General features: G+C 45.4%; 2 protein-coding genes across 3 annotated transcripts; one reads left to right on the plus strand and one right to left on the minus strand.

Moving 5' to 3' along the window:
* Positions 1 to 3,902: 3,902 nt before the first annotated feature.
* Neu4 (sialidase 4) lies at positions 3,903 to 11,744 on the plus strand. 2 transcript variants are annotated; one of them, NM_001310769.1, is made up of 5 exons: positions 3,903 to 4,026; positions 4,959 to 5,042; positions 5,768 to 6,000; positions 6,103 to 6,358; positions 7,847 to 11,744. In NM_001310769.1, exons 2-5 carry the CDS (start codon positions 5,006 to 5,008, stop codon positions 8,824 to 8,826), a joined length of 1,506 nt encoding a protein of 501 aa, NP_001297698.1. In that variant the 5' UTR covers positions 3,903 to 4,026; positions 4,959 to 5,005; the 3' UTR covers positions 8,827 to 11,744. The 2 variants fall into 2 exon arrangements, with proteins under 2 accessions (NP_001297698.1, NP_776133.1); NM_173772.3 differs by lacking the exon at positions 4,959 to 5,042.
* A 9,970-nt stretch (positions 11,745 to 21,714) lies between these two features.
* Pdcd1 (programmed cell death 1) lies at positions 21,715 to 35,963 on the minus strand. Its single transcript, NM_008798.2, is given in 5 exon segments — positions 21,715 to 22,948; positions 23,502 to 23,536; positions 24,120 to 24,281; positions 24,566 to 24,925; positions 35,825 to 35,963. Coding segments are annotated over 5 exon segments (867 nt in total). The 5' UTR covers positions 35,901 to 35,963; the 3' UTR covers positions 21,715 to 22,714.
* Between the last annotated feature and the right edge of the window lie 35,874 nt (positions 35,964 to 71,837).

The following is a 71,837-nucleotide window of genomic DNA, read 5'->3' on the forward strand; positions in this document are numbered from 1 at the left end:
GAGCCAGCTCTTTACCTCCCTTCCTTTGGCCCTTTTGAGACAAGGTCTCTCTACATAGCCCTGGCTGTCCTGGAACTCACTTTAAAGATCAAGTTGGCCTCAATTTGATAGAGATCTGTCTGCCTCTGCTTCCAAGAGCTAGAATCAAAGACATGCACCGCTGCACCTAACTCTGTGTCTTACTTCTTATTTTCTTTGTGGAATAATTCATTATAATTTCAAAGAAGGAAAAGGAGACCTTGAAGAAAAGAAAACAAAACACCGCCAACAAAATCATATTCTGAGTACTCTGTGACTTTTTTTTTTTTTTTTTTTTTGGTGCAGAGGATCCAGGTTCCATTCCCAGCACCCATGTGTCAGCTCACAACCACCTATAACTCCATATCTAGGGCATTCAGTGCCCTATATTTAGTTGGTTTGTATGAAATGATGAAAAAGGCCAAACACATTTTCTTTTTTTTTGTATATGAAATTATTGTTCATTTATTTATTGGTCTATTTGCTGTATGTGTGGAACAATATCCAAGAATAAACTACAGATTATTTTCTTTCCTTTTAAAAGTATTTGCTTATTTTTATTTTATGTGTGTGAATCTCTCTCTCTCTCTCTCTCTCTCTCTCTCTGTGTGTGTGTGTGTGTGTGTGTGTGTGTATGTGTGCACTGTGTAGATAACTGGTGACCACAGAGGTTTGAAGGGGGCGCTGAATGCCCTAGATATGGAGTTATAGGTGGTTGTAAGCTGACACGTGGGTGCTGGGAATGGAACCTGGGTCCTCTGCAAGAGCAGTAAGTGAACTTAACCTCTCCAGCTTCAATAAACCAGACTTTTATTTTAGTGGGAAAAAAACCCCACTCTACTGGCTGGTTTTGTGTGTCAACTTGATATAAGCTGGAGTTATCACAGAGAAAGGAGCCTCCCTTGAGGAAATGCCTCCATGAGATCCAGTTGTTAGGAATTTTCTCAATTAGTGGTCAAGTAGGGAGGGCCCATTGTGGGTGGTGCCATCCCTGGGCTGGTAGTCCTGGGTTCTATAAGAAAGCAAGCAGAGCAAGCCAGAAAAAGCAAGCCAGTAAGGAACATACCTCCATGGCCTCTGCATCAGCTCCTGCTTCCTGACCTGCTTGAGTTCCGGTCCTGACTTCCTTTGGTGATGAACAGCAATGTGGAAGTGTAAGCTGAATAAACCCTTTCCTCCCCAACTTGCTTCTTGGTCATGATGTTTGTTCAGGAGTAGAAACCCTGACTAAGACACCCACCAAAATAATAATATTGGTAACTTACAAGAGTTAGTACATCAGAGCTTAAGACCACTTCTGATAACCATCTCCTACTTCTGAAAACCATCTCCTATGATCTCCTTTCTTCAGCTTTGCTCCTGCCCTCTATCACTTTAGGAGATAAACACTAAAGAGAAAAATTTACACTATATCAAAAACTCCCATTTGCCCCCCTGCACGAAAGTAGGGGATATTCCGCTTGGTCTTCATGCAGGTCCCCCAACAATTAGAGCAGGGGCTGTCCCTGACTCTGCTGCCTGTCTGTGGATCCTGTTCCCTTAACTGGGCAACCTTGTCTGGCCTCAGTAGGAGAGGATGCTCCTAATCCTGCAGTGACTTGATGTGCCAGGGTAGGAAAATACCCAGGGGAGACCCCCCCCCCCCCCACTTCTCAGAGGAGAAGAGGATGGGCCATATGAGAGAGGGATGGGAGGAGAGGGGGGCTTCCATCAGGATGTGGAGTGAATGGGTAAATACATTAATGAAAACAAAACAAAATTTAAAAAACCCTTTTTCATTTGTAAAAGCACTTTATTTTGGGAACTGTATTCCCACCTATTTTCCCCTTGAGTGGCTTTTTTTATCTTAACCCTGGTGCCTAAGTCCATACTAAAAATATCTTCATTATACCAACTAGCACTAAAATTCCCATCAGTGTTAAAGCCCCAAATCCCAGTTTGGCCCATGAGCCGAGGTCTCCAAAAGTGTAGGAGAACATTTCAGGTGGCTAACAATGCACAGCTTTGCCTCAGATCCCTCACTGACAACATTTTTTTTTTTTGGGTGTCAGCCCTACTAAGCACAGCTTGAGTGCACCCTTGTACTGTTTCTTTAAGCCTAGACAACCTCACCAAGATCAATTTGAGATTTTAACTGCTTAACACTATGGGAGGGAAAAAAAATCAAACCAATGTCTAACTTAAAATTGACAATGAGACCTAGAGAGAGAGCTCAGCCATTAAGCACATACTGCTCTTGTAGAGGATCAGGGTTAGGTTCCAGTACCTACATGAGGTGGCTCACACAGCCTATAACTCCACCACCAGGTGATCCAATGCTTTCTTCTGGCTTCTATAGGCATCCACAGGAGCATGCATGCAAGTCCTCTCTCCTCTCTCTCTCTCTCTCTCTCTCTCTCTCTCTCTCTCACACACACAGAGAGAGAAATAAATCTTTTAAAAACCTGACAAGTTATAAAAATAAGTGAAAGATTTTTACACATATACTCTTAAAATCCATCTTTGTATATGATTATGTATGCGTTGTCTCATGTGTATATGCCCACATACAGACATACTCATATGCATAATTAGACTAAATCTTAAAAAAATAACCTCAGTTGGAAATGATTTACCTCCAGCTATTCTCAATAATGCATTCATTCTTGGCCAGTTTTGTTATTTTCTTTCCTGAAATGAAGGGTGGCCCTGCTTCCAGAGCCAATTTCTCAGTGAGCTTACGCTGCACATCACAATTTGCCAATATAATACACATCAAAAGGAGCATTCTTAGAGTCTCTTCATTATTGTCATGTTACTGGGAAAACTGGGATGCCTTCATTGACCTCTTAGTTTCATTAAAAAGAATTTATAAAATTCTTTCTCATCAATTCATTAGTTAGATTAATTTAATTTAATTAAAAATTCATGGGGCTGGAGAAATGGCTTAGTGGTTAAGAGCACTGGCTGCTCTTCCAGAGATTCTGAGTTCAGTTCCCAGCAACCAAAAGGTAGCTCACAACCATCTGTAATGGGATCTGATGCTCTTTTCTGGTGTGTCTGAAGACAGTGGCTGTGTACTCACATAAAATAAATAAATCTTTAAAAAAATTCACAAAAGAACTTAACAATGGACTCAGGGAATTTCTAAGACAATTTTATTAGAGTTTAAGAGAAAAACCCCTGATCTCTGATGGTTTCTAACTGGCCAAGGACCCGAAGAAGGGAATCTGACTTCCCTGGTATGAAGCTGACAAGTTCAAACATGGCGTGGTCTGTAAGGGTGTGAGGCAAAGGCCTGGCCTGGCTTTGGTGTTCTAGGGCAATAGGTTGCCCAGGTCAAGCTGTACTATTTCTGCCAGAGCTGAAAAGCTTCAATTTTCTCTCGGTGATCCTTCACCTAAGGAAGACTTCACTTGGGATGGCATGAGTCTGTGCAGAAACACCGTACTCCTGGACAATCCCTGTCCCTGGTACTTCCTGAATGGGCCATTTGGGCAGTGGTATGGGGGAGGTCCTGCTCTTTGATGGAGGTCTCTATGGAAACCCAGAGCAATCTCAGAAAAGGATGCCTTTAATGTTTGACAGCCCTGTCCCCTTCATAGCTCTCAGTTTACCCTATGTACAATGGGTATCTGGGGCTTCTTTGGGTCCTGCTCTGTTTCCAGGCTGGGGAGTGGGATCAGGCTCCCAGCAGGCTGAATTCACAGTTCTTGTGGTCCTAGACTTTGGGAAACCATCCAAATAGACAGAGAATGTCTCTCTTGTGCCTGTTCGGTCTGAGCGGACGCGTGGCTCTCCGCACCTGCTTCTACTTGGGTACAATCACCCTTTGAGTGCAGAGCTGGGGTCTTCTAGGAGACAGGAGGCTTCTCAGAAGCCCCAGAGCTATTAGTGGTTGAACAGGACAGTGTGCATCACGGAGCTTGTGGCCCAGACTGTGCCTGGCAGACCCAGAGGACCTAAGGCTTGGCTCTAGTGGTGGTCAGCACAGCCCTCGGTGGTCTGCGGAGCCTGATATTGCTTTACGTGAGTGACTGTCTTCTACTTGTCTATCTTGTGTTCCAATCTGTGAGGTCATACTAAGTTCCTACTGAGACTTAATCTTTGTCCAGGTGCTATGCTAAGATGCCTCCTCTTGGTGTTCTGAGCTAGTTTCTTCTGTGTGGCTCTTGGTAGGCTGGTCAGGAGTGGCTGGTGTGGGCTGTGTGTCTGGCTATGTCCTGGCCTGGGGAGCCTGACCATGAGCTGTTTGGCTGGTGGTGGTCTGGCCTAGATGGCAGTGGGCTCTAACTGTTCATGTCCTGCAGGTAAAGCAGACGCTGCTCTTTTTCCCCATCAGCTATATACACTCACTTTCTGGTCTGCCATGGTGCCAATCAGACAGCAGTCTCTGGCAGATTCGGTTCATGCCCCCAACATACCTCTAATAGGTCGTTCTGTGTGGGAGGCTAAGTGGGGAGAAAATATTCTCTGGGACTGCCATCCTCTGGTGGCTCCAGTTCCATGTGGAAGTATTTTCTAGCTGTCACTCGGTCCAGGGACCCACCGATGGGGATGCATGGGGAAGGGGGTAGCTGTATGGACAAGAAGGGGTAAGGTGTTCATAAGCAGGTTTCTGATCGCACAGAGACTGATTGATGCCTACTTGATCCTTGGCTTGTGGGTGAGGTTAGGAAATGGCAGGGTATAGAGTAGGAGGCAGGACAGTAGATGATCATGAGGGGAGGCCTTAGTCCTTCCTTGTTCGCCGCATCCTCCCAGTTCTGGAATTCTGTCCACCAATCCTCTACCTTCTCAGCCTCACACTGACCCTGCTCTGACAGGGAGGAATCCACTTAGGGCTAAGCTAGGGCTTCTCTGCTTTTCTTGGCTTTTCTTTTTCTGCCTTTTGATCGACCCCGTCCCCTGGTAATCTCTCTGGCGCTTATGAGAACTACTTGGGGGTATGTATGCTGCAGGTAAGGGCTGTTCTGCTGTGCATCTCCTGTGTCTGAAGCTATTCGCCATGGAGACTGCTGGAGCTCCCTTCTGCTTCCATGTGGGTAGGTGCCAGGGTTCATCTGCCCCTGCTGTGTGATGTCTGGTCTCACATACCACAGGTGTTGACACTGAATACTTCTCCCTAACTTTTTTTTTGGTCTGATTTTGTCCAGAACTCTTGTTGGGTGAGTTCCATGAAGATGAGTGTCCAGGACACACCAGCTGGCAGGGCATGGTTTCTCTGCCCAGCTCCCCAGCACTAGCTAGCCGAGCAAAGGAGAAGCTTAGAAAGGAGGGAGGGGCCAGATTCATAGACATTTGGGGTACAGTGGTAGTGAGGGGCCTGGGGATGGGTTGTGAGAAATCTGGGCTGAGGCAGATAGAAAGCGCCATTAAGATGATCAGGTGACCCTGTGATCCATCCAATAGCTGAGGTGGAACAACAATATGAACTAACCAGAACCCCCCGGAACTCATGTCTCTAGCTGCATATGTATCAGAAGATGACCTAGTCGGCCATCACTGGGAAGAGAGGCCCATTGGTCTTGCAAACTTTATATGCCTCAGTACAGGGGTGGGGGTGGGGGAACGCCAGGGCCCAAGAAGTGGGAATGGGCGGGTAGGGGAATGAGGGGGGTGTAGGGTATGGGGAACTTTCGGGATAGCATTTGAAATTTGAAGTGTATATAAAGAAAATATCTAATAAAAAATAATTTTAAAAAGATGATCAGGTGGGCATGGGTCGTGCCTGTGGCCATGTAAACTTGTGAAGCCTCCTCCCCAACAGACTCCCTGGTACCTTGCTCCTACTGGAAGGTTATGGGGCCCACGCGTGTTCCCAGGAGAACGGTGCTCTTCCAGAGGGAAAGGACGGGCCTGACCTACCGTGTGCCTGCGTTACTCTGTGTGCCTCCCAGGCCTACTCTGCTGGCCTTCGCGGAACAGCGACTTAGCCCTGATGACTCCCATGCCCACCGCCTGGTGCTACGGAGGGGCACGCTGACCAGGGGCTCAGTGCGGGTGAGTGTTAGGTGCAGAGGAAACTGAGCCCAGCTCTATAGATCTCCCTGGAGACTGAGGCCAGGCTCCAGAAGTCTCAACCATCTGCTTCTCTTCCCTCAGTGGGGCACTCTGAGTGTACTGGAGACTGCAGTACTGGAGGAGCACAGGTCTATGAACCCTTGCCCGGTGCTGGATGAGCACTCTGGTACCATCTTCCTCTTCTTCATTGCCGTGCTGGGCCACACACCGGAGGCCGTGCAAATCGCCACTGGCAAGAACGCTGCTCGCCTCTGCTGTGTGACCAGCTGTGACGCTGGCCTCACCTGGGGCAGTGTTCGAGATCTCACTGAGGAAGCCATTGGTGCTGCATTGCAGGGTAGGTGACATCTGATGTGTGGGATGGGCTGCTGGGGTGGGGCGGACGGGGAAAGATGGGTGTGGACTCTAGTGGACTTGGGCTTGTCCTTTGCTTGGGTCAATCCACCATTTGGTGGACCATTCTGTCTCTCTTATCTCCAGCTTCCTGCCCCACCTCCCCTGAGAGCAATGACCTCCTAACACTGTCGGCAGAACTGTCTGGTATTTCCCACGCACTTTTAGTGACAGGCCAATAGGTGTTGGCCAGCTTCTTCACACTGCCTGTTGGCAGGGAACTTAAGCCCACCAGAGGCTCTCCTTGTCTGTGATGAGGGCTGAATCTTTTATTTCCAAACCCATCTTTTTTTACCTCTTCCTTTTGCTTTTTTGTTTCCTCCTCATCCAGCTCTGATCTCCGGGATTCAGTCTCTTTCCACCTCTGCAGTCCCTACTCCCCAGGGACTGACCGCCTACTGCTCTCCCCCACCACCCTGAACCCTGCTGGTTGGCAGCTCCCCAAGGGACTGGGCACATGAGTGCCACATAGAGGGATGTGGCAGGTTCTGGGAGGAGGATGAGGAAACAGGGCTGTCTTAGTTAGGGTTTCTATTACTATGACCATAAAGCAAGTTGGGGAGGAAAAGGTTTATTTGGCTTACACTTCCAGATCATAGTCCCTCATTGGAGGACGTCAGGACGGGGACTCAAGCGGGGCTGGAACCCAGAGGCAGGAGCTGATGCAGAAGCCATTGGCTTGCTTTCCATGTTTTCCTCAGCCTGTTTTCTTAGAAAATCCAGGATCACCAGCCCAGGGATGGCACCACCCGTCATGGGCTGAGCCCTCTCCCATTGATCACTAGTTGAGAACATGCCTTACACCTGGGTCTTTTGGAGTCATTTTCTCAAGGGAGGCTCCTTCCTCCCTGATGACTCTAGCTTGTGTCAGTTTGACACACCAAACCAGCCAGCGCAAGGGCTCATCCGAGGCCTCCTCCCTCCACTGTACTTGGGTGGCATCTGCTTCAGAAGTTGAGCTCTGATGGTGATCATCAAGCCTCTGGTGGCCAGTGGCTGCGGAGTGGTAGACGACTTGTTTGGTTTGACTTCTGGGCTTAGCATCCCAAGACAAACAAAGCAAAACGCTTGACCCAGGGGCTGGAGAGATGCCTCCGAGGTTAAGAGCTTGTATGATTCACAGCTCTTGTAAAGAGCTGTAGAGTTCAGTCCCCTGCCCGTGGATTGGGTGGCTCGCAATTAACTGTACCTCCGGCTCCAGGGTATCTGTCTTTCTAGCCTCTATGGGTACCTGCATTCATGAGGATGCCTTCCACATGCCCATAGTTACAAATACATCTTTTTTAAAAACTAAGAAAGCACTTGCCCAAGCAGACCTCTAGGATTCTGAAGACAGCCTTGATAGGCTCCTCCAGTCTGAGTGCATTTCTGGTCCGATATATGGAGGCAGTCAGCTCTCCTAACCCAAGGGTCTGGCTCCTTCTCTCTGTAGACTGGGCCACCTTTGCTGTGGGTCCGGGCCATGGAGTTCAGCTGCGCTCGGGTCGCCTGCTTGTTCCTGCTTACACCTATCATGTGGACCGACGGGAATGTTTTGGCAAGATCTGCTGGACCAGTCCCCACTCCTTGGCATTCTACAGTGATGATCATGGGATCTCCTGGCATTGTGGAGGCCTTGTGCCCAACCTACGCTCTGGAGAGTGCCAACTGGCTGCGGTAGATGGAGACTTTCTCTACTGTAATGCTCGAAGCCCTCTGGGTAACCGTGTGCAGGCACTGAGTGCTGATGAAGGCACGTCCTTCCTACCAGGGGAGCTGGTGCCTACATTGGCAGAGACGGCTCGTGGTTGCCAGGGTAGCATTGTGGGCTTCCTAGCTCCACCCTCAATCGAGCCTCAGGATGACCGGTGGACAGGGAGTCCTAGGAACACCCCACATTCCCCATGCTTCAATCTCAGAGTACAGGAGTCTTCGGGGGAAGGTGCCAGAGGTCTTCTTGAACGTTGGATGCCCAGGTTGCCTCTCTGCTACCCACAGTCCCGGAGCCCAGAGAATCATGGCCTAGAGCCTGGGTCAGATGGAGATAAGACATCCTGGACTCCGGAATGTCCTATGTCCTCTGATTCCATGCTTCAGAGCCCCACATGGCTACTATATTCCCACCCAGCAGGGCGTAGAGCTCGGCTCCACATGGGAATCTACCTGAGCCGATCCCCCTTGGATCCCCACAGCTGGACAGAGCCCTGGGTGATCTATGAGGGCCCCAGTGGCTACTCTGACCTTGCCTTTCTTGGGCCTATGCCTGGGGCATCCCTGGTTTTTGCCTGTCTGTTTGAGAGCGGGACCAGGACTTCCTATGAAGACATTTCTTTTTGCTTGTTCTCACTGGCGGATGTCCTGGAGAATGTGCCCACTGGCTTAGAGATGCTAAGTCTCAGGGATAAGGCTCAGGGGCATTGCTGGCCCTCTTGATGGCCTCACCCTCTCGTAGCCGCCTGGAGAGGAAGGGTAGACTATATAGAGGAGGTTAGGGGTAGGTCAGCATGATGCTAGGATGGAGAGAGCTCTGTCCCCTCGTGGATGGTGGTGGTGACTCACCCGGGGGGCCAGCTGCTTTCTGAGTGCAAATGAGAAAAATAAAGAGCTGCGCTGTGACTTTTCTTTCCACATCAAAGCTTGGGTGTCAGTGCTTTAGCTTGATGCTCTGATCACCATGCAAATCTTCCACCGGCGCCTTGCTCAGCTTTCATATCCCAAGGGTGCCTGGGAGGAAGGCAACAGGGACAGTGGACATCACTGCACCACTTTCCACGACCCTGTGTGCCAACCTCAGCCACTTTGAAACATGCTGATGACTGAGGTCTGTTCACTTTCTTAATTTCAAGCAGGAGAAGCAGGTTGGGGAGCCAGCCTCCCCAGCTAGAGGGGACAGAACTTGACTTGAGCAGGGGGGTACCTCCTAGGACCTGCTCCATGTGCCTACTTCTTTACCCTTCTCTAGAGAGGGCTCTTGTCCTGTCAGAGCTGTTTTCTCCCTTCTCTTGTTTTTTCTTTTTCAAGACTGTTTCTCTGTGTTAGCCCTGGCTGTCCTGGATCTCACTCTGTAGATCAGGCTGACCTTGAGTTCAAAGCTCCATCTGCCTCTACTTCTCACATTACTGTGATTAAAGGCATATACTACCACTGCCTGGTGCCCTTTTGTATTTCTTATTAAAGTCCTAATGTCTGATTATAAAAACAGTCTGTGTGGGCTGGAGTGATGGCTTACTCAGTAAAGCACTTGCCATGGAATCTGGGCAATCTGAGTTTCATTTTTAGCATCCTGTAAAAATCCCAATTTGATGGTGTACTTGTAATGTCAGCATGGAGAGGCAGAGATAGGTAAGTTCCCCAAGACTCTTTGAACCGACAGCTTGGCCTCACTGGCACATTCCAGGTCTCAGTGAGAGACCCTGCCTCAAAATACAAAGAAAGAGCTGCTGAAGAGTGGGTCAGAGTTGACCTCTGATCTCCGGAAGTATATGATACACACCCGTGCATGCACTCTTCCTTACAAAATAAAAAGCAAAACAAAACCCCAACAGGTATATGGCCATTTTAGAAAAATTAGAAGATTTAGAAAGCTATACATAAAAAAAAATGACCTAAAGAAAAATCTTTACTGTTCTGGGCACTATCCCTATCAAACCACTGTGTTCTTTGGCCAAGCCTTGGGGTGGACACTGTTTTGAGGTGGGTCCTGTTATCTCCACTAGGTAGTGGAGTTTTGTGTCAGACTAACTGGGTCTTAAAGCTGTCTTTAAGGCCATCAGGAGCTACTGACTTGCCTGCCTCAGCAGAGCATATCCTGAAGGTCGGGGTTAAGTCTCCTTCCCGAGCGAGTTGCCTTCCAGTGGGCCCCTGGACTCCTAGGTCCTCAGCGCTCATCAGCTGCCAAGGACTCTGAGGGAATGTCCTCTGACTGTGGCCCCGAAAGGTAGGGGAGGGGGATGTGCTTAGGCTTAGGACAGGGTCCTGTTTCAGTCTGCCTTCACTGTTAGTAGCACTGTGCCACATGGCACAGACTGGGCGAGCTTTAAAGGAAGGAGGTTGATATTGGTTCCCACTTCTGGGGATCATGGTTGAGCAGCCTTGTCTGATGATGGTTGTCTTGATGGTAGATCGTGAGGTAGTTGATGAAGGTATGACATGGTGAGAAACTCTGTGTGTGTGTGTTATTTTCTCTGTGTTCTACCTATACATCTATCTATGTATATATGTATCTATCTATCTACCTGGAGGCTGGAGAGATAGCTTAGTGGTTAAGAACATTTGTTGTTCTTGCATAGTCCTGGATTTAAATTTTCAGCACCCACATGGCAGCTCACAACAACCCATAAATCCAGTTTCAGAGGATCCAACCTCTGATATACCATGTCAGCCAGAGCAGACACGGCTGAAGGTGGTTTGATCCCCGTATGGAGAGGTGACAATTGGGAAGAGAGAAAGATCAACTTAACCATGCAAGGAACAGGAAGTTAAATACTGAACAGGGAAGGTAAAGGCAGGAAGTAGATGTAGAGGGCAAATCAATGAAACCCAAACATACCCAAATTACGCTAAACACACACTGACATGCCAATTAAAAGGACAAATTGGCTCCACTGGCAAAACCAAAACAGACACTGAAGATCCAAACAGTCACATGCCAACTACCGCGGAGGGAGACAGACACAGAGAAGACCGTGACAGACACTTGGACACTCTTGAGAGTGGATGTGCAGGAAGAGAGCTCTGCCAGTGGAGAAGAAAGCACTCAGAAGAAAGTGACAGCAGCTGTAAATTTGTATTCTGCTAATGTTATGTTCCAAAGTTGAAAGCAAAATTGTACCAATTCATAAGAACAAACAGGCTGACTCTCAGTTGTGACTGAACGTCTCTCAGTAACTGACGGGGCGAGCAGGCCAAAGGAGAGTCGGCTCAGAAGGGTGCATAGCCACGCCAAATCAAATAAGCAAGTACAACCGGCAGGCTCTATTTCTAGCACAAAGGGGTCTGTGCCTCATTCTGTGCTTGGGTCAGAGCTTGGGTCTCTCATTTGGATGTAAGTGGTGTAGTGGAGAAGCAGGAAATAATCCGGAGCGCATATTTTGATTTTAACATAAGTGCTGATTTGGGAGGGAGTTTTGTCAAATTGTGTTTTTACAATGTTTTTTTTTTTTTAAATGATGCTTTTTTGTAAAGTGTACAAATGTGATATAAGATTGGTTCTGCTACATTCAGTTTCTATAAAAGTGGTTCTAAAATATTGTACTGTCAATCATCTCATGATTATTCTACTGTACACATTACTGACTTTGTATGTAATAATTAATATTAGAAGAAAATATAATTTATTTGAATATAAAAAATGGTGTTTTTCTTGTCTTGCTTAACCCTTTGATAGACACTGTATTTCCTTTATTTTTCTCATAGGAACAAGAACAGACTTGCTACACACACACACACACACACACACACACACACACACACACACACACATATGTATACATATGTGGTGGTATACATCTGTAATCCCAACACTTGGGATTTGAAGCAGGGAGATTACAAATACAAGGCTGTCCACCTGGATGGCTCTTTAGACATACTATACAGAACATTGACCTTGAAGGGTGCACCCCTCTGGACTCTGAATTAGGCACAGACCACATCCAAACACCATGCTCCAAGCACAAACCAAATGCAAAGTGTCCTTTCTTTATTAAACAAGGTGAGAGACAGGCGACCGAACCTAAGCTTGGCAGAAACAGCTGCAAGCAGCTTTTCAAGGGTTAATTTTAAGAAGGAAAGATGGAGGTCTGTGTTAGAATGAGTCAGGACTTAATGGTAAGTTCTGCTTTGGTATTCTAATTAGGTTAGTCAAAATAATGAATTCTGATTCCTGAACTTGGTGCTTTGCTAGTTGGACCTTGGTGGTCAGCCTCAGGAATGAGTCAGTGGCCAAATAAGGGACTAGACCTTGGTGGCGAGCTTTAGGAATGTCATCTCATGGTGTAGCAAGGCAGAGAGAGGTAGAAGACAAAACAGTTGGAGCCTTGTTTGTTATGCCTGGGCCTGTGTTTGCCAAGCTTGGGCCTGCTAGAGCCTTTCAGACCTCACCAGGGGTCAGAGGAGGCAGAGCTGCGGGTACTCTTCTTCAGTTCTAGGAGTGTGGAACCACACGGGAAGACATCCCAGTTTCCTAGAAAGGATTCTTCTGCCGTATAATTCAGCGATTATGCTCCTCAGTATTTACCTAAAGTTGTTGAAAACTTGTGTCCTCATGAAAAACTAAACATGTATAGCATCTTTACTAACAATTGATGAAACTTGGAGGCAACTGTTAACCATAACCGAAACAAACGCAACCCTAATCCTAGCCCTCCCAACCCCAACCCTAACCCTAACCCTAATTCCAACCCTAACCCTAACCCCAACCCCAACTTCAACCCCAACCCCAACCCACATTTTCCAGCCAGAGAACAGATGAATACACCAATTGCAGCCATCTAGATGGTAGACTATTAACCAACACTAAAAAGAGGTACATCGCTGTGGAATGCTGTCCTGCAGACATGGCCCTTGACCACTGGAGCCCTTAGCAGGCATGATTACCTATGTGATGTTTGCAGAAAAGTAGGCCCATTAGTGTTCCTTCATCCAGGAGAGGAAGGTGCTACAAGCTCTGCCGCTTCCTGAGGATGTACAGTGAATGGTTTCTGGGAAGAGAGACTTAAAGGCCTATCTTCTGTTTGCTGATACCAGAAGTTAACAGTTTCTGGGCCCTGCCCTTCTCCGAGGAGACTATCTATCTTCTCTCTCTCTCTCTCTCTCTCTCTCTCTCTCTCTCTCTCTCTCTCTCTCTCTCTCTGCCTCCTCTTTCTCATCTATCTATCTATCTATCTATCTATCTATCTATCTATCTATCTATCTATCTATCTATCTATCTATCTATCTATCTATCTATCATCACCTATGATTGTTTTGGGAGTGACTTATACAGCTTTACCCCTCCCTCAGGATATACAAACTGCTAATTCTTCCTGAGAAAGACATTTTCTTCAGTGCTGTAATTGTTTATAACTTGCCATATTCTTGAAAAGTCAGCCGGGTGGTGGTGGCACACACTTTTAATCCTAACACTCAGGAGGCAGAGTCAGGCTGATCTCTATGAGTTGAAGTCAGCCTGGTCTACAGCATTCTAGGACAGCCAGGGTTACACAGAAAAACCCTATCTCAAAAACAAAAACAACAAAAAAAAAAACCCAAAAAACCAAACAAAAAAATAACTTTAAAGTCATTGGTTCACCAAGTTAGACTTGAGTGAAATAGTTTTCTTGGTTTGGGGGTGAAAAAAATGTTTATTCATTAAAAAAAAGTTCACCCAATAGTTAGCTATTAAGCTTAAGAAAAGGCAGTGACGAAATTCGAATGCATATTATGAGGAAAGGCCATATGGAAAGACTCTTACTGTGTGACCCCCAACCATATGGCTTTCTGGAAAGGGCAAAGCCAAGGGGTGAAGGGATCAGGCTTGAATGAGGGGTGTGTGGATACACACACAGAACTCGGACTGTTACCAAAGAGAATCTTGGGCATTTTCTGTGACCTGATATCCTGGTTCTTTGTGTCTTGAACAGATAATTGAATAAGACATGGACGTGCAGTAGATAAATTATAGGTGTTTTCAGACAGAGAATGAAGTATAGGTATGCTTCACAGAGTGGGAGTGGGCTTGAACAAGCAAAAGACTCAAGAACCATTTTCAGGTCCAGGTGTGTGGATTATATGACTATTGATTAACTCTGAGCCACCAATAATAAATCGGTGTCACATGAAGGAAAGAAAGAGAAGCATTTCCCTTGGAGTCACTTAACCATGAGAGTCCAGATTAGAATTCGCTACCTCATGCTCCACGTATCTTCCATCCTCTGTCTGTCTGTCTGTCTGTTGTATGAGTCTGAATCTCAACCTGAAGATTGTCTTGTGAATCTGTCCCTGTATCTGTGTTTCCTGTTCTGTGTGTGTCGTGGCTGTCTGTGTCTGTGAGTGGTGTCTGTCTGTTGTATGAATTATGTGTGTGTGTGTGTGTGTGTGTGAGAGAGAGAGAGAGAGAGACAGAAAGAGAGAGAGACACAGAGAGAGACAGAGAGAGAGACAGAGAGAGAGAGAGAGCTGTCTGTGTTTGTGAGTGGTGTCTTTCTATTTTATGAGCTGTGTGTATGTGTGTGTGTGTGTGTGAGAGAGAGAGACAGAGAGACAGAAAGAGAGAGACAGAGAGAGAGAGACAGAGAGACAGAGAGAGAGAGCTGTCTGTGTTTGTGAGTGGTGTCTTTCTGTTTTATGAGCTGTGTGTATGTGTGTGTGTGTTTCCCTAACAAAGGAGCTCTGTCTTTATTGAGCAGCATAAAAAGCATCATATGGGAAGGGGAGGGGGGTACTTTACAGAAATCTTTAACAGAGTTTTACAAAGGATTAAGCCTCTCCAACTGATGTCTTCTGATCCAGACAAGCACCACCCTAAACCAATATCCATAAATGGAGGCTTTCAACCTTTGTGATAGATTGTAGAACATTGCTTTCAACCTTTGTCTCTGCTGCAAATGATACACCTGCTATATCTGGGCCAGGGGTCTGGACCAACACATAACTTAAGATTGCTGCCATGCATTGCTTACGTTGTAAAAGCTGATGACATGGGAAATCCAAGTATAGTTGGTTGTTACATTGTTCTCTTAGAGGCATGTTAAGCAACAGGATAATAGTCTTGTCTTAAGTTCTTCAAGGTGTACCTAAGGTGTTATTAACTCTGGCTGTGAGGCCCAGCAGAGACTCCAGTCTCTAAGAATGTAAGAGATATTCCCAGAACATTGCATCTCTGCATCCAGAGGCTTTTCCCCCTATCGTGGGTGACTGATCTTTTTTTTTTTCCTTCGTGGGAGGATTTTTTTTTTTTAATAATCCTTGGAGAGGTGGGAGTTCTAGGGCAGTTCATGGAATGGCTTTTTTGGCTGCTAAAACTTGGAGTTGGACTCACAGTCATGCATTTGACCTTGCTTTCCCGCATCCGTGGGACTTTTAGTCAGTGAGGACACTCAACAGGGCCCTGTAAGACAGTGCACGACAACCATCAAGGCCCCTGGCAGTGCCACCAACAAGGGACCCTGATGTAAGCCGCACTCTGACAGAGATCGTTGTGTGAGTGTCGGTTTGTGGTAGCAGCAGATGCAACCCCTCCCCTTTAAGTGTAGGAACTCTGCAGCTAGGTGCTCAAGTGGGAGGAGGAACACACGTGAGCTTTGTACTTTCTGTAAACTCAAATCAATAAAAAAAAGAAATCTATCAATTGTTAAAAAATATTCGTTTTTTTTAACCTCCTGGACACTTAGTTCTCAACAATAAAGACTCTGAGACTAATTATTTATTAATAAATGCCTAGGCCACAAGATTCGGCTCATTTCCCAACAAGCTCATAGCATAATTATTTAACCCATTCAAACAATTGTGTGTCTTTCACATGGTTTACCGCTCTTCAGCTTCACGTGTCCAAGTCTGGGGCGAATCTCTTTATTCTATCCTGAATTCAGCTCCTGCTGGCTTACCTCAGTCTCCAGGGAAAACCTCCCCTTTATTCTCTCACTGTTTCTCAGAATCTTCTCCCTTCCTACCAGTGTCTCACCTATCTGCCTCAGCTCATTGACCATAGGTGTTTGACTGACATGTGTGGCTTCTAAGAGAGTCTCTCTACAATCAATTAAATGTGAGCAATGAGAAAGCTGTGATGTTAAGAAAAGAGATTACAGCACATTCTTCTTGAGCATATTTGCTTTAATTATCCACATGGTTCACAAACTTGAAAATGGGAACAACCACAGGCTAGGCTGCCTTGGCTCTGGGGAGTGCCTGCCCCATGACACCTAGCTCACCTTCATGAACCTGCCATTATTGACAAGAGTCTATACCCTGGTCCCTACTCGTCTAGTTTACCTGGGCCTTGACCAGGTTGGCTAATTTTGTGGCCAGGGGATGGTACCCAAGTGTGGGTCACACACCACACCAGCCCAGGTGCTGGTAGGGATGTTTTTGTTTTACTTAATTTTGTTTTTAATACACACACACACACACACACACACACACAGAGAGAGAGAGAGAGAGAGAGAGAGAGAGAGAGAGAGAGAGAGAGAGAGAGAGACCTACAGAGGTTAGAAGCATTAGAATAGCTGTAGTTACAGGCAGTTATGAGCTGCCTGGTGTGGGTTTGGTTCCTCCTGGAAGAGCAGTGCCTGCTCTTAACCACTGAGCTGGCTCTCCAACTCATTTCCAGATAAGATTAATGACTACAATGTCATAGATGAAGCCAAGGACCATGTTGTGTATGAGCTTTAATGTAGCCAAGAAAGTCTTGAATGAAGAAGCTTCCCGCCAGAAGGGCCAAGTTCTAAGCCCCAGCTTTATCTTGTCTCCACATGGTAACATCTACTGGCCTGACATCTGGCTTGATCCCAAGTGAGCCCTAAACATCTCTCCTCCTAGATTCTGTTGATCCCGTCACCCTGGTAAGCTATGACTACTAATGGTGGCCCTCTTGGGGCCTCAGTGTCCCCTGACTTCAGTGAGGAGTGCCAAGCTTCACATGCCCACTGATGGACAGTCTTTCCCTTAGCTGAGACAGCTTCTGGGAGCAGGCAGAGGGTCAAGGCTCACATCTCCCTTTCCAGAAAATAAGATAAAAAACCTAAACTCTGACCCCATTAAGTGCCAGCTTGTCATCTCCCCAGGTTCTGGCAGGCACTCTGTGACTCGCCACCTCTGACATTTTGTCTTTTCATGAAGACAGCTTACTACCCCCCGCCCCCCAGCACAGTGTTAGGATTCACCCATGGTGTAGCATACGCCAGACTTTCCTTCCCTCTCAAGGCTAGTGTTCCAGTGTACTGGCAGACTATATCTGCTTCATCCACCTGTTCCTGATGGACATATGGGCAATTCCCACATTCACTCTTGTGAGTGAAGCTCCTTTGAGTGTGGAACCAAAACATTTCTTCTCTTTTATGTATTTTATTTTAAAATATATATGCACATATATATACACATACATATGTACACACACATGATATATATTCTTCAGAAACACCAGAAGAGGGCATCAGATCCCATTACAGATGGTTGTGAGCTACTATGTTCCATGTGGTGTTGGGAATTGAACTCAAGACTTTTGGAAGAACAACCAGTGCTCTTAACTGCTGAGCCATCTCTCCTACCCATTTCTTCTTCTTTTTAAATGGCTGAAGAACATTTTGCCTGTATGATTATTTGGTTTTAGAGTTTTTGGATTATTTGTGAAGCAGCCATTGACTGTATGTAACAGGCAGGTCTGTGGTGCACTTATGCCCACCAGGTGTTTCTAGGCACTTGCTACCTGGTACCAGCCTCCTCTGTCAACACCCTGGGGCCAGGTTTCTGGAGGCTGGACAAATGCAGGAGATCTTCTTAGTGAGAGGGGGAGTTTGACCAGGTCAGAGACACTAAGGTCTATCCAATGGCTGGAGAGATGGTTCAGCAGTTAATAATGGGTACTGCTCTTGTAGAGGACAGAGGTTCAGTTCCTAGCACTTATACCAAGTGGCTCACAACTGCCTGAAACTCCAGCTCCAAGGGACCAACTGCTCTCTGTCCTCTGTGGATGTAATGATGCACATAATTCATGAAGATGAACACACACGCACCTTTTTACAAAATATTATAGACTAGGTGTGGTATTACACATTTTGATCCCACTACACTGGAAGCAGTGGCAGCCAGATCTCTGAGTTTTAGGCCAGCCAAGGTTACATAGAGAGACCCTGTCTCAAACAAACAAACAAACAACAAACTATATATCTGTTCCGGTGACCCTAGTGACTGGGACAGATGTCCTGTTGTTGCAGATGGACTAATTGCCCTTTGCAGGAATTCCACATCTTGAACCCTTAAGAAATCGAGAGTTCCCCTAATATACAAAGAGGCCTCACCCACATCCGCCCACTGACCTTGTATGACTGAGAACCACCAGGACTCAGCCTCTAGTCCTCACCGTGGACCTAGGTGCCAATTCTGCCTTCCACAGCTAGAGGGCGAGTTTCTAGCAGATTCCCTGCTGCATCTCCAGCCTCCTCCATCCGGCAGGGCCAGACTGAAACAGAAGCCTGGTTCTCCCTTCCAGACCAGTTAAGGAGGGCATTCGTACCTGGGAGATGGAGAGGAGAGAGCAAAGGGAAGAAACCTTTTGGGTGAGGCGCAGCATGGGTGCTTGGTAGCTCGGACGCCTGGGTCCTGCGCCCCTGTGGTCAGCTCTGGTTTGTGGTGGAGTAGCCACATCAAGAGCTGCAGCCTCTGCGAGAGATTAAGGACACCACAGTGGGAGGGGATAGGCGCTGGGTCTCAGCCAGGCGGTGACACTTGTGCCTGGGGCAGAGCGAGCGGATGGAAAAAATGAGTTCAGGGAGGCGCAGCTGCTGCTTTACGGGAAAGCGGATGTGAAGTGCTGACTGGTCCCTGCGGCTCTCTCTGTTCTTATCTGAACAGGGGCTGCCACTACCGGATGGCTTGGCCCAGAAGCGCCTTGCACCCCTGAGCCAGGCGGGAGGTTCAGAGACCCGTTGAGAGTATGACCACTTCCTCCCGCCTGCTGTGCCTCTTTTTTTTTTTTTTTTTTTTTTTTTTTTGAGTACTCCTCCAGCGTGCGCTTTCCCTCCCTGCTGTGTTCTTTGAACTTATAACGATGTTTTTGTAACAGCATATTCAAAGTGGATTAATCAGATTTTAATTCTGGTAATGTTTTGATGGCCACATGGCTCAACTGTCATTTTGGCACAACCCTAGCTTGCTTCTTTGCCATCAGACACAATGAACCTTCGGACATCGGTCATCCCTACTGCACTACACTCAGAGTCTGCTCAAGTTGTTGAGGCTACACTGTACACTGCTTATGGAGACAAGAGGACTTGAGTCAGTTCAGTTTCCTACGGCTGGGGCAGTTGTAGACTTAGCACTGACAGCCCTGTGCTTACCTCCCTCCCCATGTTCCACAGGTCCCAGATGGGCAAAGGTGAACGCTATAAGCTTGGTGCCTTCTCCTGCCACAGAGGGGGCCTGATCCCCTCCAGCTGTCCTTGCTTTCCAATGTTTGTTCTTAGCTGGTGTGGTTTTCATTTGTATTTTTGTGATTATGAGTAAAACTGGATGCTCTTTCCTTGTTTGTGGTATCTGTGTGCATGGACACGCGTGTATGCAACATGCATCTATGAATGTGTGAACTGCATGTGGAACACACATTGTGCACACACACTGTATACACATGTGTATAGTCACATACACATGGTTATGTTCACAACACATGCATGCACATACACATTGTATATGCATGCATGCATAAGCAGACATCGATGTATGTGCCTTCTCGTGTCTCGGTGAACTGATGATTGGTTACACGTCCCACCCACTTTTCCATTGTGTTTTTAGATTTTTCCTTTCTAGAGTTTTTAGATCTTCATGTAAAATGTATTCTAGATCTAATTTAATTTTAGATGTAATTATAGATCTTTGTGTGATAGCACAAATGTTTTAACAGTTTGCTTATGATGTTTTTCTACTGAGTTGTGGCTTTTGCCTTCCACTTTATTGTTTCTTGAGCCTAATGTGTCTGTCTTACTCTGAAGTGTTCCTTGTCCGAGGTACTTAATAGCTAGGGTTTGCCTCACACCTGTGCTGTTTGGGAATTCGCTCTTACCTACTTGAGAATCTTGCAGGCTTCCTTCCCATACTGTCTGCTGGTTTGGGACAGAGCAGGTGTATTGCATGTGGTGGGAATCTGAACACCAGCGCAGGCTGCTCTCTACTTTCTTACATACATTATAGTTATGGGTGAGGCTATTTTTTTTTTAAAGTCAGAATGATGTTGAGTTTATAGATCGAATAAGAAGAGCCACCATGCTTGTGGTATGGAGCCACCGTGAGCAGCACTCTGATCTGTGGGCAGGCATGTCTGTACCCTGCTTCTCCTGCAGCCACCTCACATACTTCTAACTCATCAGTTCTCACCTTGGGTCTCGAACCCCCACAGGGGTATTTACATTACGGCTTATAACAGGAGCAAAATTACAGTTATGAAGTAGCAGCAAAACAACTTTTCAGTTGGGGGGGGGTCACCACAACCTGAGGAACTATATTAAAGGGTTGCTTGAAGCAGTAGGAAGGTTGAGGACCACTGTAGGTAATGCCTCATCTGCACCTGTGGTGGTGGTGGGGACAGGCTGGAACTCCACCTGCTACCCAAGAGGGCTTCTTGAACAGTGGAGAGCCACCCATTTCTTGATGTCCACCTTATTTCTATGAGCTGTGCGACCAGACTTCTTTATGTTGATCCTGTGAGTTTTTTTTTTCCAGCACCCTGGCTCACTCTCCTCTAACCCTGCTTGTCCAGGAAGTGGCATCTCCTTCTCCCCTGCCCAACATGGAGTGATGGTAGTGAGCTCAGGAGGGACTAGAAGGGCTAGGGAGTGAGGGAATAGGTGGCCGTAAGCACCCAAGCACCCAAGCACCCAAAGGCCTTGGGCCAGGCTCTCCGTTATCCAGACAGAGGTCGGAGACGGGTGTCTGCCTTCCTCTGTGATCAAGTCAAGACCCCAGGACAGTGATGGGTTAGGAACCAGTTTATCTTTTTTCTCTTCTCTTCTCTTCTCTTCTCTTCTCTTCTCTTCTCTTCTCTTCTCTTCTCTTCTCTTCTCTTCTCTTCTCTTCTCTTCTCTTCTCTTCTCTTCTCTTCTCTTCCCTTCCCTTCCTCTCTCTCTCTCTCTCTCTCTCTCTCTCTCTCTCTCTCTCTCTTTCTTTCTTTCTATTTTTTTTTTAAAGTCCTATCCTGTGTCCTGGGGAGGAACCCACAGACACCTCTCTTACAACAAGGTAGACTTCACCTATCCCACTGAGATGGCTCCCAGCACATGACATCAACCCTGCTGGGAAGGACTCATAAAGGACATGGCAGGGGACTCAGGCAAACAGCCCAGGATATCTTCCTGCTGGGGTGGAGCTTGGGGTGTGTAGCTGTGGGAGCCTAGGAAGGCCTGGTGTCTGGAGCATGTCTCTTCCTCCATGTCTGTGCTTGAGGTCTTTCATCCCTGGGTGGTGGGTGACATGTAAATGTGGAGAGAGCATGACTGTATTTCAGTGATAGTAAGGACAGACTCAAGCCGGGCTTGAGCGGGGTGATGCCTGCCCTACTTAGCCTAGAACCTCAGTCCAGCCCTGCAACTCTTCCTCCCCATCGCCTCTGCCCCAACACACCCACAAGTAGAACAGCACTTCTTAAAGCTTTTGGTACCATTTAATTATAACGGGCTTAAACCAAAGGAAAGGGACTTAAGCCCTGGTCATTTTGGGTGCCCACCAGACAGCTAGACTCTTGCTACCCTGACTGTCTGAAGTGCTTGCTCATTTCAGAGTCCTAGGTGTGAAGGAGAGCCAGAACCCAACTCCAGGACAGAGTGAATGAGGAGATTCTAACACCCCAGTGTTGGTTTGCGTCAAGGTTATATCCCCCTTTCCTCCCTGCTGTCAACATGGACTTTGTCCTTTTGGTTCCTAGGAGGAGTAGGGAGAGTCAAGTGCCCCCTGGATGTGTGGGTGGCTCTAGCTCTGCTGGTTCCCTTTATGCCCTAGTTTCCTTGCTGTTGAAAAAAACTGAGGTACCTGGGCATGCAGAAGGACAGCAGATACGCTCACGGAGCTTTTGCCTGGTAAGTGCTCATGCTTCCCAGACCCCCGAAGCTAGGAGCTTTTCAAGTCTTCATCAAAACTTTTCCAGATCTTGGGATTGGTTCAGTCCCCCAGTCTACGAATTTCCCACCTGAGTATCATCTCCCAAGGGTGGCTTTAGGTGCTGGGCCCATAGTATACCTGGACCCCCTTGCTTTGGGGTTGCCTCACAGGGCCATTCAAAGCAGGCTGTACTCAGATCTCTCCATTTCCAGGCACAGAACCCACAGAGGCCATTGGCTATAGTGTCTCAAGTCCCTAGAAGTGCCCAACAGTAGGATTCAGGAGACATAGGCTTAGGCCCCAGCTCTGCACCTTGTGACAATAGGAAACCGGGAAGCCTGCTGCTCCCAGCTTGTGGTAAACCTGAAGTGAGCTCTCACTCAACAGTGCATGTGCTGGAATTGGTGCAGGCGCTGGGCTGTCACTCCAGCTAGCTCAGACCCTGGGAGCCTTGGCTGAACTGTAGCCTGCATGCTCCTCTTGACTGAGGGACGGACCGGTGCTCTCTGTGGAGGGTCTGCAGCATGCTAATGGCTGAAGAATCTGGTCAAAGAGGCCAAGAACAATGTCCATCCTCATGTCTTGGAGGCCGAGGACCCTGCAGGCCATCAGCTGAGCCCCTACGTCCCATGGCCGAGGCACCCAGCCCTTCAGTGAAGACAATGGTGGCATATTCTGTGTGCACACAGGCGGTAGGGAGCTCTGGTGTCTTCTCTCGTCCCTGGAAGTCCAGCTCCTCATAGGCCACACTAGGGACAGGTGCTGCTGAAGGCTCCTCCTTCTTCAAGGGGCAGGGGAGGGGGGAGAAGAAAGAGCCATTGTTATAGTCAGTTGGGGGGTGGTGTGTGCATCCCATAATCTCAACCCTTCCCTATGCTGGGTTTCCAGACTGACACTGGATTTGGGGTTCTTCTTAGAGCAAATTCACCTCAGTCATGGAAGCTGGGACCTGACCTAACAGCTGCCCAGGCACAGAACCCACAGAGGCCATAGGCTCCCCATTGACTTCTTGATATTTAGGGTGCAGCCTCGTGTTTCTGGCCCAGTTTCTATCGTTAAATGTTTCCTGGCGGGTTTAGGATTCCAAAATTTGACTTTTGCCCCTTGTCTCTGCACAGAAGAAAACAAGTCGTGACCACGTTGGACACGACAGGGGTACACACAGTGGGGTCAGCTGCTGGGAGGAACAACAGGATATGGCTCTGGGGGCCTGGTAGAAAATGGGAGCTGGGCTCTCCAGGCTCTAGCCCTGTAGGCCCCATGGTCTCTCTACCTGTACCAAGACCTGGGGGTGGCCTGGGATAGATCACTCAAGAAAGAAAACTCATACTCACCAGAGTGTCGTCCTTGCTTCCAGCTCCTCTGGCCTCTGTTGAGACACACAGTTTGGGTTAGAGGGCAGCTACAGAGCCATCTTCCCTAGTGGAGGAATGTCCTCCCTCTGTCTCTCCATCTTTCTCTCTCGTGTGTGTGTGTGTGTGTGTGTGTGTGTGTGTGTGTGTGTGTGTTTTGTGTGCTCAGGAGGGGCGTGTCAGGCACTGAAGAGATCTACACCATGGGCAAGCACCAGCCTTTCCATCCCCACGGGCACCCTTCCCATTTACTAACGGGGAGTTCCTGGTAGGACAATGAATTGAGGAGTAGGGCCTGCCACAGGCACAGGTGCATCAGTGTCCCCTTTCCTGGTGTACCACAACACAGGGTAGGCATGTAGCAGATATTAGCTGTGGCCTCTTAGCTGGCTGATGACCAGACCTCCTGGAGGTGGCAGCTCTCACTAGTTGTTTAGGAAAGCCAGCAGCCTGAGGCTAGGTGTGGGTGGGGCGGCCACAGGCTTTTGTAGTGGTCAGAGTGTGTGTGGTGCATGACCACCCTTCTGGTGATCTACGTATGTGTGAAGTACAGTGACTACAAGGTTTGGCAGGACAGAAGCAGGGTATGATGAGCCTTACCTGACATACTTGTTGAGCAGAAGACAGCTAGGGCCCAGGCCAGCAGCAGCAATACAGGGATACCCACTAGGGCACTCATGATACCAATGACCATGCCTTGAAACCGGCCTTCTGGTTTGGGCGAGGGGCTGGGATATCTTGTTGAGGTCTCCAGGATTCTCTCTACAGGATGACAAAGAATAGAGTTCTAGGACACCGATAGTGTATTTTCTTTAGGGTCACACACCCTGTCCTCACCAAGTCCCAAGGGACTATTTTAGATGGGCAGTGACTGGCCACCCACCCTACTTTGGCAAGCCCTTCCATCCCTTAAAGGTAAATGGGCATCTGAGGATTTCCACAGGGAGAGGGGCAGTGTCGTCAAGGCTCTAGGCAGAGCCATGGCAGAGAGCCTAAGAGGTCTCTGGGCAGGAAGGAATTGCCCACGTAGGTTCTACTAGCCTCACCTGTTACCACGAGCTCTGCTCCAGGGCTCTCCTCGATTTTTGCCTTGGGGTGCAGGGAGATGGCCCCACAGAGGTAGATGCCACTGTCATTGCGCCGTGTGTCAAGGATGTTCATGTGGAAGTCATGCCTGTTGGGCAGCTGTATGATCTGGAAGCGGGCATCCTGGACGGGTTGGCTCAAACCATTACAGAAGGCGGCCTGTTTTTCAGTCTGGTTGCTGGGACTCAGGCGGTTCCAGTTCAGCATAAGATCCTCCGACCAGTTGGACAAGCTGCAGGTGAAGGTGGCATTTGCTCCCTCTGACACTGTGAGCCAGGCTGGGTAGAAGGTGAGGGACCTCCAGGGCCCATTGGGGACCTCTGAAATGCAGAAGAACAAAGAGCTGTGAGGAAGGAGCCTGTACACCCTTTCTGACATCTTTTCTGAACCCCCTGGAGAGGAATGTGCTCTCAGACCCATTCCAGGGCAGAATATCGTAAGCAGTTCCCCCTACCTAGGAGCTTGTAGCTTCTTGTAGGTTGTGAATAAGTAACCTCCAACAAGCAGGGCTCTTCCTTCAGCATAACTGAACCTAGGGTCTGGAGGCTACTATTCTGTCCTTTGAGACTTTGGGATATTTTCCCCGAAGATGTCTCTACCTTCCCACTCCTGTTCAAGATGTTCCAGGCCTGACCTGAATGTTCCAGTCTTAGACTTCTGGTTGGCTAGCCTAGTTCTGTCTGAAGGGTCAGTGGGATAGTGAGGTGGGAGTGTAGGGTTTCCATGGAAACCTCAGACTTGGAGAGGGTGGATTCTTTAGTAAGCTTGGGGTCCAGGCAGTATTTTGTCCCAGGGAGCCCACCAAGCATGTCAGAGCTACCCTGAGTAGCAGAAGGCATAGGGTAGCAGTCATGTCTTCCAGCCAGATCAGAGGTCACAGCAAGAAGCCTCCAAAGATCAGCTGTGTCATTGTCTCTCAAGTGGACAGAAGGTCTAGGCTCACCCAAATAAAGTGTTCTGGGTGGTACTGCCAGGGTCAGGCAGCATGCAGGGTCTCATGGCTCTTCTCAGGAAATGCCTGCCGCACTGGCAAGCTTCTTGCCACATAAATGCACACTGACACATAACACATAACATTCCACCAGCACTCAAAAGTACCCACTACTGGGACCCATATGATGTCAGCAGTTGAACCTGCGGTCGGGTATATAGGTGCGGTTGGGTATGTAGGTACGGTCAGAAGGCTCAGGGTCAAGGAAATACAGACTTGCTGAGCACACACATGTGGGCCTTACCCAGAGGAGACTGACATGCACACAGGAAACAGGCACCAAGACATCTTTGAAGCTGCTCTGGCCTCAACTCTGTCTGGGCTGCCAGCTCTCTTTAGCCGATGTAGTCATTTGGCAACTGGGGCTCGTAGAGAAAGCGCCAGTGCGAATAGACATGTCCCCAGCTGCATCCTTTCCAGCCCTCTGCCCTCTCCTCCCACGGATTGAGTAGTCATATAGGGAGGGAATTCTACCCGATTACATGGCCCAGGGCACTGCACCCCAAACCTCACACCCGCCTCTGATGTGGGGTATTTGACAATACTAACCGGGCATGGTTCCCTCCCAGGGGTACAAAGAGAGAGGCTGTGCTGCCACAGCTAAGGTTATGGGCTCAGAAAGCAGGGGTCAGAGGCAAAGAAGAGGGGCCAGTTAGGGAGAAGCTGGATGGGGGGAGAACTGAGGCCCAAAACACCTGGCAAACAAGGTATGTGAAATCTTCCAGCGCAGAAAGGAAGCCAGAGATACGTGGCAGAGCTGTCTGCAGTGAGCAAGCAGACTTCAGCAGAGGCAAACCCAGAGACATCCATCCGCACCATGTAGCCTTGCCCAGAAATGGTCTCCATCACCACATGGCGAAAAGTAGGACTGCCACTTTCCCTCCTTGATGTTCTCAGCTGTACCATGGATGATGAACATACAGATAATCTAATGTCACTTAGACCTGAGGGTGGGCGTGGCCTATGAGCTGGGTCTGGCGCTCCTCAAGGGCCAGGATCCCTAGATTCCATGCAGAGTTGGTGAAGACTGGGTCATATGGTTCTGGGCAGGGTGAGCAGTGGTCCACATTGGTCTCTATGGGCCAGAAGAACCAGCGGTGTCAGGGGGCCTCGGAAGAACTAGGCCCAGGCTAGGGGTTGCCAGTATGATGTCTTCCCATTTAAAGTTCTGTTTCATCTTAAAGGGAACACAACCACGATGGGGACTTCTAAATACTCTTTCTTTGGCTTGAAATTGTGTGTCCAAACACAGCTAGCAGGTCACAACATAGTAGTGTCAATGGCTCTTTTCTTTAAACATCCACTCAAGAAACATATAAGCCTTTTTCAAGAAAGCCTCCAGCAACTACATTATGGTTAGACTCAGATTTGACAAAGTAGACACATCCCATCCTTTTAGGCTCTATCAGTGTGGTCTGGTCTATGGTCCTTGGAAACCTGGGGTCCCTTTACCAGTACTCCAGGAAGTCTTCAGTCTGTGCAACACTACTCTGATCCACCTAAATCCACTACTACAGCCACACTGAACCCCCAATCTCCAGAGTCTCAAGACTTTCCAGAGTCATGGGACCAGAAGAGCCCCAGAAAACTAAAATGGCACAATACCCCTTCTTTGTTTTGGGCAGGATTGTCACACCTGCCCAAGGTCACCTGTGATCTGTGAGTATGCTAGGCACCTCTGTCCAGTTACCATCTCCCATACCCTTTGATGGGATCCCATCTACTTGGCTTTGGAACCATGGTGTGTCCTCAGAGAACCAGCTGCTACCTGCCTCTCAAAGTTGACCCCTAGGTTGTCCCAGATGAGCTCTTGTATAGACATTTGTTAACAGATGGCAGATCCTTGTCTCATCTGTTGTTTGCTTCCAGATCTCTTGTGTTCCTATCTGAATGTGTGACAGTTTGAGTCACTATCACTGGCTCTTTGTTATTCCTCTGATGGCAGGACCTGTGACTTCCCAGGTCTCTGTCCTTTTATAGGTCTCTGCCTGTGTCCATCCCAGGGCTCTGTTTAGGTCCTGGTGGTTTTGCCTCCCTCCCCAGAGTAGACCCTGTTCTCTCTGTGTCCCACAGCCTCTTTACTCCTCCTAGCCATCTCCCCTCAAAATTCTTCCATAGAACTGAGATGTGCCTTCTCTCAGTGTGCCTGTGCTGGGCCTGAAGAAATCAAGGGAGGGCTTCCTCACAGAGGATGTTTTGCTAGAGGGATGGACAGGAGGGAACAGGCTTTGGCAAGAGAGCATCTATCTCCAGAGGCTACCAGGTAGTAATACCATAGGGAAAATACCCTCAGACATTCAGTTCATCCATAAAGAGTAAAGTCCCCCCTCCCAACCCCCAGTAATGAATAGGCCCCTGGGAAAGCTGCTGGAAATTGGGCTGAGTATGATGACAGCTAGAGGGGTCAGCACTAAGCTACTGCAGTGATCCCTGCTCCCTGCACTTCTGAGAATGTGAGATAGCTACTTCAGTGGCCGAGACCCCAGACAGTACCTCTGAGTCTCCCTTTCATGCTGTGGATGCCTGTGGAACATAAAGGCAAATGGAAATGAAGTGTCACAGTGGTTAAAACACATAATGGTAGCTTCTTTTTAAAAGACAGGAACTGGCTAAGTAGCTGAGGCTGGCCTTGAACTCACAACTCTCCTTCTACTTCCTAAGTGTGGAGATTGCAGGCAGAAACTGTCACGCTGTGATAAAGACAGACTTCTGATCCATCCTATAAACAACCACCAAACCCAGACACTACTGCATAAGCCAACAAGATTTTGCTGACAGGACCCTGCTATAGCTGTCTCTTGTGAGGTTATGTCAATGCCTGGAAAATACAGAAGTGGGTGCTCACAGTCATCCATTGAATGGAACACAGGGCCCTCAATGAAGGAGCTAGAGAAAGTACCCAAGGAGCTAAAGGGGTCTGCAACCCTATAGGAGGAACAACATGAACTAACCAGTACCCCACAGAGCTTGTGTCTCTAGCTGCATATGTAGCAGAGGATGGCCTAGTAGGCCATCAATGGGAGGAGAGGCTCTTGGTCTTTCGAAGATTCTATGTCCCAGTATAGGGGAATGTCAGGGCCAGGAAGCAGGAGTGGGTGGGTTGGGGAGCAGGTGTGGGGAAGGGTATAGGGGACTTTCAGAGAGGAAACTAGGAAAGGGGATAGCATTTGAAATGTAAATGAAGAAAATATCTAATAAATAAAAAAAAAAAGAACCTGGATTAAAAAAAAAAAGACAGACTTGTGATTAATTCACAGGTGGTGGGTAGAGAGGAGGTGGGACAATCCTGCTATCTGGGCACAGTGGGTGAGGACTTCCCTGGGTCCCTGAACTGTGAGTTCCACTATTTTGATGCTGTCTGCATAACTAGCAGCTTCACAGGAGAGAGAATGGAAAGTTGGGGAGGTGGCCCAGCAGGTGTAGCATTTGCTACACAAGCATGGGGACCTAAGTTTGGATCATCAGCACCCAGATAATAGACGGGCAGACAGGATGCCTGCAATCACAGCATCGTAGCAGCAGAGACAGGGGGATCCTTGGGGATTTATGGCCAGTCATTTTGGATGGAAAAACACAGGTTTCAGGTTTAGTGGAAAATGCTGTCGCAAGGAAATAAAGGGCCTCATAGAGTTATTAATTCACTTAAGGTTATGTACACAGACTCAGACTTTTTTTTTTTTTTAAGTGTTTTAGGACAGGGTTTCTCTGTGTAGCCCTGGTTGTCCTGAAACTCACCCTAGACCAGGCTGGCCTCAAACTCAGAGATCTGCCTGCCTCCGCCTTCCAAGTGCTTGGATTAAGGCCTGGTACCACCAAACCCTGCTTTAACCTGCCTCCAAGAGAACAATGTAACAAACAACTACCTTGGATTTCCCATGTCATCGGCTTTTTACAACATAAGCAATGCATGGCAGCAATCTTAAGTTAGGTGTTGGTCCAGACCCTGATCCAGCTGAAAACAGCAGAGACAAAGGCTGAAAGCAATATTCTACAATCTATCACAAAGGTTGAAAACCTCCAGTTATGGGTATTGGTTGATAGTGGTGCTTGTCTGGGTCAGTGGAGATCAGTTGGAGAAAGTGACTTAATCCTTTGTAAAACTCTGTTAAAGATTTCTGTCAAGTATCCCCTTACCTCCCCATACGATGCTTTTCAATACAGACAGAGCCTCTTTGCTAGGGACAAACACACACACACACACACACACACACACACACACACACACACACACACACACGAGAGAGAGAGAGAGAGAGAGAGAGAGAGACAGAGAGAGAGAGACAGAGAGAGAGACAGACAGAGAGAGAGACAGACAGACAGAGAGAGAGACACAGAGAGAGAGAGACAGAGAGAGAGACAGAGAGAGAGAGAGAGAGAGAGCGAGCTCATACAGCAGACAGATAACACTCACAGACACAGACAGCCATGACATTTACAGAACAGGAGACACAGGGACAGAGTCACAAGACAATCTTCAGGCAGGCAGAGACATACAACAGACAGACAGACAGACAGACAGACAGACAGACAGACAGAGGGTGGAAACCCTGTGGAACAGGAAGTCGAGAATTCTAATCTGGATTCTCTTGGTTAAATGACTCCAAGGAGAAATGCTTCTCTTTCTTTCATTATTGGTGACTCAGAGTTAATAACGCATACAATTTGCATAGAAGTAGAGTAATGAGGCAGGATATCATCCTCTGGCCCCATGGACATCAAAACTGACACCCGTGTAAGTTTCATGGGTCTTTGGTTTTTAGCTCAGTTGTTAAAGTGTTTGCCAAGCAAACAAGGCTGATTGCTAGCACTTATTTAAGGCTGTTGTGGCAGCACACACGTGCCTGATATCCCAGTCCTGGGAAGGCAGAGACAGGAGGACCCCTGGGGCGTGTTGAGGAGCTAACCTGGCTTTCCAACAAGTCAGTGTGTTTCAGGCTCAGAGAAAGACCCTGTCTCAAAAATTAAGGTGGAGAAAAATTAAAGAAGATGCTTGATATGGATCTCTGGCCTGCACATACAGTTCACACACATGTAGATAAACACATACATGCGATAAGTATGTACATGCACAAACACGCACAGACACTCCTTTCATTTGTAAAAATCAACAGAGCAGCCTGACTTTTGCTTGGCAGTGTGCTTGCCACTGAAGAGATTTGGCTCCCTCTTCACATTTAGGCCACATTGTCTCTCATTTGGGGGTCTCTAACCAGGGTATGAGAACCTAGGACTGGCTGGGACCCCTTTTGGGAATGCACCCAGAAGCAGCCTCATTGAAGTCACCCCTTTTCTACTGACCTAGTGAGGTATGGGGATCAGATTGTGATGATAAAGATCTCCTTTCCCCTGCCCAACCTATCTCAGGACTCCTGCCCCTGGAGGTCCGGAGTGGGGGGTCCTGATGGTGATAAGTTAGCTTTCTGATCTTCAGCCTCATTTCTGTCCAACTGATTTGGGAGCTTTCACCAGGGATCATGCCATCAGTGAATGTCTGACCCCAGAACACTAACTCCAAAGTAATATACTAACTAGTGATACTGGGAAGGGAGAGTTGCAGAGGCCACTGGAAAGCCACTCACAGACTGTTGGATCAAGTGCTGTCTAGCAAGGAGGCGGGTTTGTAAGACTGAGCTCTGTCCTTCGATATGATTCCTGGAACCACTTTGGGGACTCTGCAATCTTTCCACTGGCAAGGAGGTCTCACCAGAGGCCACTCTTGACTCCAGACTCCCAACTCCTAGAACCCTGTGGTGATCAAACCTCATTCTTCATAAATCACCCAGAAAAACAACAACAGAAAAGGCACTAAGCAAGGCTATCTCCTCCAGGGAGCCTTCGTGGGCTTTTTAGCCTTTACACGTTCTGCATAGAAGATAGAAATCAGAAATGACAGGGAGCTTCTTGGTTTCCCTGAGCTCGCTCTTGAATTTGTGTACAAAGGTGAGTTGATGGGTGGGTGGCATGTTCTGGTTAGCATTGGGAGGTTGAGAGGGAGAGTCCTGTTAGTCAGAGCCTGAGGCTAGAGGGCCACAAGACAAGTTCACTGCAGACCACAGGCTCCTGAGTGCTAGGGCCCAATCATAACCACACAGACGCACACAATACCTTATTTAGGCAAGACTTATCTGGGTGAAAGGATGGTCAGGCGGGTGACAGGGGGTCCCTTATTTGTTACAAATGGATTGTATTCCCCATGTCCACCTGGAGAAATATCCTCAATATGAGGATCCCAGAAGGGCACCTAGAAGGATTAGGAGAGCTATAGTATCAAGTAGGTGTGGGATGCTTCAGACACTCCACATCTCCTGCCTAGGCTGTTAAGGGCACAGGCTTACCAAGCCAAAGGAGAAGCAGGGGACCTACAGACATTCAGCCAAAACCGTCTCTCACAAGGGTCCCAGCCAGGGAGAAGCAAGCCATCCAGAAGCATGATGTCAGAGCTCTTGCTGCATCCAGGGGAGGATGTGTCCCCAGAGAACTAGGGAGGATGAGGGATAAAGGGCTTTCTAACACTTGCCACTGATGCTTAGTGATCCAGAGCATCACAGTGATGGGAGAAAGTGGGAGATGGGGGATGAGTTGTTCCTAACCTCATGCTGGAATCTTTACCCCAGGACCTCAGGTTAGAACTTTGGTAGGAGTGGGAGCTAGCTATAGGATTAAGATAAGGGTAAGGTCTTAGCTAGTAGGACTGGTGTCTGCATAGAAAGGGAATTACGGACACTGTCTGACACCTGCGGATGAAGGCAGAAGTGGAGGTGTGTCTAGATACCAAGAAACTTAAAGGTTGCTGGAACACTCAGAGGCAGGAGGGGGACCTGGCACACACTGGCCTACAGGGACTGAACATCCTCTTCTCTTGAGTTCCAACTTAAGAACCTGAAGCCTGCTGGGAGTGGTAGCACATACCTTTAGTCCCAGCAGAGGCAGGTACATTTCTGTGAGTTCGAGGCCAGCCTGATCTACACAGCAAGTTTCAGGACAGCCAGGGCCACACAGAGAAACTGGCTTGGGGGAATAAAAAGAACCTCAAGTCTGAGACAATGCTTCCTAAAGCCCCTCTCCGCCAACTGTGGTACTCGGTGACAACCATCCAGCCAAGCCAAGGAAGGCTGAACCAATAAACCAGGTGAAGTTGTATGTGCCTGGGATCTCAGCACTTGTGAAACTGGTACTGGACAATTTTGAGTTTGAGACTGGCCTGGGAAATCTGATGAGACATTGTCTCAAAAAAGAAAAAAGTCAGTTTCTAAACTAATATATTTCTATCTATCTACTATCTGTCTGTCCGTCTATCTATCTATCTATCTATCTATCTATCTATCTATCTATCTATCCTCTGTAACTGTTTTCCAACTATCTATCCTTATATAGATAAGTCTAGCTCTCATCCCTCATCAAAGAAGACTCTTTTTGCAGCATAAGGAGATGAATGCAGAGATACACAGATGTTCAAAATGTAGAGAGAGTAGGTGACCGTGGGTTGTGTAACTCCAACTGGTATGTGTGGGATGAAACCTCTAAGCCTAAGGCACACAGAAGAAAATGTGATAAGGTTCTAAGAGCCACAGGCCCAGGACACCTGTTGATAGTGTTCTCTTGACAGGGAAAGCGCACCCATGAATTCTGAATCATGGTTGACTAAATACAAGATAAACATAATTATAACATCACTTGACACACAGTTGTGAACAGAGGGAACACCACATGGTCCCATCCCTATGTAAAGAGCTATAGGAAGCTAATGACAGAGGGAGGATCAGTTGCCTTAGAGACATGGAATTCCCACATAGGTTGTCCAGTCCCAAACGGTCAACCCTGAACATGTGTACACATGAGCAAAGCTAGATGGATTTCATAAGTTTTATATATATATATATATATATATATATATATATATATATATATACACACACACACACACACACACACACACACACAGGTGTGTATACACATATATGTACATGATATATATTTTTCAAAGGTATAAATTACAAAAAAGCAAATCTGACTTTAAGAAATGTGTCTGAGGATATGTTTGGCAGTTTTGACAGATGGTCTGAGTAAATCTCATGGCCAAGGCAATACTTGTTTCCACCAAGTTATAGGCTAGAAAAATACCTCAGCAGTTATGAGCTCTGGCTGATCTTCCAGAGGACCCAGATTCAATTTCCAGCACCCACACGGCACCTCACAACCATATATTTATTACTCTAGTTCCAGGGAAGCCAATGCTTTTTTGTGGCCTCTACAGACATCAGACACACACATGATGCACATACACACAGGCCATACACCATAAGGTACAAAACAAAACAAAACAATCAAGCCCCCCAACAACAAAAGAACAAAAGGAAAAAATGTGAATGAGAAAATGCTAAAGAGACTGACTGGTATATTTGGAATGGAACCCCTAAGCTCAGGGAAAAATCACAGAAGAGTGTGTGATCAGGCTGTAAGAGCCAGAGGTCCAGCACACATGTTGATAGTGTTCCTTAGACACAACTGGGAAAAATGTACCCATAAACTCTGAATCAGGGCTGTCTGAACATTAGACAAGCCCAAGATCACCATGCTCACCAATGGTTTTATGGACTAACTTTTTTTTTTTTTTTTTTTTTCTTCCTATAAGGCAGCCCAGACTGGTCTTGAACTTTGATGGGCACGATCCACTATGGCTGTCTTTAGTCTGAGTATGAGATGATCCATTTCTGAGCCTGAATTTTGCTCATCTTAGACACTAGACAGCCGCTGTTGAGGTTGGGAGACTTTTAAAACAGTCAGCATGAGAGGGACTGTCTGTGGGACTAACAGAGAGAAAGAAGGGCGGCCAATCAGGAGGGAAGAAATGCACTAGACTAAAGGTCCACGGCTGCCAAATGGCACTGGCCTGTGAGGTGTCCCACGTTGAGCTATTCAGGTCGTGAAGGAGGCATGCCACTTTGAGACATTTGTCAGAGACAATCTACAGTAGGCCTGCATAAATACATCTGTATCTCCATATTGTCTCATCAAAGCTTCATTTGCGGACATGCCCAGTGTGCCAGGTCACCAGAGTGAGTCATAGTCCCCTTTCTGTCTCAGTTGCTTCTCTCCAATGACACATAATCCTTCCGACTTTGCTCCGTGGGTTTCCTGACAAGGTTTCCCCAAGGGACATCTTTCACCCTAGGGCCTCAGACCATCTACCATGTTCAGGTCTGTTTCCTCCATCCAGTCTTGACAGCAAACCATGGGCTATCTTAAGAGGGTACGTGGAGGGAAAATGTCCCTGGCTTCCCAACCAGCCTTAGCCTGCAACCCAGGAGAGGGCCTGTGGTGGTAAGCACCCAGCACCCAGCTCCCAGTCCCATCCTGTTTTCACGGTAGTGAAGAGGCTGGGGTGAAGGTGACTGGGACGTCATATGAGCAAAGGAACATCATTGCAGGTCAAAGATGTTAAGGCAGCACAAGAGTATAAGCTTGTCTAGGCCACAATTCCATGCGCCGCAGGTGTAGCTCTGACCTAGGAGTTTGTTGACATCCAGGAGAAACAAAGTTCCCTCTGGTCCCAGGACCAGGTTCTCAGTGAAGGTTGGCTCAGTCCAGAGGGTGGGCAGGGGCCAAGGGGTACAGGGTAGTGAGGAGTAAGGAGTACAGGGAGCTGTGTTTTCACTGTGAGGAATTTGAGCAGGATTCCTGGACCTCTCCGTTTCACACACCCCCCACCCCCAGGATGCTATGAGGCCAGGGATATGAACTCGGGAGTCCCCCAGAAATGCTAGCACGGGAAGCTTGTCCATGAGGGTAGACAGCTGATTATACTCTTGGATCTTCAGTCATCTATACAGTGTGTAGGGCAGGCTCCATGTAGGGATGTCCCCAACCATAGAAAAACATAGAGAAAGGCCAAGGATACCAGGGCCTGCCAGAATCCTGAAGCAGTGGCTGAGGTCAGAGCTCTGTTCAGACCTACCATCGCTTCACAGAGAGGGACACAGAAGATCAACTGACGTTAGATAAATGTTCTGTCTGTCTAAAAGCAAGGAGGGGGTGGATTTTGAGCCCCAGGGGGCATTTCACCTGTAAAACCCACCTAAAGCCAATCTGTGTAACCAGGAGCCAATCCGTGTAACCAGGGACACAGGTGTTCCTCCCCTCCAGTAATAGGAACCGAGGGTGAACGTTTCTTCAAGCCCTGCCCCAGCCACCAACCCCAATTGATCCCACATCCCTAGGAGCCACATACCTAGAAGCCACCCTGATTGCCAGCTCAACTGCAGCACAGCCCAAGTGAATGACCAGGGTACCTGCCGGACCCACATGCCCAGAGCCCCTGGCAGTGTCGCCTTCAGTAGCAGTCTCCTCTTCCTCCTCCCCGCTGCTCAGGCAGAGTTGTCTGTAGCGGAAAGGAAACTGTCCCAGGTCATGTTGGAGGGAGGAGACCTGTTCTTGGCTCCCGCCCCCTCTTCCTCCACCTCCACAAGGGTGGGAGAACAGGCAACTAGAGGTGGGGGAGGGGCATGGAAGGGGGAGGGGAGTGGGAGGGAACGATGCCTGGGAGGAGCAGGTAAGGGACTAGTGAGAGATTGGGGAGCAGAGAGGGGGGGTTCTCTCTGACTAGCTGTCCTTGCCTCTTGTCCTGCTATGGGGTCCTCTCCATTTCTAGCCCCTCTTGTGGGTAGGTTTGGTCTTTTCCATTCCTGGTACCCCGATCGAGCCTTAGCTCCCAGGGCTGAGAGAGACTGAAACTAGGGCCAGACTCTTGTCCCTTTGGAGGGTGGGTGTCGAGGCCTGGCTTTGGTACCTATGGCCGCAGCGAGGGCAAGCTGGACCCTCCCCTACCTTGTCTGCCATGCGTGGCCTTGAATGCCCTGAGCTATGCCTTAGTCCTTTACTACTGAGGAGCAAGAGCCCAGCTATCCCACATGCTCCCGTTTGATGGGTCAGAGGAGGCCTCGAAGGGCTATAGTGAACATTTCCTAGGACCCGAGACGATGCCTTTCCTCTCCAGACACCCCTGTAGGTTCAGAAAGACCCTGGGCCTGGTCTTGCTTTCTCTTAAGGCTTTTCTTCCTTTCAAGATGCTGGATCTGCTGCCCGGATCTCACTGTTTTCTCTGCTTCTATAGTTGTCTTAGGTTTGCTAGCTCTGCTGCCCTGCATCTTTCTCTTCCCCTGAGAAAAACCTAACACCAGGCTGGGGTAGACTCAATTTCTAGGTCTTTCCCAGTCAACTTTCCTCAGTCCCTAGGAGGTGGAGGCCCACCTCACCTCCTGCTTGTCTCTCTGGGATTAGGTGGGGTGGGCCGACTTGTGTGCATGCATAGTACCTGGCTGGCTAGTCATTTCTGGGGCATTCTGATGATTTAATCATTCTGCTCTCTGTGTTTCGCCACAGTGAATGGGAAAAAAAGGGAAAACGAAACTGCTAATATTAGCAATGAGATGTGTGGGTCTCACCACCCTAAAATAGGCAGCCCGCCTGGAAACCATCTGGCAACTGCCTCAGCCACCCAGGTTCAGAGGCACTAGCTTGGTGGGGAAGGAAACATTACTTTGAACAGCACAGAAATGGAAAAAGAGTGTGAGGCACAGACTGGCCGCCTCCAGTCTCAGCATGGGGCCTGTGGGCAGAAGCTAGGGGGATCCCCTCCCCACGCCTGGCTGTTACAGAGCCTCCTTTATACCTTTATGTCTTTCTGGCATGCTCAGGGTAGCAAGACCCCTGTCAAGGCTAGGTGATTAGATACTGGCTATGAGCCTATTGTGAATTCTGGACAGATTCCACCCTGCCTTGCTCTGATGTTCTATCTAGAATCTTCCTATGGGACTCAGACTATACAGAGCAGATCATGAGGACTGGAGAGGAGCAGGAGCCCGAGCAGCAGGCTGTCAGCACATCCCTATTGCTTTCCACAACACCTCAGGCCTGCAGGTACTGGAATATCTTTCCGTGGAGAGTGAAAGGACCTCTGCCTATCTTTCTCTTTTCCCCTTCTGCTGTACCTTCTTCTGGTCCTTACTTTCTCCTTTCCTCCCTAGCAGTGTGGTGAGGAGCAAGGCTGTTGCTGGGGTAGCCCTAATTACTTTCCCTATGCCAATAGCCACACACATGCAATCCCCAGCACACATGATAGAGCCCACACAATCTCAAACACATATACTATCCTGCAATAAACACACACAATCCTCAGGGCTCATGCTATCTTCAGATACAGATATGAGATCTCTAACACACTCTATTCCCCAATAGAGTCCTACGTAATGCTATCTCTTAACACACACGCAATCCCCAATACACATGATAGAACCCACACAGCCTCAAATACATATACTATCCCACAACACACATGCAATCTTCAGGGCTCATGCCTTCCTCAAATACATATGCTATCTTCCAATATAAATGCTATGTCCCAATAGACATTCAGTTTCCAACACACATACTACCTCCCACTAGTACACAATTCCCAACAGACATGCTATTCCACTGTGCCAGCTGCCTGCACAGTATGGCAGAGCAGGTGCCTGTTGCTCTGAGGGGCATCATTCCCTGAAGCATTCTCTTGTTACACGTCAGCCTGCTAGTAGTCCCTTTGAGTACTGAGCCAGGGTTGGTGGCATAGATTCACTGTGGCAACTAGGAAGATCCTAGTTGGTGGGGCTCATGGACAGAAGTCCTCAGAAGTCCTCCTGGGGCCATCCTTCCTTCTGGACAGGGCAGAGAAGCATGAGTTTCCAGGATGCTGACATCAAGATTGTGTCACAAAAACAGCATAGTCGGAAAGTTGGGGAGAGGGGATACCCACACCCTGGAGGTAATGGCAAGTTTCCATCTAGGTGGGACAGGCACAGAACGTTCAGGAAACCAAAGGATCATTTTGAAACAACTCCAAGGGAAACAGAAGGTAGAGAGGTGGCCAGAATCTAAACCCCAAACCCATGGTGGCCTACTGGGTAGAGTGAAACGTCATGGGGGCACAGGGCCCTGCAGCCCAGGTAACAAGCAGATTCACAGGTGGTTCTGAGGTTGAAACAGGAAATGGTTAATAGTGTTTGCAAATAAAAACTCTCTGTTCTGCCCTGCTTTGAAACATTTCCCAGAAGCTAAAGGAGGAACACTAATTTATCTGCCCAGTTTAAGATCCAAATGACATCAATCTCTCTCTCCTCGCCCCTCCCCCCCATCTTGCCCTCTCTCCCCCCCTCCCCACACACTTTATCATGTACTTGTTCTTTAAAACATGTGATCCCTAACTCCTGTTTCCCCTGAACTTTCTCCAGTGTAGTGGTTTAAATGTGCATCTGAATTTAAATTCTAAGTGTGCATTTCTGTGTGTTTGTTGCCTATGTGTATGTTGTGTACATGTGCTCCCTGTGTGTCTCTATTATGTGTGGGAACACCTTCCAGTCTTGTCACTTTGGCACAGAGGGCTTCATCTGGCCCTTTGTTGGTGACGGAGCCTCACTAAACCCCTGAAGCCGAGTTGGGCTGAGATGGACACCCATCTGGCCATGTGATGAGCACAGTGCCTTCTGGGAAAGCTTGCAGAGCCAATAGGCTCTGAGCTGTAGAGGACTGAAAAGATGACTCCCCTGGCTGAGTGGAGGGCTAGTTAACTTTATGTTAATGTGACACAAGTTAGAGTTATCTGAAAGGAGGGAGCCTCAATTAAAAAAACACCAGAAGATCTGACTTCAGGGTGTTTTCTTTATTAGTGATTGGTGGGGAAAAGCCCAGCCCATTGTGGGTGCTGCTATCCCTGGCCTGGTGGTCCTGGGTTCTATAAGAAAACAGGCTGAGCAAGCCATGGGGAGCAATGCAGTATGCAGCTCCTGTCTCCTCAGCTCCTGCCTCCAGGTTTCAGCCCTGTTTTCGTTCCTGCCCTGACTTCCTTTGATGATAAACAGTGATATGGAAGTGTAAGCCAAATAAACCTTTTTTCCTCACCGCCTTGGGTTTGGTCATGGTGTTTCATCACAGTCACAGAAACCCTGACTAAGACAGGATGAGGGTGAGCAGGCGAGAGCAAGGGCTGGGGTAGGGCTTGGGCATCTTGCCAGATGGCTGAAAGTACAGAAGTTGACCTGGCTTCCCCAACAGCTTCTTCCCTGTGCTCTTCCCTTCTCATCTCATTGTGAGCTGTTTATGAGCAGGCTGCTCAGCTCTTAGGACAGGATTCCCATCCATACCTTGCTCCTAAAGCTTGTCCTCAAGGCCAGCATCCCTAAAGTTTGCTGATGATGGCTCCCCACATCCAACCTGATGGGTGTCCATCAGCACAGCTCGATACAGGCTTTTGGTAGGTACAGTTTTTATCCACTGTCTGTCTGTCTGTCTGTCTGTCTGTCTGTCTGTCTGTCTGTCTAGATGAGAACACATAGGGTTGATTGACTTGTGAGTGGAATGATATGGGTGAGAAAGTTACATGTCATCACACGTATTAAGCCAATTAAGAGTGTAAGGAGGCCAGGCGTGGTGGCACATGCCTTTAATCCCAGCACTCGGGAGGCAGAGGCAGGCGGATTTCTGAGTTCGAGGCCAGCCTGGTCTACAAAGTGAGTTCCAGGATAGCCAGAGCTATACAGAGAAACCCTGTCTCGAAAAATTAAAAAAAAAAAAAAAGAGTGTAAGGAGTCCTCTATTTTGGCTGGTGACCAATAGTGGGCTAGCACCTCAGAAATGCCCTTCGTCGTGGGGCTCAGGGTACTGTGTTCTTAAAGGCAAACCCCACAATGACGTCTGTGATGGATGAGGGTCAGAACAACTTTTGCAGCATTTGTGTTGGCAGAACATGGCAGTGACTTCAGTCACAACAGAACACCTTATTTTGATTTATACCTCTATCAGTTATTTTAGTTTATTTTTAATTTGCATAAACATTAGTTATTTTGTTTAATACATCTGGACCATGGCCAGGGTCATAGAAAATGCCAAATGTTGCCAGGGCAGTTGAGGAATGTTGGGAGCCAGTCAGCCCAAGACTTTCTTAGAAGGTCCTGACGAAGGAACAAAGGGAAGGTTAGTTCTGTGTCCTTGTCCAGGAGCAGGCTTAGAAAGGTCTAAGGGTGGAGTCTGGGCCTTTGAGGAGCTAAGGGTTCTGTTCCTGGAAACCTTACCTAAAGGCTGTGGTTATCAGCCCGGTGAAAGATGATCTTGTGGTGTTCTGTGTTCTCTGTCTGATCTGAGGAACTTGGTCTATTCTCTCCCTGAAAATAGTATATAAGATGCTATATTTCTTCTTTTTTCTTTTATTGGATATTTTCTTATATTTCAAATGTTATCCCCTTTCCAGGTTTCCCCTCAGGACCCCCTCCACCATGCCATCTCCCCTTCCCCTGCCTCTATGAGTGTGCTCACCCCCAACTCCCGCCTTTCTGCCCTGGCATTCCCCTACACTGGGGCATCAAACCCCCTCAGGCCCAAGGACCACTCCTCCCACTGATGGCCAACAAGGCCATACTCTGTCACATATGTAGCCAGAGCCATGGGTCTCTCCATGTGTACTCTTTAGTTGGTGGTCCAGACCCCTGGAGCCCTGGGAAGGTCTGGCCAGTTGGCACTGTTGCTCCCGCTTGGGACTGCAAATCTTCTAGCTCCTTCAATCCCTTCTCCAGCTCCTCCTTGGGGACCCCAAGATCAGTCCAATGGTTGGCTTCGAGTATACACCTCCATACTTGTCAGACTCTGGCAGAGCCTATCAGGACACAGCTATATCTGGCTCCTGTAAACAAGCACTTCCCAACATCCCCAATAGTGTCTGGGTTTGGCGACTGTATATAGGATGGATCCCCAGGTGGGGCAATCTTTGGATGGCCTTTCCTTCAGTCTCTGCTCCATACTTTGTCTCTATATTTCCTCCTGTGAGCATTTTATTCCCCCCCCTTTTATTAGATATTTTCTTCATTTACATTTCAAATGCTATCCCGAAAGTCCCCTATATCCTCTTCCCACCCTGCTCCCCAACCCATCCACTCCCGCTTCCTGGATCTGGCATTCCCCTATACAGTGGCATATAAACTTTGCAAGACCAAGGACCTCTCCTCCCATTGATGGCCTTCTAAGCCATCCTCTGCTACATATGCAACTAGAGACACAAGCTCTGGGGGGTACTGGTTAGTTCATATTGTTGTTCCACCTATAGGGTTGCAGACCCCTTTAGCTCCTTAGGTATTTTCTCTAGCTCTTTCATTGGGGGCCCTGTGTTCCATCCAATAGCTGACTGTGAGCATCCACTTCTGTATTTTCCAGGCACTGACATAGCCTCACAAGAGACAGCTATATCACAGTCTTTTCAGCAAAATCTTGCTGGCATATGCAATAATGTGTGGGTTTGGTGGTTGTTTATGGGATGGATCCCTGGGCAGGGCAGTCTCTGGATGGTCCTTCCTTCCATCTCAGCTCTGAACTTTGTCTCTGTAACTCCCTCCATGGGTATTTTGTTCCCCATTCTAAGAAGGAACGAAGTATTCACACTTTGGACTTCCTTCTTCTTGAGTTTCATGTGTTTTGCAAATTGTATCTCGGGTATTCTAAGTTTCTGGGCTACTATCCACTTATCAGTGAGTGCATATCATGTGTGTTCTTTTGTGATTGGGTTATCTCACTCAGGTTGATATCCTCCAGACCCATCCATTTGCCTAAGAATTTCATAAATTCCTTGTTTTTAATAGCTGAGTAGTACTCCATTGTATAAATGTACCACATTTTCTGTATCCATTCCTCTGTTGAGGGACATCTGGGTTCTTTCCAGCTTCTGGCTATTATAAATAAGGCTGCTACGAACATAATGAAGCATGTGTCCTTATTACATGTTGGACGATCTTCTGGGTGTATGCCCAGGAGTGGTGCAGCTTGGATCCTCAGGTAGTATTGTGTCCAATTTTCTGAGGAACCACCACACTTATTTCTAGAGTGGTTGTACCAGCTTGCAATCCCACCAGCAATGGAGGAGAGTTCCTCTTTTTCTACATCCTTGCCATCATCTGCTGTTACCTGAGTTTTTGATCTTAGCCATTCTGACTGGTGTGAGGTGGAATCTCAGGGTTGTTTTGATTTGCATTTCTTTGATGACAAAGAATGTTGAACATTTCTTTAGGAGCTTCTCGGTCATTTGATATTCCTCAGTTGAAAATTCTGTTTAGCTCTGTACCCTATTTTTAATAGGGCTATTTGTTTCTCTGGAATCTTACCTCTTGAGTTCTTTGCATATTTTGGATATTAGCCCTCTATCCGATATAGGATTGGTAAAGTTCTTTTCCCAATCTGTTGGTTGCCTTTTTGTCCTATTGGCAGCATCCTTTGCCCCAGAGAAGCTTTACAATTTTATGAGGTCCCATTTGTTGATTCTTGATCTTACAGCATAAGCCATTGGTGTTCTTCTGTTCAGGAATTTTCCTCCTGTGGCCATGTGTTTGAGGCTCTCCCCACTTTCTCCTCTATAAGTTTCAGTGTATCTGGTTTCATGTGGAGGTTCTTGATTCACTTGGACTTGAGTTTTGTACAGGAAGATAAGAATGGATCCATTTACATTCTTCTCCATGTTGACCACCAGTTGAACCAGTGCCATTTGTTAAAAATGCTGTCTTTTTTCCACTGGATGGTTTTAGCTCCTTTGTCAAATATCAAGTGACTATAGATGTGTGGGTTCATTTCTGGGTCTTCAATTCTATTCCATTGATCTACCTGCCTGTCACTGTACCAATACCATGCAGGGTTATTATTATTTTTTCATCATCACTCCGTAGTCCAGCTTGAGGTTAGAGATGATGATTCCCCTGGAAGTTCTTTTATTGTTGAGAAGAGTTTTTTGCTATCCTGGGTTTTTTGTTATTCCAGAATTGCTCTTTCTAACTCTATGATGAATTGAGTTAGAATTTTGATGGGGATTGCATTGAATCTGTAGATTGGTTTTGGAAAGATAGCCAGTTTTACCATATTAATCCTGCCCATCCATTATCATGTGAGATCTTTCCATCTTCTGAGTTCTTCTTTGATTTCTTTCTTCAGAGACTTGAAGTTCTTGTCATACAGATCTTTCACTTGTTTGGTTAGAGTGCCACCAAGGTATTTTATATTATTTGTGACTATTGTGAAGGTTGTTACCTTAATTTCTTTCTCAGCCTGTTTATCCTTTGAGTAGAGGAAGGCCACTGATTTGTTTGAGTTAATTTTATATCCAGCCACTTTGCTGAAGTTGTTTATCAGCTGTAGGAATTCTCTGGTGGGATTTTTGGGATCACTTAAGTATACTATCATATCATCTGCAAATAGTCATATTTTGACTTCTTCCTTTCCAATTTGTATCCCTTTGACCTCCTTTTGGTGTCTAATTGCTCTAGCTAGAACTACAAGTAGTTCTATCTATTGAATTAATAGGGAGAGAGTGGGCAGCCTTGTCTAGTCCCTGGTTTTAGTGGGATTGCTTCAAGTTTCTTTCCATTTAGTTTGACGTTGGCTACTGGTTTGCTCTATATTGCTTTTACTATGTTAAGGCATAGGCCTTGAATTCATGATATAAGATGCTATATTTCTTAATATGTAATATATGTTATATTACATATAATATAATTTCTTGTTTGGCATAAGTTACCAGCTTATGCAAGACCTTATGATCCCACCCCAGCTATTGTTTCTGTCTTCTCCCTCCATCAGTCCTACCCCTCGACACATTGCCCCTTGAGACCCATATTTCCATAGGCTGGAGTCAGGTGCATAGGACTTGGATTGAGATTTATTGGGACTGGGTTTATAGATGAGTTTATGAGATTGGGGACAGAATCTGGGTTTTCTGTGAGAGCAGCAAGTACTCCAGGCCACTCACTCATTTCCTTACCTCTAGAAACTGTGCCTTTATGATTTAGGTATTTTAATAGAAATCTTTGGTATTTCTTATCAATAAAAACTTCAAGGGTGTGGGGTGATCATGTATGTTAGTGCACAAGTGTGGTGTTGCTCCAGTGAGATATCACTGCAGTCTTTTCTGCTTCTCTGATGCACAATAGTTGCCATGGCATCTAATTGGCTGTCACTTAGATATGGGATGCTTCTTTGCTGAGTATATGAAGCCCTCAGTCTATTCCACAGAGCCCAGTAGCAACATGGACAGGCCTGAGGCAGATGTCTTGAGGCAGGACATCTGCCTAGCTGATGGCAGAGAGGAAGCCTGCTGTCATCTGGGCTCTGCATCCTCAGGAAAGCCTGGTTTAGGGACACCTGGACAGTGGCTATTTTCAGTACCATCTGAAGGTGTGGAAAAGGCTGGGAGGCCTCCTGCTGGTTTCTGGGAGATGAATGTGCCTTGTTTGAGCCTTGATTGATTTGGTCCCCAATGCTAGTCTAGTTGTGGCAGGGAATAGATGCTGCTGGGGTGGGAATTGGGGCTAGATTAATCTGTCTCAGACATGTGGGTGTGGTGAGGTATATGCCATCCCTATTGAAAAACTGAAGATTGTGGTGGCATTTATGTAACACCTGTCAATAAAAAAGCTGTTGCCCAGTGATCTGAGGCAGGAGATAGGAGATGGAACATTGGCAGGAAGAAGGAGGATTCTGGGAAATAGCGAGAAAATAAAGGGAGATTTGAGAGAGTCATGGGGAAAGATGAGAGGAAGAGATGCTGAGAAGGTGCAGATTAAGACTGAAGGAGAGGTACCTAACCATGTGGAAGACTTAGAATAGGTTAAATAAGTTACAAGCTAGTCAGTGAATGAGCTGAAGCTCATGGCTTAGGTATTTATTAGTACGTAAATTAGTCTCAGAGCCATCATTTTAGGAGCAGGAGCTGGGAAAGGAAAAACAGATTTTATTATTTTTATAACACATCTATCTATCTATCTATCTATCTATCTATCTATCTATCTATCTATCTATCTCTAAATCATCTATCTATCTATCTATGTATCTATCATGTACATATGTATGTATGTATGTATCTATCTATCTATCTATCTATCTATCATCTATGTATCTATCTGTCTCTATATTATCTATCTATCTATCTATCTATCTATCTATCTATCTCTATCTACCATCTATCTATAATCTATCTATCTATATCTATCTACCTCTCTTCAGCTCACTTGCATTCCTCTGATGAGTTCTGCCCTTGGGTAGTTGGCTCATCTCCGTTACTACAAAATTGTCACGACATCACAGATGATGAACAGGAGCTGGGAGGTAGAGGCCTTCCTCACTGTAGACAGCCTGAAGGACATAGCCTTGCCTTAAGTGAAAGTTGAAGTGTTCATGGGGCAGGATGCTTAGCCTAAGGAATGGGAGTACTGTTCCAGGCTGTTAGATGGAGTTAGAGGGCTGGAGCACCTTGAGGTGGCTGGGGTAACTATTATGATGATAGCCACCATTGTTGATTCAAGGACATACACTGCCCTATTCCCTTGGTTTCTCCACCCAGGGATGCAGCTCTTGCCCTGCAGGGAGATGAAATGGGAGAAGCATAGAGTCGGAAAAAGTTCTTGTAGGGCAGAAAGACAAAAGGCTAGCTAGTTTGTCAGTGTGAAGGGACATTGGGCAGAGAAGGAGGTAATCTGCCATTTGATGTGGATGCTATGACTCTCAGGGTCTGAAACTCCTGGGGCCAGTTGAGTTAGAATGGGGGCATTTTAGGTTCTGGAGAAGTAAGAAGCATCCTTAAGACCCATGAAGCATCTCAAAGCGTATTCTGTAGGGATAATACTTTGTGCATTTTATAAAAGTACAACCTGCCAATAAAAAGCTGACAGCCTACAGCAGGGGAGGAGAGAATAGGCAGGAGTTCTGAGGAAAGAGAAGAACTCTGAGAGTCAGGCTGGGAAGGATTTGCCACCTGGAAAATCCTTCAGATGAAGTCAGCTGTATGATACTGAGCGGTAACTAGCCATGTGGCAGACATAGAATAGTATAAACGTGCATTAATATGTTAGGAGCTAGTTGGGGTGCAGGCCTCCCTTAAAGCTATAAGCATTATAAATAAAAACAAGCCTCCGTGTCATTTTTAGGGAACTGGGGCAGACACAGAGAAGCCCTAAAGGTTACAAATGGCGTCCAATGTAAGGTCTTATACAATCTAAGCTTAGAGTCTGAGAAAAAGCATCCCCCCGCCCCCCGAGACAGGAAACAATCATGTCCCAGAGCTAGACACAATTTCCTAGCCAGGCAGGAGGCTAAATCCCTAATAAGAGAGCGCAAATGAGTCTCTGCACTTCCCAGGCATGGTAGAGGGAATAAGCAGCACCCAGTTGGGTCTCTGAGCATGTGCATACACTGTGGGAAAACAGAATGTGCCACAGAAAAAGTCTGTAGCTGCCCAGAGCTGGGAGAGCCTAGCGGCTGAGGTCAGCCCGCCTTACTCAGCAAAAAGTGTGGTTGCTTAAGAGCTTCCACAGCACCATTTGTTAAAAATGTTGTCTTTTTTTCAACTGGATGGTTTTAGCTCCTTTGTCAAAGATCAAGCGACCGTAGGTATATGGGTTCACTTCTGGTCTTCAGTTCTATTCCATTGATCTTCCTGCCATACAGTTTTCATCACTATTGCTCTGTAGTACAGCTTGAGGTCAGGGATGGTGATTCTTAAGTTCTTTGATTGTTGAGGATAGTTTTTGCTATCCTGGGTTTTTTGTTATTCCAAATGAATTTGAGAATTGTTCTTTCTAGCTTGGTGAAGAATTGAGTTGGAATTTTGATGGGGATTGCATTGAATCTGTAGATTGCTTTCAGCAAGATAGCCATTTTTACTATATTAATTCTGCCAGTCCACGAGCATGGGAGATCTTTTCATCTTCTGAGGTCTTCTTCAATTTCTTTCTTCAGAGACTTGAAGTTCTTGTCATACAGATCTTTCACTTGTTTGGTTAGAGTCACACCAAGATACTTTATATTATTTGTGACTATTGTGAGGGGTGTCATTTCCCTAATTTCTTTCTCAGCCTGTTTATCCTTTGAGTAGAGGAAGGCTACTGATTTGCCACATAAAACCAGATACATTGAAACTTATAGAGGAGAAAGTGGGGAAGAGCCTGGAACACATGGCCACAGGGGAAAAATTCCTGAACAGAACACCTTTTGCTGTAAGATCAAGAATCAACAAATGGGACCTCATAAAATTATAAAGTTTCTGCAAGGCAAAGGACATTGTCAATAGGACAAAAAGGCAACCAACAAATTGGGAAAATATCTTTACCAATCCTACATCTGATAGAGGGCTAATATCCAATATATACAAAGAATTCAAGAAGTTAGACTCCAGAGAACCAAATAACCCTATTAAAAATGGGGAACAGAGCTAAACAGAGAATTTTCAACTGAGGAATATCAAATGACGGAGAAACACCTAAAGAAATGTTCAACCTCTCTAAGCTTTTACCTTTCTTACTCTCTAGCCCTCCTTCTTTCTCTCTCTTCCCCACTCTCTCCACATGGCCAAGGCTGGCCTCTCCCTTTCTCTCCCTTCTCTCTTTTTCCCTGCCTTTCTACAATAAAACTCTAAAACCATTAAAAAAAAAAAAAAAGAAATGTTCAACAGCCTTAGTCATTAGGGAAGTGCAAATCAAAACGACCTTGAGATTCCACCTCATACCAGTCAGAATGGCTAAGATCAAAAACTCAGGTAACAGCAGATGCTGGCAAGGATGTGGAAAAAGAGGAACACTCCTCTATTGCTGGTGGGATTGCAAGCTGGTACAACCACTCTAGAAATAAGTGTGGTGGTTTCTCAGAAAATTGGACACAGTACTACCTGAGGACCCAAGCTGCACCACTCCTGGGCATACACCCAGAAGATGGTCCAACATGTAATAAGGACACATGCTTCATTATGTTCATAGCAGCCTTATTTATAATAGCCAGAAGCTGGAAAGAACCCAGATGTCCCTCAACAGAGGAATGGATACAGAAAATGTGGTACATTTATACAATGGAGTACTACTCAGCTATTAAAAACAAGGAATTTATGAAATTCTTAGGCAAATGAATGGATGTGGAAGATATCATCCTGAGTGAGGTAACCCAATCACAAAAGAACATAGATGGTATCCACTCACTGATAAGCAGATATTAGCCCAAAATGTCCAAATAACCAGGATACAATTCACAGACCACATGAAGGTCAATAAGGAGGAAGACCAAAGTGTGGGTGCTTCGATCCTTCTTAGAAGGAGAACAAAATACTCACAGGAGCAAATATGGAGATAAAGTGTTGAGCAGAGTCTGAAGGAAAGGCTACCCAGAGACTGCCCACCTGGCGATTCATCCTATATACAGTTACCAAACCCAGACACTATTGTGGATGCCAAAAAATGCATGCTGAAAGGAGCCTGATATAGCTGTCTCCTGAGAGGCCCTGCCAGAGCCTTGCAAATACAGAGGCGGATGTTCGCTGCCAACCATTGTACTGAGGGTAGGGTCCCCAATAGAGGAGTTAGAGAAAGGACTGAAGGGGCTGAAAGGGGTTTGCAACCCTATAGTAATAACAACAGTCTCAAACAAACAGACCGTCCCCCTCCGCCCCCCTGAGCTCCCAGGGACTAAGCCATCAGCAAAGAAGTACATATGGCTCCAGCTGCATATGTAGCAGAGGATGGCCCCATCATGCATCAGTGGTTCCTTGGTCCCATGAAGGCTCCATAGATGCCTCAGTGTAGTAGAATTGAGGGCGGGAAGGTATGAGTGGGTGGGTGGGTGGAGGAATACCTTCATAGAAGCAGGGGGAAGGAGGATATGATAGAGTGTTTCTGGGAGGGAGGGAAACCAGGAAAGGGGATAACATTTGAAATGTAAATAAAGAAAATATCCAATTAAAAAAAAAAGTTGGGGGCTGGTGAGATGTCTCAGCGGTTAAGAGCACCGACTGCTCTTCCAAAGGTCCTGAGTTCAAATCCCAGCAACCACATGGTGGCTCACAACCATCCATAACGAAATCTGATGCTCCCTTCTGGAGTGTCTGAAGACAGCTACAGTGTACTTACATATAATAAATAAATAAATATTAAAAAAAAAGTTGGGGCTGTGAAGATGGCTCAGTGAGTAAGAGCACTGACTGTTCTTCCGAAGGTCCTGAGTTCAAATCCCAGCATCCACATGGTGGCTCACAACCATCTGTAATGAGATCTGATACCCTCTTCTGGTGTGCCTGAAGACAGCTACAGTGTAATTACATATAAATAAATAAATGTTTGGGCCAGAACAAGTGGAGCCAGAGCATGCAGAGGTCCTGAGTTCAATTCCCAGCAACCACATGATGGTTCACAACCATTTGTACAGCTACAGTGTACTCATATACATGAAATAAATAAATAAATCTTTTAAAAATGGTTGCTTAAAATAAAATAAAATGTTCAAAAACTTTGTGAGCTGCTGTTTAATACAAGTACATAAAATTAATTTATATCAAATTATACAAAAAATAAATAAATAAAAATTGCATGGTTAAAAAAAAAAAAAAAGAGCTCCCACAGAGCAGTGTGGTTTGAGCGTCACACTATTCTGTGTGCTGTGGCCCGCCCAGAGCCAGAACAGGCAGCGGCACACTGCAGCCTAGAGCCACCTTTCCAGAGTGAGCAGAATTCAGAGGGCAAACAGCAGCTGGCAGGGGCAGCCTGCTAGACTGAACTGAGCGGGCAGAGCTAGCTGCCGTAGACATGTGCTGACCTGAGGAGCCTACAGACACACAGAGAGGCAGAAGAAACATTTTACCAGAGAGGACTGAAAAGCCCCCACATTCTGAAAGGATAATGTATTAAATTTGAAAATATTAAAGGAGAAAGAAACTGGGTATAGACAATCGTAGAAAAAGGGTCCAAAGGAAGGAGTGCGTTAGAGAAATGAAAAGAAAAGATTTTCTATGTTAAAAATGGAGAAAAGCTGGGCTGGAGAGACAACGCAGCGGTTAAGAGCACTGGCTGCTTTTCCAAAGCTCCTGAGTTCAATTCCCAGCAACCACATAGTGGCTCACAACCAGCTGTAATTGGATTAGATGCCCTCTTCTGGTGTGTCAAGGACAACATGCTCATATACATAAAATAAATAAATCTTTTTTTTTTAATGGAGAAAAGCACAATGACAGGACATTTGGATTCCATATAATTTTGTTTTGCTTATCAGCAAATATGATGGTTTGTTTATGCTTGGCCCAGGGAGAGGCACTATTAGGAGGTGGAGCCTTGTAGGAGTAGGTGTGGCCTTGTTGGAGGAGGTGTGTCACTATGGGTGTGGGCTTTAAGACTCTCATCCTAGCTGCCTGGATGTAAGTATTCTGCTAGCAGCCTTCAGATGAAGATGTAGAACTTTAGCTCTGCTTGCGCCATGCCTGCCTGGACACTGCCAGGTTCCCACTTTGATGACAATGGACTGAACTTCTGAACCTGTAAGCCAGTCCCAAATAAATGTTGTCCTTTATAAGACTTGAATTGGTTGTGGTGTCTGTTCATGGCAGTAAAACCCTAACTAAGACAAGCATACAAATAATTATTTTTCAATAATGATTGCACCTTATATTACAACTCTCTTTTTAAGAGAGATCAGAAGAAAGAAGTCGGGCTGGTGAGATGGCTCAGTGGGTAAGAGCACCCAACTGCTCTTCCGAAGGTCCAGAGTTCAAATCCCAGCAACCACATGGTGGCTCACAACCATCTGTAACAAGATCTGACTCCCTCTTCTGGTGTGTCTGAAGACAGCTACAGTGTACTTACATATAATAATAAATAAATCTTTAAAAAAAAAAAGAAGAAAGAAGTCTTAGACGAGGAAAAGACAAAAAAAACTTGCTAAATTACAAACAATAGAACAAAATTTAGACAATTCATGAAGAAATTTCAGATGAATCCAATCCAAAGCCTGCCTATAGCACCATCTTGCAAAAAGGCAGTCTACGTCTGTTTAAAAACCTAAAATGATTTCTCCAGCTATGCTAAGGGAATTAGATAGAAATGAGATAAAGCCACAAGGTTATGGAGAATTTGGGTGACAACCCACTGAGACACAAGAGTTAATGAAATTTAAGGAAGCAATGGTGACCTATGACTTATATTCGCCATATGTAAAACAGATACTTAATACCTGAGTATTAAGCATGAAACAGAGCATGGAATGATACAGTGTTGTACAACAGCTTTAAATACTTGGACAAGGGTGAACAACAGGGGTGATTGAGTAATTACAAAGACAACCCAGGGCTCAAATGAATCTTGCACTGACTTTTTACCAGAATCAACTACAGTTCTAGACGGAGCCATAGCCAACTGCTAAAGAAAATTTATAGGAACCTTTAGCTTTTGAAAATGGTAATGCTGAATGCAAAAAGGCTATTAGACCTTTAAGGGCAAGATCCACACCTCTTTATACATGGGTTAAAACTATTACAGAAATAGAATCTAATGCTCACAATTCAGTTATGGTTGGACAAACAATTACAGAAGATACAAAAATTCAAACCCATTGCTCTGGCTGTGAAAGATTAGGTCATTTTCTTTTTTTTTTCTTTTTTTTTTTCTTTCCATTTTTTATTAGGTATTTAGCTCATTTACATTTCCAATGCTATACCAAAAGTCCCCCATACCCACCCACCCCCTCTCCCCTACCCGCCCACTCCCCCTTTTTGGCCCTGGCGTTCCCCTGTTCTGGGGCATATAAAGTTTGTGTGTCCAATGGGCCTCTCTTTCCAGTGATGGCCAACTAGGCCATCTTTTGATACATATGCAGCTAGAGTCAAGAGCTCCGGGGTACTGGTTAGTTCATAATGTTGATCCACCTATAGGGTTGCAGATCCCTTTAGCTCCTTGGGTACTTTCTCTAGCTCCTCCATTGGGAGCCCTGTGATCCATCCATTAGCTGACTGTGGGCATCCACTTCTGTGTTTGCTAGGCCCCGGCATAGTCTCACAAGAGACAGCTACATCTGGGTCCTTTCGATAAAATCTTGCTAGTGTATGCAATGGTGTCAGCGTTTGGATGCTGATTATGGGGTGGATCCCTGGATAAGGCAGTCTCTACATGGTCCATCCTTTCATCTCAGCTCCAAACTTTGTCTCTGTAACTCCTTCCAAGGGTGTTTTGTTCCCACTTCTAAGGAGGGGCATAGTGTCCACACTTCAGTCTTCATTTTTCTTGAGTTTCATGTGTTTAGGAAATTGTATCTTATATCTTGGGTATCCTAGGTTTTGGGCTAATATCCACTTATCAGTGAGTACATATTGTGTGAGTTCCTTTGTGAATGTGTTACCTCACTCAGGATGATGCCCTCCAGGTCCATCCATTTGGCTAGGAATTTCATAAATTCATTCTTTTTAATAGCTGAGTAGTACTCCATTGTGTAGATGTACCACATTTTCTGTATCCATTCCTCTGTTGAGGGGCATCTGGGTTCTTTCCAGCTTCTGGCTATTATAAATAAGGCTGCTATGAACATAGTGGAGCATGTGTCCTTCTTACCAGTTGGGGCATCTTCTGGATATATGCCCAGGAGAGGTATTGCTGGATCCTCCGGTAGTACTATGTCCAATTTTCTGAGGAACCGCCAGACGGATTTCCAGAGTGGTTGTACAAGCCGATTAGGTCATTTTCTGTAGGCAAACAGTTCCTAAGGAAATTCTTCTCTAAAAATAATTGAGGGAGAAAGTTTCCTGTGCTATGTAGATGTGGAAGGAATGGACAGAGGGATTATGAATGTAGGTCATCCAAAGATATTCAAAGCAACTCCTTAATGTTTTAAAACTGACTAAGGGGCCTCATCAAGGCCCAACAAAACCAACACGAACCATTTGTCTTACCAAGGAAAGACTGTTATGAAAAAAAAAACTAGAAAAATCAAAGCCTGGGCTGAAGAGATGGCTCAGTGGTTAAGAGCACTGACTGCTCTTCCAAAGGTCCTGAGTTCAAATCCCAGCAACCACATCCATACTGATGCCCTCTTCTGGGGTGTCTGAAGACAGCTACAGTGTACTTACATATAATAAATAAATAAATCTTTAAAAAGAAAAAGAAAGAACAAATCAAAGCCTGATAGAACAAATAGAGCTGCTTAAAACTCAAACAAACCATTTAACAGAGATAGAGCAGCTCCTATGGATAAAACGAGGAATTCTAAGGATACAGAGAAAACCCAGACATCTTGGCAAATTACTATAAATGATTAGAGACCAAATTAAAATTATAGTTAGATGGAATTGACATTGAATGTTTAGTGGATACAGAAGCAGATGTGACAATAATTTCACAAGGTTCATAGAATCCAAGCTGGTCACTTCAAAAGGTATCTACTCAGGTGCTAGGAAGTGAGACATTTTCTTAGGTTGACGTATAAACTTAGGGGTTATTTGGAAAGTCAGTTGGATGGCATTTTCCTGGAGCAAACATGTGAAGGAGTGTTTAGCTGAAGCAGACACAGGAGAAAGATGTTCTGCTAAAGCAAGCACGTGAAAGGACACGTGGTGAAGGGTTCTTCACTAACGATCCACTTTACATTGCACAGTTGAGCTGCATTTGTCAGGACCCCATAGAGAGACACACCAAAAGACTTCTGGTGGTGTGCTGGAGTTTTTCACAGCTTCGCACTCTCAAGCTGATTGGCAGAGTGACGTCAGCTGAGACAGATGCACTTGCTGAAGTAAGACCTGTGGAGGATACATGATGTTTGGAGGGAGTATAAATAGAAGTCGATGGACAGTGACATCCCTCCGGGTCTGCCATGCTGACTTGGGCCAAGGCTGAGGCCTGACTGTTCCTGATAGGTTGTGCTACCATTGCTGCTATCCCAGCTCTACTGAACTGGACTGCTGGTGTATCTGTAAAGTGTTTGTGAGTAGATTGAGCCACTGCTGCTGACTCCTGTGAACTGAACTGCAGATTTTCAGATAGCACAGATGGGAGTTGCTCCAAAGAACCATTTCTAAACAGGTTCACTTTCTCCGCATCCTTTCTTTCACACTACCTCTGGTGGATGGTGGGCTAAAAGGGAGGTTAACGAGTTTAAGAACCATCATTAAGAGTAGATTTTGAAAAAAAATTAAAGTTTTTACCAGGTAAAACAAAGTCTAAAATGGATTAAATGAATAGAACCAAAAGGTCAAATAGGAAAATGAGGGCCATATGTGGCTAATATAGTCATAAATCTATGATAATGGATCTACTGCAACAGTGGGAAGCACAGATTAGCAATATTTCAACTTTAGAGACAGGCTATAACAGAGGAGATGTTCCTAATAATGAAATAAAAAACTTGTTATTGAAAACAGTTATTGAAATCCATGCTGTTCATAATAAGGATACAGTAGACTCTTCAGCTTTCTGTGGGGGGCGCATTGCTGATAGATCACCAGCTGCCCTACCACTAAAATGACAAACTGACAAACCTGTTTGGGTAGAACAACGGCCTATGACGAAAGAAAAGTTACAGGTGCTAGGACTGCTGGAGATTCAACAGATTCAACATATAGAGGAGTCCATCAGCCCTTGGAGTTCTCCTACCTTTGTCACTAAAAAGAAATCTGGAAAATTGAGGATGTTAACAGATCTGAGAACAATCAATAAAATTATTCAGCCAAGGGATTCTTTATTGCCTTCCTTGTTACTGAAGGCATTGCTTATTATAATGATTGGTTTAAAATACTGTTTTTTCAAAATAATTTAGAAATAGTTTGTAAGACATTTCCTCAATCCATAATTTACCGTTATATGGGTGATATTTTGCTGGCTAATTTGATTGTGCTTCATTTGTATTCCCATAATAGCAATGCCTACTAATAAGTTACTAATAATATATGTAATTATAAATTCAGCCTCTTCAGAACTTAAAGCAGCTACCCATTGAAATCCTGAATATGTATCTATGGTATGGTGCACATACTTTAATTTTACAAACAGTATGAGATGAAACACATCAAGTTGCCAGATTTTATTTCTTTTTGGTGAAGTAAAGAGAAATTTGCCTTGTTGGGATTACAAATTGCTCCTGATAAAATACAAAGAAAAGATTAAATTAATTATCTAGGATAGAAGCTACGCCTACAAAAGATTAGCCCATAGAAGGTACAAATCAGGAGAGAACAATTTAGATCTTTTAATGATTTTCAAAAAGTGTTGGGAGATAATTGGATTAACTACTCAAGAGATAAGTAATTTATTTCAAACCATACAAGGTGATATAGACCTAAATAGTCAAAGAAAATCATCAGCTGAGGCTGAAAAAGAGTTGGATCTGGTTGAAATTACGAGATGCACACATTGACTGTTTGGATCTAAAGAAGGCTTGTATTTTAGTTGTTTTGCTATCTACTCACTTTCCTACAGGAATTCTTACCCAGAGAAAAGATAATATCACAGAATGGGTATTTTTAGCACACGAACAGAGTAAAAAAGTTGAAGACCTACATAGAAAAGTTTTCTGAATTTATTCTGAAAGGAAAATGAGACTTCATCAATTAGCAGGAGTAAACCCAGCAGGAATTATAGTACCTTTTACTAATGCTGAAGTTGCCTCATTATGGGCAGAAAATAAACATTGGCAAAGATCTTGAAGTAAATTTTTTTGAGAGAAATTAACAACAAATATCCACTAAGCAAGTTACTTTGGTTTATAAAAATAATTAATTGGATTCTCCCTCATATAGTAAAAAAATACACTAATTTGGGAGCCCCTACAGTCTATACTGATGCAGATAAATCAGGAAAGGCAGGTTATAAGTCTGAAAAATTAGTAAGGTGTCTCAGAGCTCTTATGATTCAGTTTAAATATCAGAGCTCTATGCCATTCTTATGGTAGATTTTCCAGAATCTCTTACTGTAGATACTGACTCTCACTATGCAGAAAGAGATGTTTTACACATAGAAACTACTGAACTTATTCAGGATAGTTCAGAATCAACCTTACTATTTATTCAACTACACCAAGTAGTCAGAAATTGGAATCATCTGTTGTATATAACACATATCAGATCTCATATGGGTCTACCAGGCTCTCTGACACAAGGCAATGATAAAATTTATCAGCTACTAATAGGAAATGTGCTGGAAGTTTCAGAATTTCATAAAAGAAGTCATATTAATAGCAAAGGTTTGAAGAAAGATTTTTCTATCATTGGCAACAAGTCAAGGAAATGATAAGCAAATGACCTACTCTTTATCCTGTTCACTGTATAACCAAACTCCATTACTTGCAGGGAGTAACCCAAAAGGCACCCAAAGAAATAAAATCTGGCAACTTGATGTGTTTCATCTCATACTGTTTGTAAAATTAAAGTATGTGCACCATACCATAGATACATATTCAGGATTTCAATGGGTAGCTGCTTTAAGTTCTGAAGAGGCTGATTTTATAATTACATATATTATTAGTAACTTATTAGTAGGCATTGCTATTATGGGAATACAAATTAAGGACAAATTAAGACTGACAATGTTCCAGACTATGTCAATAATAAAATTAAAATCTTTTTTGCATATTGTAATATATAGCTTATTACAGGAATACTACACAATCTTACAGGATAAGAAGTTGTAGAGCGATGTAATCATACATTAAAAGAGATGCTTAATAAACAGAAAGGGGGTAACTAAGACTTTTAGGGATAGATTACATAGTGTTTTGTTAACTTTAAAATTTTTAAATGCCAATGAGCAAAACCCAACAGCTACCGAATGAAAGGCAGGAAATGTGAGGGAGAGGTTTTTGCCTTTGTTTAAACATGAGAAGAAAAGCTATGGATTCCACCAAAATTGACAAAGATTAGATTAGACTGGGGGATACCTCTTTAAAATCTTGGCAGCAGACATGAAGGACGAAACCAAGAAATACAACAAAAGAGGTAAAATATATGCTTATCCCTCTGCATGAAAACAGCTCTGAGACTGGCTAAGACATGAACATCTCCAGCCAAGACATCAGCTATGCATAGACAATAGCTTTTGTTGGTACAGAGTCCTCAGGACTTATCATGCCATCCATTCAAATGGCATGGATGTAAATTTATATTACAGTTTGGATACATAGCCCATATGGACTTACAAAGTTTGATGCCTTTCTCCTGCTCAAACATAGAGAATCATTGTTAAGTGAATTGCACACACCTCACATTCCATGTATATTACCTTTAAAAGTTTATATATTTGCAGACTCACAGGACCAGACCCCAAAGAAGACAAGTAGCCTAGGTGATCCAGCCTCACAGACTGCCCCTACCGTGTGCGCTAATAAACAGTTTCATCTGTTCAGGTCAGATTCAGATCTCCTACCATCTGTCTCTTTATGTTGCCTCAGAAAGCTAACATCTGGTGCCAAAACCCAGGAGGACATCTGGAGTCCACAGACGGCTTTGAGCTTCTGCTGGATCTCCCCTGTTCTCATCTACTCTCTGGCCCTGGGCTGAGTAGGCCTGGCAAGTCCATTTGTCTCCCCAAGGGAGCCATTTCTTTCACCCTTTGTCTCTGCTCTTTCTCCTCACACTTTTGTTTTTGTTATGGTCTGACACCCCCCCCCCCCCAATCTCTCACCCCCAGTAGCTGTGGCCGTTTTGTCCATGCCAGCCAGCTATTTCATATCGTTGCTGTAACGTGCTTGCCAGTCACTGACACAGAGAAGTGACTTGGCTCAAGGATGTACTGACCACATAACCTGTTTTGTTCTGTACGCTCTGAATGTTCTGTATGAGGTTTGCTAATCTTAAGAAATTCCACAAAGCTTTACGCAGGACCCATCAAATCAAACGTCAATATGAACTGTTATGTCTAAAACGGCTTGGGTCAGACCACCGGGCAACCTTTCCTGTGCCTACGTCTGAGCTCACTGTGGTTTTTGTGGTTGACACTGAAAAATGCTACTAATAAGCCAAAAAATATGATTATAATATGCATGTTCTGTTATCTCAATGTTCTGAAATTCTTCTGTTCACCACCCAACCACCACCACTCTTACCTTACTCAGAACCAATCAGCTTAAAGGTTAACTGATAATATTTCACCCAGTAAACCAACTTCTCCCCTCTTTACCCTTTAAACTTTTGAGCTTTTCTCATATAAAATGCCTACACTGAGAGCAGACTAGTACCATCGCCAGGCTCCTGCAGTCCCTTCTGTGGTCCTAGATGCCCAGCACTATGGTGTGCATTCAATAAAGTATTCTTGCTTAACTGAGATCAGGGTTTGTTTGGTTTGAGGGGTGACTCCCTGAACCCCAACAGTTTTTTTTTCTGTTGAGTCTGATGTCCAGACAAGAGGCTGCTCTCTCCATTTGACGAGACCAAACATCCAATAGCAGACACATGCTGAGGGCAAGGTAACTCATGGGATCTAACTCAGAGGCATCCTGATTTGGTCTTAGGGGACTCATGAGAACCCCTCTCAGTCTAGTCTTGAGATTCATTCAGTTGAGAGTTCCAAGAACTCTCCACAGCTGGGTCTGACCCCAGTTTTTAACTTAGTTCCACATCTGCTGTGGGTTCCAAATTATCAACACCGAAGGACACATCCTTAGCCTGTCTCGGGCTAATCTTAAAGAGTTCTATTTGGAAGACCTCAGATTGACCACACTTACTTAACTTAGGTCCAAATCTGGCTTCAACATATATTAACTGTTTTCACTTCATTGGACAATGGCCACTGCTGGCTCAAATTTGAACGTCAGATATCAATATCTAAATTAATTTAGATAACTTGGTAAGATGCAATGGAGAATTGCTCAGGACCCTCCCCTCATACTCCACCCCCCATTCCCAGTCTTCTCAATTCTCCTTATCCCTACCAGTCGGTTCCTGCTCACAACCTGGCCAAGAGCCTGGGTTTTTTTTTTTTTTTTCTTTTTTCTTTTTTTCTTTTCTCTGTATGTAGCCCTGGCTGTTCTGGAACCCAATCTGTAGATCAGGCTGGCCTAGGACTCACAGAGACCCACCTGCCTCTGCCTCCTGAGTGCTGCCTCCTGAGTAAAGGTGTGTACTACCACCTCCCAAGAGCCTGACCTTAATCAACTCTTGTCTCCCTTCTCCTAAGGGACTTACCAAACCCCGAGTAAATGAGTCATGAAGTTTTGCTAGCTGTAGAATAAGGTCCCAACTAGTTTAGGGAAGGATTCTTATTCTGATTAGGAATTAAGGTTAGGAACAGAGTTTGGTTTAGAGTTAGGAGTTAAGGCTTAGATCAGGGTTAAGGTCAGGGTCAGGGTGAGGGTTAGAGGGTTAGGGTTTGCTGTATAAACGTTTCCTTCAAGACTGGAACATTCCATCCTTCAGGGATGCTCCTTAACCAGGAAGTAAACAACTCAAAATAGCTTCAGGAATTCCCTGAAACCAACCAGATTCACTAGGATACTCCCTGATAGAGTAAACAAGTCAAGTTGCATAGAAGATTCTGAGACTCAATCAGCTGCCTGGAAGAGGTTTAGACCAATAACTGAGTCAATTGGAAAGGATGCTCTTCAATCTGTTGAGCTGCCCGCAGGCTGTGTAGTTGCTCCAGGTTTTGTGAGCCTTCACCTGCTTTGGGGTGGTCTTTGGTGATGCATCTGACTTTGAGTTATTTCTGCTCCTGTAAGTGACCCTTCACCCATATTCCTGTAAGCAACCCCAATAAAATTCATTAGTTTTCCAAATTGGACTATGGTGGTATCTGTACTCTGGTCTGTTGTGGGCTCCCAATCTGGGTGAGTGTTGGGCCTTATTTGGCCAGATACTGAGGCCTAGTGAGCCTTTGCACGAGTTTAGAGACCTGTCCTGACTTCTGTACTGGAGTGACTCAGCACAACCTGCCTTTGCCTAGCTACTGCTGATGTAGAATAACTTTACTGACCCTGACAGTCACCTCATACCCTCATCATCTCACCTCATCAAAGATCCCCACCTCCTTTCTTAACTCTATATAAACAAAAGACTGATACAATAAAATGAGTTCCTGCTTTGACACTCCCTGCCCATGTGTTTGTTTTGAGCCTTACCATCCTGCTCAGCCCCAGAGAGACTCTACTGGACCCGGTTCTCTCCTCTCGCCTGAACCTGCCAGCAGAGAGTCGACAAACTGGGACCCCGTGTGAGGATCAAACTCATGACCTTCAGATTATGAGACATGTTAGTAGACATGTATATTAGTTAGAGTTCTCTAGAGTCACAGTGTCTTGCATCAGCAAGATCCGGATCATAGGTGTGCCCTCTGTTTCTGAATTGTAGTTCATTCTAAATATAGTCAAGTTAACAACAGAGAATAGCCATCACGTGTGTGTATAGCATCTCTCCAGAAAAAGCTTGTCACAACATAATTGGCATCTGAACAGAAACATAAGAGAACCCAAGGTAAGTTTGGAGTAGTGAGTGCATGGTCCTGGCTATTGATAGAAGACATTCCCTGATCATCCTCGTTTTTTCGTATAGGACCATTGTTAATACTCACATCCAGCACCTGCATCCAGTGTGTGGATGTGAGTATGAACAATGGCCCTATATGAAAAAACGAGGATGATCAGAGAATGTTCAGTGCCTGAACTTCTGGAACTGGGAAAGGCTTTAAAACAAGCAATGGAAGAGCCTGTTGCAGCCTGCCTTGTGAGGGTGTGGGACATGAGAGCAGATGGGACCCATCTTACTGCTGTGAAGAGAGGGAAATAGCAGTGTAACTTCCCATCTCATCTTAAGGCAAAGGCTTCGAAACCCAAGAGGCTGGGAGAGAAATCCGGTCCTAATAGACTGGCTTCTCAAAGCCCTTAGGAACACTTGGTTATCTCTGTCTGAAGTCCCTGTAGATGTCCATGAACTGAAAACAACATAGGACAGGTGCTACGGAGGGAACCAGGAGCAAGAGAAGCTATGCATAGACTGTAGTTCTCTGGGCTAGACAGAACTATGCTCACAGGAGAATTAAGGAGAAAGCTGATCTAATAGGGACCTCCAGATGGGTATGGGACTTAGTGGCTTTGCTGAGCCCCAGGAGGGATTTTTTTGTTTTGTTTTTTTTGTTTTTGTTTGTTTTATGAAAAGAGACTTGGCAGACTGTAGTAGTGATCTAGACTGTCATGGGAATTGTGTTCACACCATGCCAAAATGCATGGAGGAGGTGGGTGAGTAAATAGACGGTAGAGTCTATCTGGGTCACCTGGAAGCAAACGTGGCTAGATTTGTTTTGAGCTGTTGGTGTACCTGTTCTCAAACCCCAAAAGACCACCAAGGAGTCGACTCTGATGCAATCGCACTAGGGTCTTTTACTCAAGCAGGACAGGAAGGTGGAGCCTTGAGCCTAGTTTTAGGTAAGCATTTTATAGAGGCAAGCAAACAAGCAAGAAGGTTCCTAGCCTGGGACACATTTGATTGATGGGGCGAGGGGAGCTTTATGGCCTTTAACATAATTGGCTGGGGCTGGGAGCCAAACCACAAGCTTAACTTCTGTTTTTCTCCTGACTGGTGGTTGTTAGCCAGGGGAAGGCTTGTACCCTGGAGGAGTAGATTTGTTGGGAAGTAACCTAGAAGCTCTTGCTAGTTGCAGGCTTGTTAGCTAACTCGAGTTCAACTATAAGTCAAGTTCTCTAAGATGGAGTCTGGACCCAAAAGCTCTGGTCTCTCAGGAGTTCCTAGGGTGAATATTGATAGAGAAATAATTCATGTGAGCTAGTTAATGATAACCATGCCAATTAAGCCAATTAAAATGCATGAGTCCTTTTGTATTGATGGCCAGACCAGGAAAGAATGGACTTATGCATCTGAAAAGTCTCTGGGTGTTCAAGCTCAAGGGTACAGTGTTTTAAAGACAAACCCTTAATGTTTGGGTGTGGGAGGATTATATCAGTGGGCGATTTAGAGTTGTCTAGTAATGTCTGCTCTCTTTGTAAGGCTCAGTGGTATCTCTCAGACACTTCATTATATGTTTGAACTATGGTCCATGGACAGTCCCTGAAGCATTGCCCAGGTGAAGGTGGCTATTGGGGCCTGGGTGGCAGGGGTGGGGGTGGGGTGTGTGTGAGACTTCAGGAGCCTATTTGGGATTTGATATGACTGGAAATTTCTGGTCCAGGAGAGGAAAGGAGCCTTTTTTTTTTTTTTTTTAAATTAACTTTTACATTTTAAAAACACAAATCAAGACACACAGCGTACAGACGGTGCCACCCAGTGGCAGAAACCGGAGAAACCGGCAGACTCTCCAGAGACGAAAAGACTAACCAAACAGAGCGAGCAATGGCTTGTAGAGGCTCCCACCTAGTGGCAGAACACGGAAAAAGCGGGGACTCTCAGAGTCCCAGGTTAGGGTTATGCTTTTTAGAGGGCTGAGGTAACCTTTGGGCTATGGTTTAAAAGGTTAGGATTGGGGTTATGGTTTGTATTAGAGGGTTAGGGTTAGGTAGATTTGTGTTTAGTGTTAGGGATAGATGCTTAGGAGAGTTAATGCTAGTATTTAGGGTTTCTGTGTAGGTTGGATCTTGAGTTAAGGTTAGGGTTAGGGTTTCAAAGGTCATAAAGAAAATCTCTAGTCAACACTGCCCAACGCTATGACTATTTATGAATAGTGTATAAACCTGTGTTTAGTGGTGCACCTAAGCAGGAAAGGTGTAGAAACTTATTTCCAGGGTGTTTACGCTGGAACTATAGTGGAATTTTTAGGAGAATCACTGTATGTAGTGTAAACAGAATCAATGGTTTCCTAGAAGGACTTAGACCTTTAAGAAATCTTTGTGCAAAACAGTGGTTGTTTTCTATGATTATTTATAGAGTTGGGTTTTTTTTTTTCTTTGAAGGATCTTTACAGCCTTTGCATGATTTTGGCCACAAGACAATCCTGGCACACCTAGAGCATCTTGCATTATTAGATACTGTACCAATAAGGACTAAAGTTGTAGCAGCGCGATGTTTTCCTTCCAAAACATTAGAGCAGGGGCTTTGGGTATGAGGAACTTGTTTTACTCAAAGAACAGCTTTAGTGTAACAATGAATAAATAATGCCTTTGCTCTGCTGTTTGAGATCTAGTCCACAGAGGCTGATCTCCTTGCTGCCAGGAGCCCTTAATTCATTCTTAAGTGTCCCTCTTTGAACGCCCGAGCAACTCAGAACACCGAAATGGAGTAGTGCAGAAACCCCTCTTCCAGGACATAGCTAATCAGGTAGAGTACAAACTGCTATGCTCAAGTTCTCAGTCAACAGGAAAAGCGCTAACACCTGAGCACAGGCAAAGGCAAGAGCTATGTCCAGGGACTCCGCTACTTTGTAAAACTGCCACAGTTACCCATGAAGAGCACAGCTGTAATCTCAGCTATCTGAAGGTTGATGCAGGAGGATTTTTGTGAGGGTCAGATGAGTCTGTTTACATAAGTGTCGCCCAGAGGAGCGAAATGGTTAGGGCTAGGTGACAGGCTTGAATACTCTGGTTTTCACCTAGCCTGACGCGCGCATGCATTCTGGGTAATGTAGCCCATTCTCCCTAACTGAGGAGCCTGTGCACCCTAGTATATTCAGGATTTTACGGTGTTTATGTGTTCACAGCCTCAAGGAGGCTTCAATGTAGTCACCACCGGCATTGGGCAGTGTGGCCTCTGGCATCTCGCGACTCTGGACTCCGCAGTAATTCTGTGCTAGAAACCAGGACGGTTTCAAGCCCTAGCTTACGCCTCGGATCCTGTTTGTGCTCTCGGCCAGCGTCGTGTGACCAGGGGCACAGGCGAGGACTGAACCCAGCTGGTCTTGTTCCCTGCACTCTCCAGTTCCTTATTGTTATAGTTAGCTTCCCGGCGACCACAGGCACCTTTAGGCTTTCACTTGCTCCAGGAATTGTCCAAACCCTACGGAAGACAGCTGGGCATTGTAGTTCAAAGTTTCCAGAAGGCGGTGCTTGTGGACCCTAACCATTCTGGGATTGTAGTCTAAATTTCTGACGTTGGCACCTGTGGAGAAACTTTTTTTGGGTTTATGGTCCATTATTTCTCCACGGTCATCATCACGGAGGCTCCTGAGAGCTTTTAAGGCTCTGTAGATGGATGAATGGAGCCGACAGCCCCCGATCTCCGAGCCTTGAAAGCAGAGTGCACTTGGGAAAGAACAAGCCTGTAGAGATTAGAGACAGTGCCCAGCGTCATTGGGCTTGGAGGATGGCCGGAAAGACCTAGCTGGGAGCAGCTTAGGGGCCTGTGGGCAAAGCCTGTAATTTTGGAGCCCCAAGGGCCACGTGATGACATAAGGCGCACTGGCAGGGGTCCCTTGAACGGGAGGAGAGGCGGGGCTGATAGCATGAAGGCGGGAACATAGGATGGGCGGACCTCCACGCCTGGAGGCTGAGGCTAGGGCGGTAAGGTTTACCAAAGCATGTCTTAAAGGATTCAGGATGCTATGGCTGAAAGTGAACTAGCTGCTGCATGATACTACACCTGCAGGGTCAGGGTCAGGGTCAGGGTTTGACTGTTGCAAATATGGCAGGTTCAAGGTCAAGTCAATGTCACAGTCGGAATATTCTGCGATCTTAGCTGCCCCAGCTAGCACAAAACATCGGTTGTCCACAACCCACACTACTGTTCTCTGCACTGTGGGAAAACTGTTAATTAAAGTCTAAGTCCACCTTGACGGGATAGCCTTTGGACTAAGTGCAATATGGGAGACTCTCTTCACTAGGGAATTTTCTCCTTCTCTGACCTTATCTGGGGAGTTCTAAGCCCCCCATACACTCCTCTTCCTGAGGAATGTCACATAACCTCAATTAGATTATAGGACCAATCTACTTTCTTCCGACAAACACTTGTTCAGCCAGCACCTGAGATTTCTGAAATGCTTCCTCATGCTAACGAGGCACTCCAGGTGGCCTACAGCCAATGACCTTTGCCTATCCTGGATATCCCTGTCCTCAGTGCCCTCAAACTTTATGAGCCTTCAATCACCCTGGGTGAAGTTCATCTGCCTTCGGGTCCTGGTGTGGTTTATTCGCCATATGTACTCACAGGGCTTCATTGAATCGACCGACAATCCAGGAGAGCAGAGAGACCCACACTGCTCTCTGTTCCTCTCTGCTCACCTCCACAGCTTCTTCAATTCTCCTCTGACTTCAAGGCCCACAGAGACCATGGGGTTCAGCCATCACAAATGCATTCCTCAGCTGTTTGTTCTTCGTGTCTTGTGTGTTAGTATTTGTCCTCACGTGGGAAAAAGGTCATTTGCTGATATAGTCACATACTGGGGATCCTGGGTAGTGAAGAGCCCAGTAATTCCAGGCACTGGTCTGCTACCCCCATCTTACTGCATGCCCTTAAGCCCTGCATTCTTGTCAGCTGCAATAAATCCACCTGGCTGGCATGAGCCTCGTAAAGGCTGAGATAAGACTACTGCCTAAGAATAGACTTGAGTGGGCTAGAGAGTTGGCTCAGTGGTTAAGAGCACTGACTGCTCTTCCGATGGTCCTGAGTTCAAATCCCAGCAACCACATGGTGGCTCATAACCATCTGTAATGAGATCTGATGCCCTCTTCTGGGGTATCTGAAGACAGCTACAGTGTACTCACATATATATAACAAATAAATAAATCTTAAAAAAAAAAAAAAAGAGAATAGCCTTGAGCTTGCACCAACATCCTCTATCTGCCACACCCTGGGCTGCAGAACTAACCCCCAACTTACAAATTCCTTCTTTGCTATCCCCTGGGCATCTGCTTGTGGGTTTATGCTTCAAGAGGAGGCTGCTCTCGACCTTTCAAGGTGGTTGTGTCAGCTCCTGAGACTGAGGCTACCCTGACAGGTTAGAAGCGTTTTCCCATGGTGAATAAAGTTGCTTTTGGTTTATTTCTGACTTTGGTAGTCCTTTCCTCATTATTTGCCTGCCCTGTCACCCCAACAGGTAGCATGTCTTTCCAGATATTGTGGGCTAGTACCAAGGAACAGGGATGAGCTATTAGACAGGTCGGGGTGGTACTCTGAATGGGAGGAGGATGGAGAGGGATTCTGGGGACCAGACAGGACAGGAGCCACACGAAGCCGAGAGGCCCACAGAAAGGACAGCTGGATCTGCCATGAGATTCAGTGGCATCTCAAGGCAGTAAGGGCTGAGAGGGAGGACAGTCCCCTGCAAGTTGTCTGATACGGAGCTTGGGATCCGACTGGGCAATTTGCAGTGGAGGATTGGAAGGAGAGTAACAATCACTTGCCTTACAGAGGATTCAGGTTTGATTCCCAGTATCCACATGATGGCTCACAACTGTCTATAATTCCAGTTTCAGGGGTCTAATGTCTTCTGGCCTCTGTGGGCACTTCATGAACATGGTACACAGACATACATGCAGGAAAGCCCCAGTGTCCACATAAAATTATGAGTAAATAAAATGCTAAAAAGATTTTAATCAAATAATCATCCTTGCAACTTAAACTACTACCAGGAAGACTTGTGGGGAAAGCATTTCCCTGGCAGCCTTGGTAGAGTAGGTTTACAAATAGTTACTAGGTTGCCAAAGGCAGCTTTACTGCCACCCCTACCCCCCTTTCTTATTTTCTCTCCCTCTGTCATTCTTCATTTTGTAGATGATGAGAAATTCAATTCATTAAAACCTGTGTGCATCATTATTGTTTTGATTCTAATTTTGACCAAAGGGAACATCTTCAAATTGGTGTCATGTTGGTTTTGACTAGATTAGGTTTGCACATTGCATTTCATTTCAACTCTAAGAGGATTTGATTTAGATTTGCCCTTTAAATCACCTAGACATATTTAATCATGTATATTCACTAAAAACTAAAGGCGATGGGTTTATTAGTCAGAATGTCAGTAGAAATACTATTCTCCAAATAGAGCATACTGGTCTAACATGCATGGATCGTGTCTATTCTTATTACTTACATCTGTTACTGATTTACCTTTTCCCATACACATCTTCTACATAAATCAGGGTTCATGAATCACTGAAGAATGATACCCCTGGACTCAAACCATATGTAAAAGCAAAGAATGTTTTATTCTTCAGAAGTCCCGCATGCTGGGGTCTACTATTTACCAAGATGGAGATGCCCAGGTAAGCTCACAGGCCCAATTTGAAGTACATTAGGGGAATTCCAGGGAGAATAGGTGACCTTAGTTTAATTAGTTGGCTCTGCCTCTAGGAACATTTCAGAATCATTCTGGGGGGCTGGAAACTGTTGGCGAGGCTTCTGATGGTGAGGCAGTTTCTAATTGGCTGCCTAAGACCTGGTTTCCAGTAACTGACTTGCCTGGTCTTGCCCAGTTCCAGGAAACAGAAATTTAGGTCTAGTCTCTTGACTCCTGTCATGGAGTCTGACTGTCTCAGTTGTCTCAAATTGGTCTATTCAGTATCTTTAGGATAAATAATATATTTAATATTTAATACTGTAATACTTCTTGTTAAATTAAGTATTTCCTTATTGACTTTCTTTTTCTTTTCTTTCTTGTTTTATTTATTTATTTGAATCAGGGTCTCATTATGTACCCCTGGCTGGCATGGAACTTGCTATGCAGATAAGGCTGGCCTTGAAATTTGAGAATTACTTGCCTCTACCTCTCAAGTGTTGGGCTGAAAGGTATGCACTACCCTGGTAAATTAGGTTTTTAAAAGAATGCTTTATGAGGAAGTACCTTGTGGAATTTTAATTTGGGTGAAGTTTTATGTGCTTTCAAAATTCTGAATCCAGCTAGAGGTTAAAAAAAAAAATCGAAATTCCATAAAGTCTTTGTGTGAACAATTTGATATTGTTCAGAAATGCTGAGCATTTTCCTGGTGAAAGAATAATTTAAAGTACATATAATGCCAAATGCTTTCTTTTATATACCCATCTTAATGAAGCCATTGCTTCCTTATAGTCTTTTTTCAAAATATTTTTTAATGTCACTAATTATTTCCCTTTGAAATGTAGAAAATGTATCTCCTAAACTTAATGAAAATAAATGAAAATTTGGAAGTCTTTTAGCTTATGGTTGTTTAAGTCATAAAGCAATATATAAATAAAATGTGCAGTTACCCTGCTTGTTAAGTCTAATTTTCTACAATAACCTGGTGGTCATTTGCTACAATAGCCATGCAGGGATGGCATAGGAATGGTAAAGATATTTTATTTCTGCTCTGAGCTTTTTCCTGACAAAGCCTATTATTGCATCAGAAAAGTTATTTGGCTAATAATTTACTAAAAAATATTGACCAGAAATATAGAAATGTGAAATGTATTCCTTGTCAACTGAACATGTGTATACACACAGCGAGGTTCACTACATACAAAACAAGACAAAACATTTACAATTCTACATTTCTATGAATCTTTGATAATAGATCTAATCTTAAAGACTGTCTATGATATTCACACTGGACTCGTTAAGCTACAGCTCTGTCAACCTTAACTTCTAGAGTATCTGGGATTAGAGGTGTGCCTTACCATGACTTGACTCCAAAATTCATCATTTGAATTATTTATATTGAACCAGGAGGAGTGTAGTACTAAATATTTAAAATCCTGAGCCCGGGGCTTCTACCCTGCCTTGATCATTGAATTCTCAGATGAAAGACACACACAGCTTTTACATATTTAATATGCCTTAAGCAGCACAATAGCTGTGGAGCTGCCTACCTTCCATGCTGTTAGAATATATTTTCCTATTGATAACCTCTAGTTATTACTAACTATTTGCTATGCTGGGCAGCCCTCAGGGCCACATTTTTTATTGATCAACTAACTCATGGTGGCCCTCCTTTCTCTTCTTCTGCATGTTCTTCTTCTTCTTCTTCCTCTTCTCTGATCCCAGGCTCTCAAAACCTAAAACCCGCCTCTGTCTCTTCTGCCCAGCTATTGGCTGTTGGCATCTTAGTTTACCAATCATAATGAAATTGGAGGCAGGGTCACAAGTGCTAAGTGCAGACCCCGGGCCTTTGGAAAATCAGATGGATGGTGCTTTGCTGAACTCGGCATGAATGTAGAGAGATGGGATGGAAAGGGATATAGAAATAGTTGTTTTTTTTTTCCCTTCCACTTTTTCCCCTTCCACTTTTAAAATGCACTGGTGCAAGCTCACAACCCCCTTGTGGTAGAGGCCACAGGAGAAATAGACCCAACTGAGAGACACTGCTGTTTCTGTATCTCTGAGTACCACCCCTCCAATCCCACTCTTTATCCCTTAGGCTTTCCCACATCTGCCCGTTTCCTAAGACATCCTCAGGCTTATTTTCTAAGACTTGTAAAAGATTCACTACATTTGTGACTGCAGGTGCTAGTTCTGCCTTCAAAGAAATGATTGCCCCCCCCCCCCCAGTTTAAAGAAGCAGTGAATCTTATAAACATTCAGGAAAATATTCCTCAAAACATTCTGGCTTGGACACCCGTTGTCTGCTGGGTTAGTGTGTGGAAGGCGCTAGAGAGCACCAAGCATAATTTATGTGGTTGAAATGATTCATGTGACTCTTCAGTTATATCAACTGTTCTTGAATGTGTTCACCCACTTCCTCAATCTATACAGCCAATTTGGGAGAAGAACAGTGTTTCTGCCTCCTCCAAGAAATTCCTCGAATTCCTTACAGGACAGTCTTAAGAGAACTTGATTTGCTCCCTAGAAGACATTTCTTACAGGCTCAGAAGTAAAAGTTTCAAGAAGATAATCACAATTTCCTTATCTCTTTCACCTTTAAAATCTAGTTTGCAGCTCTTTAGGAGATAAAAACACAATTATCTACAGGCAATGTGACTCAAGCATGCTTTTTAATAATGAGGTAACAAGACAGAGATTCTGTAAGTAACAAGGAGGTTCTGAGGCTGGGGCTGTTGCTTATGGAAGAGTACCAAAACTGCTACAGATGGACCTCACTCGGGTCCTCGATCCACAGGCGAAACTCGGGTTCCAGTAGTTACAGGTGAGCAAGGAGTTGGCACGGATGACAAACAGACAGGGACACAGAGAGTGTGTGTATCTGAATGTATTTTTGTCAAAGTGAGTGTCAGTCTTTTATATTACAGGAAACAAAGATATTAAGTGATACATTAAGGCCATTCAAGGTACATTGAAGTTATCTGATGCAAAATTACTTTTACAACAAAACAGAAGAATGCATACTAAAAGCTAACAGGAACCAACTGGGATAAATTCAATGTTAACAACTGGGATCAAAAGCAGCCGCACCTAAGGTCAGCTTAACCTTAGAAGCCAGGGGCTAGGGCTTTATGCCCTTGCCATAGTTCCAATTCTAGTCCACCTTCCCCCTCAGCCATTGTAAATTCCTGTGTATGGAAGCGACTCAGCTATCTAGAGTTCTAAGTATTTACTCTAGTTCCTTCTTAGACCACAACTTTCCTAGGTCATTGTAAATTCCTGCATATGGGAGTAACTTGGCTTCTCTTTTAAGTATCTGTAAGGAATCTCCATTTGTCAGAAGAACTCACCAAATTTCTTCTAATATGCAATGTAGTCTGCCATATTATGGCCAATGTAGTCTGACTGTAATGAAGATTCTAAGTATACTTTGCTAAGCTTTCCCTGAGATTTCTAACTCTATGTAGTAGATAGTAATGCCTGATTTCTTTCACTATCTCTCTTACAATACTAGAGGCAATTCTGAATGTCACTGAATAGGCAACATTCTTACTGAATTCCAAGCCCAGGGTTGGCTCAAGGACTACCTAGGGCATTGGTGAAGGCCAGGAAGAAAAGTCCAATTTTGCTTAGGTATTTGGCAAGTCATTGCTTGGAGACACCTATAATAAAACAATACCAAGGGAAAGCACACAGATCAATTCACAAGGACATTATTGGAGCATTAGTTACACAAGATGCCACGGTTCCAGGAGACTAAGTTTCCGTGAACTTTTTACCTCGGGACTGTATACAGGCTTTTGGGCCTGTCATGTGGGTCACTACTGGAGTGGATGTAGCACAAAACAAACAAAACCAACCAACTAACCAAATAAACAAAAGAAGAGGCATGCATTGTCTCTTAAACTTGCAGAATGAGATGGCACATGGTTGATAATATAAACACTGTCTACCTAATCAGTGTTTCATGGAGGAGTGTTATATGGAACTGTGAATGAAATAAACCCTTCCTCCCCAAGTTGCTTTTGGTCATGATGTTTCATCACAGAAGTGTTACCCTAAGACAAATAAACATTATAAGTATAAATGCCTCTGAATAAAAAAAAAGGCAAGTCAATGAATACTTGATAAATTTGTAAGGAGGATCATTTGAAGTAAAAACAATACCTTAATTTCAAGCTTTAGGACATGCTCAATATACACTTAGTGTTAACAAAAATGTTGGGCTGAAGAGATGGCTCAGCAGTTAAGAGCACTGACTGCTCTTCCAGAGGTCCTGAGTTCAATTCCCAGCAACCATATGGTGGCTCACAACCATCTGTAATG

The sequence above is a fragment of the Mus musculus genome, chromosome 1, assembly GCF_000001635.26.
Source record: "Mus musculus strain C57BL/6J chromosome 1, GRCm38.p6 C57BL/6J".
NCBI classification, from domain to species: Eukaryota; Metazoa; Chordata; class Mammalia; order Rodentia; family Muridae; genus Mus; species Mus musculus.

Bases quoted from the DNA above. Each gene is read 5' to 3' on its own strand.
- Neu4 (NM_001310769.1), top strand. From the start codon at position 5,006: ATGGAGACTGCTGGAGCTCCCTTCTGCTTCCATGTGG. The intron at 5,043-5,767 runs GTAGGTGCCAGG...CCTCCCCAACAG, and splicing joins TCCCTTCTGCTTCCATGTGG to ACTCCCTGGTACCTTGCTCC. The intron at 6,359-7,846 runs GTAGGTGACATC...TTCTCTCTGTAG, and splicing joins CATTGGTGCTGCATTGCAGG to ACTGGGCCACCTTTGCTGTG.